The sequence below is a fragment of the Stenella coeruleoalba genome (genome assembly GCF_951394435.1).
Source record: "Stenella coeruleoalba genome assembly, chromosome: X".
NCBI classification, from domain to species: Eukaryota; Metazoa; Chordata; class Mammalia; order Artiodactyla; family Delphinidae; genus Stenella; species Stenella coeruleoalba.
The window spans coordinates 57,046,597-57,118,685 of record NC_137152.1 but is presented as its reverse complement, the minus strand read 5'-3'; the positions used below and the strand labels follow the sequence as shown (position 1 = coordinate 57,118,685).

At 42.8% G+C, this 72,089-nt stretch overlaps 2 protein-coding genes and 1 long non-coding RNA gene across 3 annotated transcripts in view; 2 read left to right on the top strand and 1 right to left on the bottom strand.

Annotated features, from left to right (window-relative positions):
• Window positions 1-11,889: 11,889 nt before the first annotated feature.
• Window positions 11,890-39,110, bottom strand: LOC307180835 (doublesex- and mab-3-related transcription factor C2-like). The gene is made up of 6 exons (XM_079911353.1): window positions 38,963-39,110; window positions 15,703-15,921; window positions 15,464-15,621; window positions 14,664-14,800; window positions 13,434-13,581; window positions 11,890-12,454 (listed from the first exon to the last, which is right to left on the bottom strand). Exons 2-5 carry the CDS (start codon window positions 15,915-15,917, stop codon window positions 13,444-13,446), a joined length of 648 nt encoding a protein of 215 aa, XP_079767479.1. The 5' UTR covers window positions 15,918-15,921; window positions 38,963-39,110; the 3' UTR covers window positions 11,890-12,454; window positions 13,434-13,443.
• A 130-nt stretch (window positions 39,111-39,240) lies between these two features.
• LOC307180836 lies at window positions 39,241-55,481 on the top strand. Its single transcript, XR_013825793.1, has 3 exons — window positions 39,241-39,344; window positions 50,521-50,666; window positions 55,323-55,481. It is a non-coding gene; the product is annotated as an uncharacterized lncRNA (long non-coding RNA).
• Window positions 55,482-70,582: 15,101 nt separating this feature from the next.
• The window catches only part of LOC307180441 (doublesex- and mab-3-related transcription factor C1-like), a 4,174-nt gene continuing 2,667 nt past the window's right edge, over window positions 70,583-72,089 (top strand). Inside the window, exons 1-3 of the mRNA XM_079910708.1 lie at window positions 70,583-70,829; window positions 70,911-71,068; window positions 71,832-71,864. Of these exons, the coding sequence (XP_079766834.1) occupies window positions 71,033-71,068; window positions 71,832-71,864 (69 nt within the window). The 5' untranslated portion in view covers window positions 70,583-70,829; window positions 70,911-71,032. The remainder of the gene's footprint in view (window positions 70,830-70,910; window positions 71,069-71,831; window positions 71,865-72,089) is intronic.

Here is a 72,089-nt window from a genome sequence, read left to right as displayed (position 1 = left end):
GATAAAATAAAGTAAGGTAAAATTTAAAAAGTTATTAAAATAAAATATAATTATTAAGAAAAAAACAAAAACTAAAAAACGGACGGATAGAACCCAAGCACAAATGGTGAAAGCAAAGGTATACGGACAAAATGTCACACAGAAGCATACATATAGACACTCACAAAAAGTGGAAAAGGGGAAAAAATAATAAACCTTGTTCTCAAAGTCCACCTCCTCAATTTCGGATGGTTCGTTGTCTATTCATGTATTCCACAGATGCAGGGTACATCAAGTTGATTGTGGAGCTTTAATCCACTGCTTCTGAGGCTGCTGGGAGAGATTTCCCTTTCTCTTCTTTGTTCTCACAGCTCCCAGGGGCTCAGCTTTGGATTTGGCCCCGCCTCTGCGTGTAGGTCGCCAGAGGGCGTCTGTTCTTCGCTCAGGCAGGATGGGTTTAAAGGAGCAGCTGCTCCGGGGACTCTGGCTTACTCAGGTCGGGGGGAGGGAGGGGTGTGGATGCCGGGCGATCCTGCGGCGGCAGAGGCTGGCGGGACATTGCACCAGCCTGAGGCACACCGTGCATTCTCCCGGGGAAGTGGTCCCTGGATTCCTGGACCCTGGCATCGGTGGGCTTCACAGGCTCCCCGGAAGGGAGGTGTGGATAGTGACCTGTGCTCACACACAGGCTTCTTGTTGGCGGCAGCAGCAGTCCTTAGCGTCTCATGCCCGTCTCTGTGGTCTGCGCTCTTAGCCGCGACTTGCGCCCGTCTCTGGAACTGCTTTAAGCAGAGCTCTTAATCCCCTCTCCTCGCGCACCAGGAAACAAAGAGGGAAGAAACAATCTCTTGCCTCTTCTGCAGGTCCAGACTTTTCCTCGGACTCCCTCCTGGCTAGTCATGGTGCACTAACCCCTTGCAGGCTGTGTTCACGCCCACAACACCAGTCCTCTCCCTTCACTCTGACCAAAGCCTGAGCCTCAGCTCCCAGCCCCACCCGCCCCGGCGGGTGAGCAGACAAGCCTCTCGGGCTGGTGAGTGCCGATAGGCACAGATCCTCTGTGCAGGAATCTCTCCGCTTTGCTCTCCGCACCCCTGTTGCTGCGCTCTCCTCTGCGGCTCCGAAGCTTTCCCCCTCTGCCACCCGCAGTCTCCGCCAGCGAAGGGGCTTCCTAGTGTGTGGAAACTTTTCCTCCTTCACAGCTCCCTCCCACTGGTGCAGGTACCGTCCCTATTCTTGTGTCTCTGTTTATTCTGTTTTCTTTTGCCCTACCCAGGTACGTGGGGGAGGTTCTTGCCTTTTGGGAGGTCTGAGGTCTTTGCCAGTGTTCAGTAGGTGTTCTGTAGGAGTTGTTCCACATGTAGATGTATTTCTGGTGTATCTGTGGGGAGGAAGGTTATCTCCGCATTTTACTCACTCGCCATCTTCCCGCTTCCCTCCCCTGTTTCTTAAGGTAGGATTGTATTGCTATAAACTTCCCTCTTAGAACTGCTTTTGCTGCATCCCATAGCTTTTGGGTTGTCGTGTCTCCATTGTCATTTGTTTCTAGGTGTTTTTTGATTTCCTCTTTGATTTCTTCAGTGATCTCTTGGTTAGTAAGTAGTGTATTGTTTAGCCTCCATGTGTTTGTATTTTTTACAGATCTTTTCCTGTAATTGATATCTAGTCTCATAGCGTTGTGTTCGGAAAAGATGCTTGATACAATTTCTGTTTTCTTAAATTTACCAAGGCTTGATTTGTGACCCAAGATATGATCTATCCCAGAAAATGTTCCATGAGCACTTTAGAAGAATGTGTATTCTCTTGTTTTTGGAAGGAATGTCCTATAAATATCAATTAAGTCCATCTTGTTGAATGTATCATTTGAAGCTTGTGTTTCCTTATTTATTTTCATTTTGGATGATCTGTCCATTGGTGAAAGTGGGGTGTTAAATTCCCCTACTATGAATGTGTTACTGTCAATTTCCCCTTTGATGGCTGTTAGCGTTTGCCTTATGGACTGAGGTGCTCCTATGTTGGGTGCATAAATATTTACAATTGTTACATCTTCTTCTTGGGTCGATCCCTTGATCATTATGTAGTGCCCTTCATTGTCTCTTCTAATAGTCTTTATTTTAAAGTCTATTTCGTCTGATATGAGAATTGCTACTCCAGCTTTCTTTTGATTTCCATTTGCATGGAATATATTTTTCCATCCCCTCACTTTCAGTCTGTATGTGTCCCTAGGTCTGAAGTGGGTCTCTTGTGGACAGCATATATATGGGTCTTGTTTTTGTATCCCTTCAGCCAGTCTGTGTCTTTTGGTGGGCACATTCAATCCATTTACCTTTAAGGTAATTATCGATATGTATGTCCCTATTCCCGTTTTCTTAATTGTTTGGGATTTGTTATTGTAGGTCCTTTCCTTCTCTTGTGTTTCTTGCCTAGAGAAGTTCCTTTAGCATTTGTTTTAAAGCTGATTTGGTGGTGCTGAACTCTCTCAGCTTTTGCTTGTCTGTAAAGGTTTTAATTTCTCCATCAAATCTGAATGAGATCCTTGCTTGGTAAAGTAATCTTGGTTGTAGATTTTTCTCCTCCATCACTTTAAATATGTCCTGCCACCCCCTTCTGGCTTTCAAAGTTTCTGCTGAAAGATCAGCTGTTAACCTATGGAGATTCCCTTGTGTGTTATTTGTTGTTTTTCCCTTGCTGCTTTTTGTATGTTTTCTTTGTATTTAATTTTTGATAGTTCGATTAATATGTGTCTTGGCATGTTTCTCCTCGGATTTATCCTGTATGGGACTCTCTGTGCTTCCTGGACTTGATTAACTATTTCCTTTCCCATATTAGGAAAGGTTTCAACTATAATCTCTTCAAATATTTTCTCAGTCCCTTTCTTTTTTTCTTCTTCTTTTGGGACCCCTGTAATTCGAGTGTTGGTGTGTTTAATGTTGTCACAGAGGTCTCTGAGACTGTCCTCAGTTATTCTCAATCTTTTTTCTTTATTCTGCTCTGTAGTGGTCACTCACCCTTTCTTCTGCCTCACTTATTCTGCTATTGATCCCATCCAGAGTATTTTAAATTTCATTTATTGTGTTGTTCATCTTTCTTGTTTCCTCTTTAGTTCTTCTAGTTCCTCGTTAAATGTTTCTTGCATTTTCTCTATTCTGTTTCCAAGATTTTGAGTCATCTTTACTATCATTATTCTGAATTCTTTTTCAGGTATACTGCCTATTTCCTCTTCATTTGTTAGGTCTGGTGGGTTTTTACCTTGCTCCTTCATCAGCTGTGTGTTTTTCTGTCTCCTCATTTAGCTTATCTTGCTGTGATTGGGGTTTCCTTTTTGCAGGCTGTAGGTTCGTAGTTCCTGTTGTTTTTGTTGTCTGTCCCCAGTGGCTAAGGGTGGTTCAGTAGGTTGTGTAGGCTTCCTGGTGGAGGGGACTAGTGCCTGTTTTCTGGTGGATGAGTCTGGATCTTGTCTTTCCTGTGGGCAGGTCGATGTCTGGTGGTGTGTTTTGGGGTGTCTGTGGCCTTATTATGATTTTAGGCAGCCTCTATGCTAATGGATGGTTCTGTGTTCCTGTCTTGCTAGTTGTTTGGCATAGGGTGTCCAGCACTGTAGCTTGCTGGTCGTTGAGTGAAGCTGGGTCTTGGTGTTGAGATGGAGATCTGTGGGTGATTTTCGCCATTTGATATTGCATGGATCTGGGAGGTCTCTTGTGGACCAGTGTCCTGAATTTGGCTCTCCCACCTCAGAGGCACAGCACTGACTCCTGGCTGGAGCATCAAGAGCCTTTCATCCACACAGCTCAGAATAAAAGGGAGAAAAAGTAGAAAGAAAGCAAAAGAAAGAAAGAAAGAAAGAAAGAAAGAGGATAAAATAATGTAAGATAAAAAATAAAGTTATTAAAATAAAAAATAATTATGAAGAAAATATTATTTTTTCAATGTAAAAAAAAAAAAAACGTACGGACAGACCCTAGGACAAATAGTGAAAGCAAATCTATACAGACAAAGTCTCACACAGAAGCATACACACACTCACAAAAAGGGGAGAAAATAGTATATCTTGTTCTCAAAGTCCACCTCCTCAATTTGGCATGATTCGTTGTCTATTCAGGTATTCCACAGATGCAGGGTACATCAAGTTGATTGTGGGGATTTCATCCGCTGCTCCTGAGGCTGCTGGGAGAGATTTCCCTTTCTCTTCCTTGTTTGCACAGCTCCTGGTGTTCAGCTTTGGATTTGGCCCCGCCTCTGTGTGTAGGTCACCTGAGGTCGTCTGTTCTTCCCGCAGAAAGGATGGGGTTAAAGGAGCAGCTGATTCAGGGCCTCTGGCTCTCTCAGGCTGGGGGGAAGGAGGGGAACAGGGCAAGCCTGTGGCGGCAGAGGCCGGCATGACATTGCGCCAGCCTGAGGTGCACTGTGCGTTCTCCGGGGGAAGTTGTCCCTGTATCATGGGACCCTGGCTGTGGCGGTCTGCACAGACTCCCGGTAGGGGAGGTGTGGATAGTGACCTGTGCTTGCACACAGGCTTCTTGGTGGCTGCAGCAGCAGTTTTAGCGTCTCATGCCCATCTCTGGGGTCCGTGCTGATAGCCGCGGCTTGCACCCGTCTCTGGAGCTCCTTTAAGGAGCACTTTTAATCCCCTCTCCTCGCGCACCAGGAAACAAAGAGGGAAGAAAAAGTCTCTTGCCTCTTCGGCAGGTCCAGACTTTCCTGGACTCCCTCCCAGCTAGCCTTGGTGCACTAACCCCTTTAGGCTGTGTTCACGCTGCCAGTCCTTTCCCTGCGATACGACTGAAGCCCAAGCCTCAGCTCCCAGCCCCCTCCTGCCCCGGAGGGTGGGCAGACAAGCCTCTCGGGCTGGTGAGTGCTGGTTGGCACCGATCCTCTGTGCGGGAACCTCTCCACTTTCCCCTCCACACCCCTGTTGCTGTGCTCTCCTCTGCAGTTCTGAAGCTTCCTCCTTCCACCACCCACAGTCTCCGCCCGGGAACGGGCTTCCTAGTGTGTGGAAACCTTTCCTGCTTCACAGCTCCCTCCCACTAGTGCTGGTCCCGTCGCTATTCCTTTGTCTCTGTATTTTCTTCTTTCTTTTGCCCTACCCAGGTACGTGGGGAGTTTCTTGCCATTTGGGAGGTCTGAGGTCTACTGCCAGCGTTCAGTGGGTGTTCTATAGGAGCAGTTCCACGTGCAGATGTATTTCTGTTGTATCTGTGAGGAGGAAGGTGATCTCTGTGTCTTACTCTTCCACCAACTTCCTCCTCCCTTCCGAGAATACGTTTTAACCATATGAAAAACACATGTAAACTTTTTTTCTAACATTTTAAACATTGTTTTAACATTTTTATTGGAGTATAATTGCTTTACAGTGGTGTGTAATTTTCTGCTTTACAACAAACTGAATCAGTTATACATATACATATATCCCCATATCTCTTCCCTCTTGTGTCGGCCTCCCTCACACCTTCCCTATCTCACCTTTCTAGCTGGTCACAAAGCACCGAGCTGATATCAATGTGCTAGGCAACTGGTTCCCACTACTTATCTACCTTACGTTTGGTAGTGTATATATGTCCATGCCTCTCTCTCGCTTTGTCACATCTTACCCTTCCCCCTCCTCATATCCTCAAGTCCACTCTCTAGTAGCTCTGTGTCTTTATTCCTGTCTTACCCCTAGGTTCTTCATGACATTTTTCCCTTAAATTCCATATATATGGGTTAGCATATGGTATTTGTCTTTCTCTTTCTGACTTACTTCACTCTGTATGACAGACTCTAGTCCCATCCACTTCATTAAAAATAGCTCAATTTCCTTCCTTTTTATGGCTGAGTAATATTCCATTGTATATATGTGCCACATCTTCTTTATCCACTCATCCGATGATGGACACTTAGGTTGTTTTCATATCCTGGCTATTGTAAATAGAGCTGCAATGAACATTTTGGTACATGACTGTTTTTGAGTTATGGTTTTCTCAGGGTATATGCCCAGAAGTGGGATTGCTGGGTCATATGGTAGTTCTATTTGTAGTATTTTAAGGAACGTCCATACTGTTATCCATAGTGGCTGTACCAATTCACATTCCCACCTGCAGTGCAAGAGTGTTCCTTTATCTCCATACCCTCTCAAGCATTTATTGTTTCTAGATTTTTTGATGATGGCCATTCTGACCAGTGTGAGATGATATCTCATTGTAGTTTTGATTTGCATTTCTCTAATGCTTAATGATGTTGAGCATTCTTTCATGTGTTTGTTGGCAGTCTGTATATCTTCTTTGGAGAAATGTCTATTTAGGGCTTCTGCCCATTTATGGATTGGGTTGTTTGTTTTTTTTTGTTATTGAGCTGCATGAGCTGCTTATAAATTTTGGAGATTAATCGTTTGTCAGTTGTTTCATTTGCAAATATGTTCTCCCATTCTGAGGGTTATCTCTTGGTGTTGTTTATGGTTTCCTTTGCTGTGCAAAAGCTTTTAAGTTTCATTAGGTCCCATTTGTTTATTTTTGTTTTTATTTCCATTTCTCTAGGAGGTGGGTCAGAAAGGATCTTGCTGTGATTTATGTCATGGAGTGTTCTGCCTATGATTTCCTCTAAGAGTTTGATAGTTTCTGGCCTAACACTTAAGTCTTTAATACATTTTGAGCTTTACTTGTGTATGGTCTTAGGGAGTGATCTAATCTCATACTTTTACATGTACCTGTCCAGTTTTCCCAGCAACACTTATTGAAGATGCTGTCCTTTCTCCACTGTATATTCCTGCCTCCTTTATCAAAGATAAGGTGACCATATGTGCGTGGGTTTATCTCTGGGCTTTCTATCCTGTTCCATTGATCTATCTTTCTGTTTTTGTGCCAGTACCATAATGTCTTGATTACTGTAGCTTTGTAGTATAGTCTGAAGTCAGGGAGCCTGATTCCTCCAGCTCCATTTTTCGTTCTCAAGATTGGTTTGACTATTCGGGCTCTTTTGTGTTTCCATACAAATTGTGAAATTTTTTGTTCTAGTTCTGTGAAAAATGCCAGTGGTAGTTTGATAGGGATTGCATTGAATCTTTAGATTGCTTTGGGTACTATAGTCATTTTCACAATGTTGATTCTTCCAATCCAAGAATATGGTATATCTCTCCACCTATTTGTATCATCTTTAATTTCTTTCATCAGTGTCTTATAATTTTCTGCATACAGGTCTTTTGTCTCCTTAGGTATGTTTATTCCTAGATATTTTATTCTTTTTGTTGCAATGGTAAATGGGAGTGTTTTCTTGATTTCACTTTCAGATTTTTCATCATTAGTGTATAGGAATGCCAGAGATTTCTGTGCATTAATTTTGTACCCTGATACTTTACCAAATTCATTGATTAGCTCTAGTAGTTTTCTAGTAGCATCTTTAGGATTCTCTATGTATAATAACATGTCATCTGCAAACAGTGACAGCTTTACTTCTTCTTTGCCGATTTGGATTCCTTTTATTTCCTTTTCTTCTCTGATTGCTGTGGCTAAAACTTCCAAAACTATGTTGAATAAAAGTGGTGAGAGTGGGCAACCTTGTCTTGTTCCTGATCTTAGTGGAAATTCTTTCAGTTTCTCACCTTTGAGGATGATGTTGGCTGTGGGTTCGTTATATATGGCCTATATTATGTTGAGGAAAGTTCACTCTATGCCTACTTTCTGCAGGGTTTTTATCATAAATGGGTGTTGAATTTTGTCGAAAGCTTTCTCTGCATCTATTGAGATGACCATATGGTTTTTCTCTTTCAATTTGTTAATATGGTGTATCACATTGATTGATTTGTGTATACTGAAAAATCCTTGCATTCCTGGAATAAACCCCACTTGATCATGGTTTATGATCCTTTTGATGTGTTGTTGGATTCTGTTTGCTAGTATTTTGTTGAGGAGTTTTGCATCTATGTTCATCAGTGATATTGGCCTGTAGTTTTCTTTCTTTGTGACATCCTTGTCTGGTTTTGGTATCAAGGTGATGGTGACCTCATAGAATGAGTTTGGGAGTGTTCCTCTCTCTGCTATATTTTGGAAGAGTTTGAGAAGGATAGGTGTTTGCTCGTCTCTAAATGTTTGATAGAATTCGCCTGTGAAGCCATCTGGTCCTGGGCTTTTGTTTGTTGGAAGATTTTTAATCACAGTTTCAATTTCAGTGCTTGTGATTGCTCTGTTCATATTTTCTATTTCTTCTTAGTTCAGTCTTGGCAGGTTGTGCATTCTAAGTATTTGTCCATTTCTTCCAGTTTGTCCATTTTATTGGCATAGAGTTGCTTGTAGTAATCTCTCATGATCTTTTGTATTTCTGCAGTGTCAGTTGTTACTTCTCCTTTTTCATTTCTAATTGTATTGACTTGAGTCTTCTCCCTTTTTTTCTTGATGAGACTGGCTAAAGGTTTATCAATTTTGTTTATCTTCATAAAGAACCAGCTTTTAGTTTTATTGATCTTTGCTATCGTTTCCTTCTTTTCTTTTTCATTTATTTCGTATCTGATTTTTATGATTTCTTTCCTTCTGCTAACTTTGGGGGTTTTTTGTTCTTCTTACTCTAATTGCTTTAGGTGCAAGGTTAGGTTGTTTATTCGAGTTGTTTCCTGTTTCTTAAGGTAGGATTGTATTGCTATGAACTTCCCACTTAGAACTGCTTTTGCTGCATCCCGTAGATTTTGGGTCGTCGGGTCTCCATTGTCATTTGTTTCTAGGTATTTTTTGATTTCCTCTTTGATTTCTTCAGTGATCACTTCGTTATTAAGTAGTGTATTGTTTAGCCTCCATGTGTTTGTATTTTTTACAGATCTTTTCTTGTAATTGATATCTAGTCTCATAGCGTTGTGTTCGGAAAAGATACTTGATACAATTTCAATATTCTTAAATTTACCAAGGCTTGATTTGTGATCCAAGATATGATCTATCATGGAGAATGTTCCATGAGCACTAGAGAAAAATGTGTATTCTGTTGGTTTTGGATGGAATGTCCTATAAATATCAATTAAGTCCATCTTGTTTAATGTATCCTTTAAAGCTTGTGTTTCCTTATTTATTTTCATTTTGAATGATATGTCTGTTGGTGAAAGTGGGGATGTTAAAGTCCCCTACTATTAATGTGTTACTGTCGATTTCCCCTTTTATGGCTGTTAGTATTTCCCTTATGGATTGAGGTGCTCCTATGTTGGGTGTATAAATATTTACAATTGTTATACCTTCTTCTTGGATTGATCCCTTGATCATTATGTAGTGTCCTTCTTTGTCTATTCTAGTAGTCTTTATTTTAAAGTCTATTTTGTCTGATATGGGAATTGCTACTCCAGCTTTCTTTTGGTTTCCATTTTTATGAAGTATCTTTTTCCATCCCCTTACTTTCAGTCTGTATGTGTCTCTAGGTCTCAAGTGGGTCTCTTATAGACAGCAAATATATGGGTCTTGTTTTTGTATCCATTCAGCCAATCTGTGTCTGTTTCTGGGAGCATTTAGTCCATTTACATTTAAGATAATTATCAATATGTATGTACCTATTCCAATTTTCTTAATTGTTTTGGGTTTGTTATTGTAGGTCTTTCCCTTCTCTTGTGTTTCTTGCCTAGAGAAGTTCCTTTAGCAGTTGTTGTAGAGCTGATTTGGTGGTGCTGAACTCTCTCAGCTTTTGCTTGTCTGTAAAGGTTTTAATTTCCCCATCAAATCTGAATGAGATCCTTGCTGGGTAGAGTAATCTTGGTTGCAGGTTTTTCTCCTTCATCACTTCAAATATGTCCTGCCAGTCTCTTGTGCTTGCAGAGTTTCTGCTGAAAGATCAGCTGTTAACCTTATCCAGATTCCCTTGTGTGTTATTTGTTGTTTTTCCCTTGATGCTTTTAATATATTTTCTTTGTATTTAATTTTTGGCAGTTTGATTAATATGTGTCTTGGCGTACTTCTCCTTGGATTTACCCTCTATGGGACTGTCTTTGCTTCCTGGACTTGATTAACTATTTCCTTTCCCATATTAGTGAAGTTTTCAACTATAATCTCTTCAAAGATTTTCTCAGTCCCTTTCTTATTCTCTTCTTCTTCTGGAACCCCTATAATTCGAATGCTAGTGCGTTTAGTGTTGTCCCAGTGGGCTCTGAGACTGTACTCAGTTCTTTTCATTCTTTTGCTTTATTCTGCTCTGCAGTAGTTATTTCCACTATTTTATCTTCCAGGTAACTTATTCGTTCTTCTGTCTCAGTTATTCTCCTATTGATCCCATCTAGAGTATTTTTCATTTCATTTATCGTGTTGTTCATCATTGTTTGTTTCATCTTTCGTTGTTCTAGGTCCTTGTTAAATGTTTATTGCATTTTTTCTATTCTATTTCCAAGATTTTGGATCATCTTTTCTATCATTATTCAGAATTCTTTTTCAGGTAGACTGCCTATTTCCTCTTCATTTGCTAGGTCTGGTTGGTTTTTTTTATAATGTTGGGGGTAGGAGTTTATTAATTAATTAATTTATTTATTTTTGCTGTGTTGGGTCTTCGCTTCTGTGCGAGGGCTTTCTCTAGATGTGGCAAGCAGGGGCCACTCTTCATCGCGGTGCGCAGGCCTCTCACTATCGCAGCCTCTCTTGTTGCGGAGCACAGGCTCCAGATGCGCAGGCTCAGTACTTGTGGCTCACGGCCCCAGATGCTCCGCAGCATGTGGGATCCTCCCAGACCAGGGCTCGAACCTGTGTCCCCTGCATTAGCAGACAGATTCTCAACCACTGTGTCACCAGGGAAGCCCTATGGTGGGTTTTTATCTTGCTCCTTCATCTGCTGTGTGTTTTTCTATCTTCCCATTTTGCTTATCTTACTGTGTTTGGGGTCTCCTTTTTGCAGCCTGCAGGTTCGTAGTTCCTGTTGTTTTGGTGTCTGTCCCCAGGGGCTAATTTTAGTTCAGTGCGTTGTGTCATCAGAGGACTGAGAATCAAGGGCAGGTAGATCTGATCAATTCCTATAGATTGTTACTTTGAGTATGAAATAAAGGGATGATTCTTGAAAGACCCTTCTGACTGGGCGTCTGTGGCTTGAAGCTTTGAACTTCTCACTCGACACTTTGTAAAAAAGTAAATTTATTAGCTAATTTAGGGCAAGGCAAAGAGAAGGGAGTCTCCACCCATCTTTGGCTAAACATTTCCCTTCAAACACTTGTGCAACTCTTTGAGCGCATTTCCTCATATGTAAAAGGGTGATAATAATGCTTAGCTTACAGAGCTGTTGTGAGGTTATATGTGCTTAGCATACGGTGAACACAGAATAACGAAATGATAATGATTCTTCCTTGTATTTCCTGGGTCCTTCAAAAGTAGTCCCCAGGTCTAATTCATCTCCCCTCTTTGATTCTTCTTGTCCTGATTGGCTTCAGTTCCCCCCCACTGTAAAATACATATTGGACTAGAATCAAACTGGCATTCCATTGGCCAAAGTTGGCCTGCTTGGATGTGTTGTTTGGCCCATGTAAAGGGCTTAAAGAGGAAACCAGAGCCAACATTTGAAAATTGAGATATTTTACATAGAAATCTAGAATTTCATCTTCTCTTGAAAAATCAGGAGATGGGGCAACAATGAGCCCACATTCCTGCATGGCAACAATTGGCTAGAGCCAAGTGACAGCTGCCCCCTTAGGTAGAGCATGCACTGTCAATTGGCCAGACCCCATCTGGCCTGCTCTACTCATTTATATAATCTGCTTGATTCTGCAGACATCTCAATTTGTGGCCCTCTGGACAACTGGAAGCAGTCTATGCCAGGAAAGGCGTAGGCACTTACTTGCTGAATGAATAAATCTCCTACCCTTTTTTTTTTCCTCTACCATTTTCTTATCTAGCCATGTTAAGAAATCCCAGTTATTGAGTAAAGAGCTTCTCCCTTTGAAAAGTGAATTGAACAAGTCTGTTAGAGTCAGGAGAGTCTAAGTTATACTGTGGTAACAAACAACTCCTATATCTCAGTGCCTTACAACAAGGGTTTATTATTTGCTCACACACACAAACCTAGACACAAAATGAAAACATCCTCAGATTTTCACATGCATGGATAAGTATATGAGCGTGTCAGTATGTTCACAATCACGAATCCAATAAAACCTCTGGCAGATGAACATATGGACTCACACAGAACCCTATTTAGAGACTGATCAGCTTAGATTGTACAACCCTGTTTTCATAAGAGACATTAAAAGGCCCTGGGATCCAAGAAAGTAAAGGATGGAGGTACAAAAATATCCATCCTCAGTCAAGGAATTGCCCCGTATAAAAAAACGGGTCTGAAAGCTTATATAAGCGCCTAAGGGCTTAGAAAAAGACATTAAGAATTTTGGACATTAAGCATTTTGCAAATGCATACATAGGCAGTATTTTAGTGAGTTCTCCCCCTCTGGGCTTCTAGCTCAAGGGGGAGATGCACCCCAGGTGTCCATTAGGCAGAGAAACAGAGCTGGCTGGCGCAGGTCCAAGAGAGGCGTTAGGAGGCTGAAGTCCTCTATCTCCAGCAGGAGCTGTAGACACAAAGAAAGGGGTCAGGGTCAGGTCACACCCATTTCCCCTCCTGGCTCTCCCCTCTTTTTTGTTCCACCCAATCAAGGCTTTGTCACCTGGACTGTATTGCACAGAACTCTCCCTTGCTGGTTTGCCCACCTCAAGTCCTGCCTCCTCCAAACCCTCCATCACAGCCACCACATTTCTTTTTGTCAAGCCCAGTGTCTCTGAATATGCTCCTCCCTAGTTCAGACATTCCCTGGCTCCTCATCACCCACAGTGGCTGATCTAACCTCCTAAGCCTGGCATGCCAGACCTCCGTGACTGGTAGCCTCTCCATCCTCATCCCCTCTGTTCCAGCAGTTCCTTCAGGGTGGCTGCTTCACTCACACTCCATACCGAATGCACCATTTTGGTCTGGCCGTGCCCAGCCTTCCCTCTCAGCCTCCCTAGGTGTCTATCTCGCCTCCAGTCCTTCCTCCCCAGGCTCATCAGTGAGATACAGCCGCAAAACACGACTTGTGAAGGCATCCATGCTCCACCTTGAGACTGGAAGCTCCCTGAAGGCAGGAACCAGATCTCCTTCTGCACTAGGCTCTTGCCACCTATGTATGTCCTTCCCAGGTCACAGCAGACTTCAGGGGTCTGGATAGAAAGTCCTGGGCTGGGAGTCAGGAGACCTGGTTCTTCCACTTGATATGCTGCATGCCCTAGGGTAGGTCCCTGCTACTCTTAGGGACTTGGTTTCCTTATTTCTTGACATCAGGGCACTGGACATTTGGTGTTGAGCACAATGCTCGATAAACCGATGATTCACTGAACAACCATGTACTGCCACTTCAAGAGTCAGACTGAGGAGCTTGGCTGCCTGGGCCCAAAGAGGTTCAACCCCCAACCCCCCTCCTACTCTGACTTCCCAGTCAGGCCCTGCTTAACACAACCGCCTCCCATTTCCCAACTATCCCCAACCCCATGTTCTCCTTTCAAAGACCAGGCTACCTGGTGCAACTCAGGGCTGGAGCACAGAGGTGGAGCCAGAAGGGGCCTGGGAAGATTCTCTCAGAGCCAGCAGAGCCTCGGCCGCTTCCAGTTTTCGCTGCCACTCTGAGGAGGCAGAAACCGAGACCTGGTCGGAAGCTTTGGGAGCCTGCGAAGCAAAGGATGTGAGAGAATGGGAGCTGGGAACCCACACCTCCCCCGTGCCCCTTCAGTCCCCAGCTACCCTGAGGCCTTCTGCTCTTCTCCTTCACTAAGCTTGGCCCCTGCCAGGGTTCTGGACCCCACAATTTCCCCAGAATCTGTGGCTGCAGTAGAAGGGGGTTAAGGGTGGCACAGGGCTGGAGGATCAGAGTTGAGCATCTAGGAACAAGGAAAGGAGAAGCCAGGGGATTTACCCCTCTGGCAGGCACATACTACCAGTAGAGAGAGAGGAGCAAGGATTTTGCAATATCTGCATGTGGGAGTCTGAATGCCAGCTGGCCATTAGTCGTTGTGGCTTGGACAAGTCCGTTCCCCTGCTTGGACTGTCTTCTTTTCTGTACCTTTCTTTTTCTATATCTTTCCTGAGACACTAATTCCTCCCAGCTTTTTCAAAACTCCCAAGGCAACAGTAAAGATTATGGGAAGTCAGAGGTGTCTGTGTTTTAATCTTCAAGGCACCTGGAGTGACGTGATTACTGTCCCTGTCCAAGGACTGGTTCTTGCCTCCATATTCCCCAATCAAGTTTCCCAAGGCACTTGAAGGGCCAGCTTGGCTCATCTCCAGGAACTTTTCTCTGACGGTTATTAGACTCTCGCCTGGGTGAGATGGTGGGCCTCACCATCATGGCCCCCCTTCTCAGCAGGAGCTTCTATCCCATCGATTTGTTTCATGTGGAATAACAGCCTCCAGTTGTCAAAGGCCTGCTATGTGGCAGGCCTTGTGCTAGTCCTCTTGTCAATGTTATAGGTGTAGAATATTGTCCCCTCTCAGTACACTGATAGGAAAATAGAGGCTCAGAGATGTAAAGTTACTTTTCCAAAGTCTCACAAATTGGAAATGGCAAATCTGGGAGAGCTCTGTCGTTGCCCCATAGTCTGAGATGCCACCTTCTCCTCCTCCTCCTCCTCCTCCACTTGCACCGCACTGCCTTCACTTCCTCTTTCTTGCTGCCATGGCCTTAACCAGAAGGTTGGGCACTCAATAACAAAATATACAACTAGCTCCATGGTCCTTCTCACTCTACTCACCTGCTGGGCAGGGCAGGGGGTCTGTGTGTCTTCCTGGAAAGAGAAATTGTTAGTTGCTTCTTCAAGGGTGCTGGAGTCCAGGACAGAGACAAACATTCCGAGGCCAGACCGATCAGCAGAGCTCCTTGGGAGCTTGCCTGCAGGAGCAGAGAGCACAGGTTGGAGTCAGGGACCAAGCCGGCCATGGAAAGGAGATGTGGGCATGTTTTAGGACAACGATAGGAGCCCAGGATGTCAGAGTTGGGAAGACCTTGAAGACCAGCTAGTCCTACTCTTCATTTTGGGACTGGGGACTATGAGACCCAGAGAGAAGTATTTTTTTCCCCCAGGGTCATATGGCAAGTTGCAGTAGGGTTAGAGATGGTACCCAGGTCTTCAGGACACAGGAAGGGGTCTGGGCAGTGGCTGAGGTGGAAGCTTCCCACACTGGCCCCAGACTCCTCCCCAGGGGTTGCACAGGGGTGGGCCTCAAGCTGATGTTCTCCTTCCCAACTGTGAGAGACTGGGGACAGCTTAGGTGAGCCTTTCTCCCTGACCGTCTCCCCCCGACTCTACCTCCCACCCAATCTGAGGCCTCATCCCACTGTGGACCTTTTTGACCGCACCCCCCCCCCCCAGATGTCTCCAGCCCACCAACACTTGGTAGATAATATTGATGAGGTTTTATAGTTGGGGAAGCTAAGGCCCAAGGAGTAACTTGCCCAAAGCCACATCGAAATTGGGTGGTAGGACTGGTGACAGAACTACTCATGCTCCCTACACCCAAAACTCAGACACCCTCCCTGGCCAGAGATACTCACTGGGGACTCCTGCTTGAATGGCCAACTTGTTGACATGACTGTGAGCTTTGGGAGAGGTGGTCCCACTCCTTATCAGTCCTTCAGTCAGGTGCCTCTTTCGGAGTGGCCCCTGCTCCGACTTCAAGGTACTCTCAGCAGGCAAGATGCTGCAGTGTTCCCTAAAGCGGGGGATTGCAGGTCTAAAGTCAGTCACCTTTAGAGGAGCCCACTCCCCTCCCCTTGTCAGACACCATACTCACGAGAAGAGGGCACACTTGTGACACTCGCAGACCTTGAAGAGGCAGTAGTGCTCCTGGTCCTTGACTTGGGCAGTGATGCCGTGTTTGTGGCAGCGGGCTCTGCGACGTTTAGCTCTTCTGGGGCCAGGTTCAATCCCCCATGGGGCTCCGGTCTCAAGTCCAGTGGTGGAGTCAGGGGGGCCGCAGGGCACAGCAGGCATTTCATTGGGATCCATGGTTCTAGAGCAAGGAGTGGAGGTCAGGGTGGCCACATGATCCCCTACCCACAACGTACTTCCTCTCCCTTGGAAAGCCCCATCTGAGGCGGCTGGATTCTTCTCCACCCAGCTCACCGTTGAAATGAGATTGTACCCTCCCTTCTTACTTCGTGTAGCCTCCTTCCCAGGGCGCTCCACTCACGCATAGGCAGGTTGCAAGAAACTCTGGGCATGGGTCCTGTATATTTTCAATCCAATTACTAGTCTCTCTGCCTACCTTCACTCCACATAGACACCCTTCACAGGCATGCACATGCACTCTCACGCCCCCTTCAACAATTACTACTTCCCTTTCTCATGTATCATCTTGTATTCTGCTATGCCCAGCTATTATTCCTGGCATCCACTTCCACAATTGTCTTCCTAACCTCCTGCATTCATTCACTCCCTACTCATGATTCTATGCCCCTCTGCATTCAATTCTATTATTAGTCTCCTGTATGCCCTACATTCAATCTTCCTCTCACCTTCCATTCCGATTTTTTTTCTTGCACCCCATTGAAATCTTAATTATTCTCTTGCTCCCTCTTTAAACTGACACCCCTTTGCATCTCATGAAATCATATTCTGCTGGATCTCAAGCCCCTGTTTCAATCATTATTTTCATTAATTCCCTCAATTATTTATCAAGTAGATGTTTGTTGATCCCCCCTAGTGAATGCCAGACCCTGATCTAGTCAAAAGCCAACTCCTCACTACACTAATTGTTCTCTTGCACCAACACACCCTCTCTGCTTTCATGCAAACCCGTGCATTCCCTCCACAGCCTCCCAACAATCTTCCATGCTCCTCTCCAAACTTCAACAATTATGCTTGGGCTTCCCTGGTGGCGCAGGGGTTGAGAGTCCGCCTGCCGATGCAGGGGACACGGGTTCGTGCCCCAGTCCGGGAAGATCCCACATGCCACGGAGCGGCTGGGCCCGTGAGCCATGGCCGCTGAGCCTGCGCATCGGGAGCCTGTGCTCCACAACGGGAGAGGCCACAACAGTGAGAGGCCCGCGTACCGCAAAAAAAAAAAAAAAACCAATCACGCTTGAGCACACCTTCCCCTCCTCCCGCACCCAGAGTGCACCACCTCCTCTCAGGCTGCCAGACCATTCCCTGCCACACCCACCTCAGAATCAAAGGGAGGGGCATAAGCCCTGCCCCAGGGGCCAGAGGCCGGGTGTCAGGAGGCCTCAGCAAGCGGTCGTCCGTCCCACAGGACTTCAGCCAAGGGGGCTGGGGTTGGGTGTGGAGTGGGAGGTGGGGGTGGGGGTGGGGCGGGGCGGGACATGAGGTACCCGGCTGAGATGGAGGAGAGGAGAAGGGGTTGGGGATCCATAGCAGGAGGGAGGGAGGAAAGAAGAGGTGTGGAGAATGAGGGTCCTATTCCTGATGCCAGTCTGTGGTTACCCCAGCCTCCACCAGGTCAGAATCAATCTGCTGGGACAGGAGACCTGAAGGAAGCCTCAGCTCTCGCTCCCTTTCCCGCTCTGCCTTCAAAGGCCAATGAGCTTCCAGCTCTGCCTTTCACCTCCCACTGCTATGGCCAGCGACCAATGAGCTTCAAGCTCATCCGAAGGTCACTGACCAAAGTCCCGCCCCACTCGTCGCTTCCCTCCCAGTTCTCCTCTCGCTGGCTTTATTGGGCGGCCGGCCATTTAACTCCGGAAGTGAAGTAGAGCTTTGTGCTCTCCAAACCTTGTTTCCCGAACTGTTCTCTCTTTGGATGTGAAATACTGTACACGCATGCCTTTTAAACACACGTCCTTGGTATTCTGTAACTTACTTTTACAAAATTCAGCGTGTGTTTCTAAGGTCGCTCCGTATTCCTATGTCAGGGATTCTCAGGCAGGGGTTCGTAATTCACAGTCAGATTTTGCATCTCCAGGGAACATTTGGCACTGTCTGGAGTCATTTTGGTCTTTATTCGTGTGTCTCTGTTTCTGAATTCCCTGTTCTGTTCCACAGATAAATTGGTCTATTCCTGTGCCAGTACTACACTGTGTTAATTTTTATCTCTTGGTAAGACATTTTGATCTCTGGTAGGACAAGTCTTCACACCTTATTCATCATCTCCAGGCTTATCTTTACTATTCTTCGCCTTTTGCCCTTCCTAAATTCTAAAATATAAATGTTAGGATCAGCATGACATGTTTCCTGAAAACTCATTTGCGGTAGATTTGGATTGCATTTTCATTGAATCTGTGGATCAGTTAAGAGAGAATTGGCTATCTTTATGATATCCAGCCTTCCTAGTCACCAACATGGGATGGCTCTCTATTTTTGTGGGTCTTCTTTAATGTTGGAATCTCTCAGCTTAGTATTTAGCTTTACCTTTTGTACGTTCAGATCTTGTACATCCTTTATTGCATTTATCCCAAGAACTCTGGAATGTTGTTGCTCTGGTGCTTGATATCTGGTTACAATAACATTTTCTATCTGTATCTGATTTCTAGAATTCCACTTGGCTTTTTAAAAAATATGTTGATCTCGGGGGCTTCCCTGGTGGCGCAGTGGTTGGGAGTCCGCCTGCCAGTGCACGGGACACGGGTTCGTGCCCCGGTCCGGGAGGATCCCACCTGCTCCAGAGCGGCTGGGCCCGTGGGCCATGGCTGCTGGGCCTGCGCGTCTGGAGCCAGTGCTCCGCAGCGGGAGAGGCCACAGCAGTGGGAGGCCCACGTACCGGAAAAAAAAAAAAATATATATATATATATATATATTTATATATTTATATATTGATCTCAAAGTCAGCCACCATGCTAAACTCTGTGATATCTAATCATGTGCCTATAAGTGGTGCACAGTCTTCTGTGAATCTATGAGTAACAGAAGTAAGGTAATCAACTTACAAGTTTCTTACTGGCTGGCTAGGACATCCACTACAAGGTAAAATAGAGACTGCAAAATTGGGCATCTTTGGGTTATTCCTAATATTAAACAGAATGATGCCAACATTTCCATATTAAAATGGGCTTGCTGTGTTTCATTGTTTGCTTTAATTCTTCAATTCTTTCTCTGTTTCTCCTTCCTTTCTTTCTTTCCTTCCTTCTCTCTTTTGTTTTTTCCGTTCTCTCTCTCTTTTCTCATTCTTTCTTTCTTTCCCTTTATCAGATTAAGGAATATCTCTTGTATTTCTAGCTTAATAAGATTGTCTTAAAAATCATGAATAGATATAGGATTATACTTTTTTGGCCTCCACTGAAATGATCAAGACTCTAATCATTTAATCTGTTAACACAGTGAGGGTTATTTATAAGATTTTTTTTTTCGAAATCTTTAGTGAAGTACACATCTTAGTGAGTTTCCAAAAACTAAACATAAACATCCAGTTAGCACCTGGAGCAAACAGCAGAATATATTAGCAACACACAAACCTCTCTCATGCCCCCTTCCATCTATAGTTTTTCTAATGTTAAACCAGATTTGCTCTCCTAGGATAGATGTAACTTAGTTATGGCGTATCATCTTTTGTGTACACTGGTGGGCTCAGTTTGCTAAAGTTTTGCTTAGAATTTTTTGTGTCTTCGGTTCACGAGGAAGATTGACTTGATGTTTCATTCCTCATAGCATCTTTGCTGGTTCCAGGGTCAAGGTTTTCTAGTCTCATAGACTAAGTTGGGCAAAAGTCCCTCTTTGCTATCCTCTGGCAGTGTTCACGTAAGATTAGGATTATCTGTCTTGAAACTCTTTATTTATTTTTTAACATCTTTATTGGACTATAATTGCATTACAATGTTGTGTTAGTTTCTTCTGTATAACAAAGTGAATCAGCTATATGTATGCATATATCCCCATATCCCCTCCCTCTTGCATCACCCTCCCAACCTCCTATCCCACTGCTCTAGTTGGTCACAAAGCACCGAGCTAATCTCCCTGTGCTATGCAACTGCATCCCAATAGCTATCTACTTTACACTTGGTAGTGCATATATGTCAATGCTATTCTCTCACTTCGTCCCAGCTTACCCTTCCTCCGCCCTGTATCCTCAAGTCCATTCTCTATGCCTGCGTCTTTATTCCTGTCCTGCCCCTGGGTTCATCAGAACAATTTTTTAACATCTTTATTGGAGTGTAATTGCTTTACAATGGTGTGTTAGTTTCTGCTGTATAACAAAGTGAATCAGCTATATGTACACATATATCCCCATATCCCCTCCCTCTGGCATCTCCCTCCCACCCTCCCTATCCCAGCCCTCTAGGTGGTCACAAAGCACCGAGCTAATCTCCCTGTGCTATGCAGCTGATTCCCACTTGCTATCTAGTTTACATTTGGTAGTGTATATACGTCAATGGTACTCTCTCACTTCGTCCCAGCTTACCCTTGCCCCTCCCTGGGTCCTGAAGTCCATTCTCTACGTGTGCGCCCTTATCCCCGTCCTGTCCCTAGTTCTTCACAACCATTTTTCTTTTTTTTTTAGATTCCATATATATGTGTTAGCAAACGGTATTTGTCTTTCTCTTTCTGACTTACTTCACTCTGTACGACAGACTCTAGGTCCATCCACCTCACTACAGATAACTCAATTTTGTTTCTTTTTATGGCTGAGTAATATTCCATTGTACATAGGTGCCACATGTCCTTTATCCATGTATCTGTCGATGGACATTTAGGTTGCTTCCATATCCTGGCTATTGTATATAGAGCTGCGATGAACATTGTGGTACATGACACTTTCTTTTTTTTTTTTTTTAACATCTTTAGTGGAGTATAATTGCTTTACAAGGGTGTGTTACTTTCTGCTTCGTAACAAAGTGAATCTGTTATACATATACATATGCCCCCATATCTCTTCCCTCTTGCATATCCCTCCCTCCCACCTTCCCTATCCCAGACCTCTAGGTGGTCACAAAGCACCGAGCTGATCTCCCTGTGCTATGCGGCTGATTCCCACTAGCTATCTAGTTTACATTTGGTAGTGTATATATGTCAATGGTACTCTTCCACCTCACCACAGCTTACCCTTGCCCCTCCCTGGGTCCTGAAGTCCATTCTCTACATGTGCGTCTTTATCCCCGTCCTGTCGCTAGTTCTTCAGAACCATTTTTCTTTTTTTTAGATTCCATATATATGTGTTAGCATATGGTATTTGTTTTTCTCTTTCTGACTTATTTCTTTCTGTATGACAGACTCTAGGTCCATCCACCTTAGTACAAATAACTCAACTTCGTTTCCTTCTATGGCTGAGTAATATTCCATTGTATATAGGTGCCACATGTTCTTTATCCATGTATCTGTCGATGGACATTTAGGTTGCTTCCGTGTCCTGGCTATTGTAAATAGAGCTGCAGTGAATATTGTGCTACATGTCTCTTTCTTTCTTTTTTAACATCTTTAGTGGAGTATAATTGCTTTACAAGGGTGTGTTACTTTCTGCTTCGTAACAAAGTGAATCTGTTATACATATACATATGTCCCCATATCTCTGCCCTCTTGCATCTCCCTCCCTCCCACCATCCCTATCCCGGCCCTCTACGTGGTCACAAAGCACCGAGCTGATCTCCCTGTGCTATGTGGTTGCTTCCCACTAGCAATCGGTTTTACATTTGGTAGTGTAGATATGTACATGCCACTCTCTTACTTTGTCCCAGCTTACCCTTCCCCCTCCCTGTGTCCTCAAGTTCATTTTCTAGTAGGTCTGCGTCTTTATTCCTGTCCAGCCCCTAGGTTCTTCATGACCATTTTTTTTTAGATTCCATATATATGTGTTAGCATACGGTATTTGTTTTTCTCTTACTCACTTACTTCACTCTGTATGACAGACTCTAGGTCCATCTACCTCAGTACAAATGATTCAATTTTGTTTCTTTTTATGGCCGAGTAATATTCCATTGTATATATGTGCCACAACTTTTTTATCCATTCATCTGTTGATGGACACATACGTTGCTTCCATCTCCTGGCTATTGTAAATAGAGCTGCAATGAACATTATTGTGCATGACTCTTTTTGAATTATGGTTTTCTCAGGGTATACACCAAGTAGTGGGATTGCTGGGTCATGTGGTAGTTCTATTTTTAGTTCTTTAAGGAACCTCCTTAGTGGCTGTATCAATTTACATTCCCACCAACAGTGCAAGAAGTTTGCCTTTTCTCCACACCAGCTCCAGCATTTATTGTTTGTAGATATTTTAATGATGGCCCTTCTGACTGGTGTGAGGTGATACCTCAATGTAGTTTTGATTTGCATTTCTATAATGATTAGTGATGTTGAGCATTCTTTCATGTGTTTGTTGGCAAGCTGTATATCTTCTTTGGAGAAATGTCTATTTAAGTCTTCTGCCCATTTATGGATTGGGTTGGGTTTTTTTTTTTCTCATATTGAGCTGCATGAGCTGCTTGTAAATTTTGGAGATTAATCCTTTCTCAGTTGCTTCATTTGCAAATATTTTCTCCTAATCGAAGCATTGTCTTCTCATCTGGGTTATGGCTTCCTTTGCTGTGCAAAAGCATTTAAGTTGCATTGGGTCTCATTTGTTTATATTTGTTTTTCATTTCCATTTCTCTAGGAGGTGGGTCAAAAAGGATCTCGCTGTGATTTGTGTCATAGAGTGTTCTGCCTATGTTTTCCTCTAAGAGTTTTATAGTTTCTGGCCTTCAATCCATTTTCAGTTTATTTTTGTGTATGGTGTTAGGAAGTGTTCTAATTTCATTCTTTTACATGTAGCTGTCCGGTTTTCCCAGCACCACTTATTGAAGAGGCTGTCTTTTCTCCATTGTATATTCTGGCCTCCTTTATCAAAAATAAGTTGGCCGTAGGTGTGTGGGTTTCTCTCTGGGTTTTCTATCCTGTTCCTTTGATCTATATTTCTGTTTTTGTGCCAGTACCATACTGCCTTGATTACTGTAGCTCTGTAGTGTATTCTGAAATCCAGCAGCCTGATTCCTCCAGCTCCATTTTTGTTTCTCAAGATTGCTTTGGCTATTCGGGGTCTTTTGTGTTTCCAAAGAAATTGTGAATTTTTTTGTTCTAGTTCTGTGAAAAATGCCATTGGTAGTTTAATAGGTTTTGCATTAAAGCTGTAGATTGCTTTGGGTAGTATAGTCATTTTCACAATGTTGATCCTTCCAATCCAAGAACATGGTATATCTCTCCATCTGTTTGTATCGTGTTTAATTACTTTCATCAGTGTCTTATAGTTTTCTGCATACAGTTCTTTTTTCTCCTCAGGTAGGTTTATTCCTACGTATTTTATTATTTTTGTTGCATTGGTAAGTGAGTGTGTTTCCTTAATTTCTTTTTCAGATTTTTCATCGTTATTGTATAGCAATGCAAGAGATCTCTGTGCATTAATACTGTAACCTGCTGCTTCACCGAATCCATTGATTAGCTCCTCTAGTACTCTGGTAGCATCTTTAGGATTCTGTATGTATAGTATCATGTCATCTGCAAGCAGTGATAGTTTTTCTTCTTTTCCAATTTGGATTCCTTTGATTTCTTTTTCTTCTCTGATTGCCATGGCCCAAACTTCCAAAACTACGTTTAATAAGAGTGGTGAGAGTGGGCAATCTTGTCTTGCTCCTGATCTTAGAGGAAATGGTTTCAGTTTTCCACCATTGAGAACGATGCTGGCGGTGGGTTTTTCAAATATGGCCATTATTATGTTGAGGTAGGTTCCCTCTATGTCTACTTTCTGGAGAGTTTTTATCATAAATGGGTGTTGAATTTTGTCAAAAGTTTTTTCTGCATGTATTGAGATCTTCATATGGTTTTTCTCCTTCAATTTGTTAACATGGTGTGTCACATTGATTTGCGTATATTGAAGAATCCTTGCATTCCTGGGTAAACCCCACTTGATCATGGTGCATGATCCTTTTAATGTGCCTTTGGATTCTGTTTGCTAGTACTTTTTTTGAGGATTTTTGCATCTATGTTCATCAGTGATATTGTCCTCTACTTTTCTTTTTTTTGTGACATCTTTGTCTGGCTTTGGTATCAGGGTGATGGTGGCCTCGTAGAATGAGTTTGGGAGTGGTCCTCCCTCTGCTATAGTATGGAAGAGCTTGAGAATCATAGGTGTTAGCTCCTCTCTAAATGTTTCATAGAATGGAACTTTTAATTAAAACTTGACCATTCAACAGCTAGGATGCTTGTTTGATTTACTTAAAAAATGGTACTGTGGGTGATGTCAAACATATACCATTAGAGTTTGTATACAAACTTATAATCTCCAAGTTCATGACAGTAGATCGGTGGTCCTGGAACATGAGCTTGCATCAGAATCACCCAGAGGGTTTGCTAACGCACAGGTTGCTGAGCTCTGCATCTGTAGTCTCAGATTAAAAATTCTGGGGTGAGACACAGAGTTTCCTTTTCTGACTAGCTCCCTGGTGATGCAGATGCTTCTGGAAGGGAACTACACTTTGAGAACCATTGTACAAGAGAGAAGAGCAAAGGAGCCCTCCAATTATCCATCACCCAACCGCAACCATCAATAACTCAGAGCCAATCTCAATTCACATATATCTTATCCCCTACCCCTCTCCCAGATTATTTTCAAGAAAGCATCAGAAATCATCTTATTTTATTGGGAACTGTTTCAACGCATAGCTCTAAAATATGAGCAATCCATTTTCCTCAACTTTTCATTTTGAAAATGCACCAGGTTGAAGAGTGAACATTCTTTCACTCAGATTCTTATTATCCCATTGCTTTCTCTCTTTTTTTCTTCTTTTTTGCTTAACCACTTAACAGTTGCAAACATTCCATCCAATTACTTCAGAATGTATCTCCTAAGTAATAGGATATTCTCCCGTCTAACCACAGTACTATTATCAGGTCGAAGGGATTCACCAATGACATGATAATATTATCGAAGTCCATGTACAGTCCATATTCAAATTTCCCCAATTGTCCCAATAATACCCCTTTGAGAATCAACAGTTCAATCAAGTATCATACATTGCTTTCAACTGTCATGTCTCTTTAGTATCCTGTGGTCCCGAACAGTCCCTCAACTTAAATCTTCCATGACAATGACATTGTCCAAGAGCCTCAGCTTGTTTGCTTGTAAAGTGTCCGCAATATGTGTTTGCCTGATATTTTCCTCTTGTTTAGATTTATGTCTTTAGGTTTAATATTCTTGGCAAGAATAAGCAGTCTGTGGCATTATATTTTGATACCATGTGGGTATCCTGTTCTCCAAAACCATTCTCAGCTCTTGGCCTTAATTTTCTTTCAGGGTTCTAGGTCCGGTTTGATTATATTACTTTGGTGGTTGAAAACATGGTGATTCTCTATTTCTAGCATTCCTTTCTGTTTTTATTAGTGGGCATTTTGCTGTAAAGATGAGCATCCCAGCCTCCCAACCCCCTCCCTTATTGTTGTCGCTGCGTATTGCTGTGCTTGCAGCAACAAAAAAGATGAAAACCTGTTTATTTGTTGTGTTCAAAGAAATATGAAGAAAACAAAGTGAACAATATTAAGAGAAATGTAAGCAATTATAAGATGAATTTGACAAGAATTTCCTCTAACAGTGCAAACAGAATGACAAAATCTGTTGCCTGAAATTGGAATTAACTGTTCAGCAACAACTAAAAACAGTTTTTAACAATTATTAAGAGAACCTGAGGTTATAAATTTGGCCAGTTATAAAGTAGCTTGGATCTTGGGCGTGCGCACACACACACATGCCCTCTCTCTCACACACACATGCACTCTCTCTCTCACACACACAGACATTTTAAATGGAGATATAGTAAAAATTAAATAAATAAATAAATACATTATTATTACAGTTACAGAATGTATGCTAGAGAATAGTGAAACCATATACAACATTTTACGGAAAGCACAAGATCTGCAACTAAGCCCATATAATACAGGACCTTTGCAACAATATGAAAGAGTAATTGATTCAAAACATGAAAAAAATTTCAAATACCTTATGTTTCAAATACCTTCTCATGAGTCACGAGACATGAGACATTGGCCAATTAATACTTTAGGTTTTCTCCAAGGACTTTCCAATTTGCAGAGATATGATTGTAGCCTACAAATCTGAACTTGTGGCGTAGAGCCCAGGGAATCATTTCTATCACTTAGAAAAGAATTTGAGCAAACCACAAAAAAAAAATTCCCCCAAAATAGTGTCTGTATGAAGGACAGCAATCCAGCGTCCAATTTTTCTCTTTTTTTTCTTTCCAATGTATGATACATGCGGAGAACATAGGTACTTAGGTTTCTAAAGTAGACTATATCATGAATATAGTTATTGAAGTCATTCAGTAAATGCAGTGCATCATTGTAGGTTTATTTTGTCAGTCTCACTAGAGGTTTGTAACTTTTACTGATCTTTTCAAAGAACCATATATTTGTTTCATTGATTGTCTCTATTGTTTTTCTGTTTTCAATTTCATTGATCACTGGACTTATCTTTAGTATCCCCTTCCTTCTGTTTGTTTTGGATTTACTTTGCTCTTCTTCTTCTAGCTTCCTGAGGTGAGAACTTAGATTACTGACTTGATACTTTTCCTTTTCCTTAATGTACGCCCTTAATGATGTAAATTTCCCTTCCAGCAACGCTTTAGCTTCATCCCACACATTTGGATATGTTTTGTAATCATTTCCATTCAGTTCAATTCACTTCTTGATGTGCTGGATCAAGTGGCCTCCTTACCACTGAGTGGTAGTGAACGTCCTGAAATCATCCCAGGAGGGATGGGGAGGGGTGCTGTCTTACTACCTAGTGGAGGTATATATAATTTCAGAATCTCCACGTGATTGGTTTCCACTGACATGTGGGGAAGGGGAAGGGTGGTCCCTGTTTCCTCCAGTACGATGTGAAATTCTTGGCTCCCCACTGGACCTTTGCTGGCTTGAGGGGTGACCAGGCCAAAATGTGCTTTTTTTTTTTTTTTTTAACCCCGTACCGTTTGGCTGGTGTAGAGCAGTTTCGGTCAAAACCTTTTCTGAAAACAAATACTGTATGCTAACACATATATATGGAATTTAAAAAAAAAAATAAAGGTCAGAAGAACCTGGGGGCAAGACAGGAATAAAGATGCAGACCTACTAGAGAATGGACTTGAGGATACGGGGAGGGGGAGGGGTAAGCTGGGACAAAGTGAGAGAGTGGCATGGACATATATACACTACCAAACGTAAACTGGATAGCTAGCGGGAAGCAGCCACATAGCACAGGGAGATCAGCTCGGTGCTTTGTGACCACCTAGAGGGGTGGGATAGGGAGGTTGGGAGGGAGGGAGATGCCAGAGGGAGGAGATATGGGAACATATGTATATGTATAACTGATTCACTTTGTTATAAAGCAGAAACTACCACACCATTGTAAAGCAATTATACTCCAATAAAGATGTTAAAAAAATTAAATATAGCTTTGAGTTTAATACATCTATCTTTGATTAAAAATTATAATCACAAGAAACAAGCAGTTCTCTCTGAGTATCCATTTGAAAATACACAGAACAAACAAACATGTGGCTTGAAAAAATAGAAAATAACATTCAGAAGATTCCCAGATAAATCAGGAATAATTAAACGAACTTCATCATAGGTAAAACCCAAATTTTGTGTTGGTATGATAGTTTCCTGGGGATAGTGTTCAGTCCCTAATTTTGGATGTTTTTCCAAATTTCTAAGTTATATCTGCTTTGTTGAGTTAATATTCAGAAATATACACTTCATCTTCAAAATAAAAATGATTATGCCTGTAAAAGCTGCTAACGTGGCAATCAGGAAGTCCAGTAAATGTGGCAGATTGGTCATTTGGTAAACTCACTAATTTTAGGAGAGATGCAAATTTTGTGGTCACCCAGCATCACAAAACTTAACAGGGAAAATTCTGAACAAAGGGGCTGTCTCTGTCTCTCTGCGCCACTCTTCATCTGTGAAAATGCATGGAAGGAGGAGCTCACTGTTGGCCAAATGAGACAAATGGATTCTGAACCTCTTACTGTGGGTCACTCTTGTAGATTTTGTGTGTTTATGGCCTTTCAGACGTTGATCAATAGTAATGAGAGCTAATATTTCGGGTAGGCATTAGCTCTTTGCTATTTAGTGTAGATAACGCAGTAAATGCTTTGCAAACATTGTCCCATTTAATCCCTACAACCCCCCTATTATTATCCTCAGTTTGGCCAATTGGGAATCTTAGGCTGAGAGAGACTAAGTACTTTGCCCAAAGTCACACAGCTAAGAAGTGGTAGAGCCAAGTTTCAAATTAAAAATTGCCTCTCTTAAATATTATGGTGTCATTTGGGGGCTCCTGGCAACTTTCCAGACATATTTATCGAAGGCACCAGAATATCTTGAGAAGTCAAGCCCTGAACAAACTGGCTGTGAATAAATTAGCAGGCATCTCCTGCAGTTCAAGGGGCTTTACAGGCCCACATACTGTATGTAAACTCGGGTTTTAGGCTGCCATTGAGGATCTTTGATCAATGACCAAGCGATATTTGTTGGATAGGCAGAGATTGATTCGAAAGGAGAAAGATGGAGCTATATTTCCACACCATAGTGTGAAGAGTGGTCTCTTGTGTCCCTCCTGCTTTTTACCCCAAATTCTATCAGTAACCAAAAGGGTTGTGGGCTGCATCAATATGAAAACAAGCCATTTCAGTGGAAAATACTAACTGGGTGCTATGGAATTATGAAAACCAAGACTGGTTGTTCAAATGAATCTCTGTTTCTAACTCTTCATATGGGAGACAGCTGCAGCTCCACCCCCGCCCCCCCCCCCCATCTGCACTCTTACTCCCTTGAAGCTCTCAGCTTCCTGAAGTGACTAGAGGTGAAATTAGTTGTGACCTGGAGGTATTAGTCAGGCTAGCCGCCAAATATCTAGGTGAAAACCTGGCTATATTTAAGCCATGGTGGCCAAAAATACTCCCCATTAAACCGAACTAGGAGAAAATTTGGTGACCAGACACTGGTTTGGCAATCATTATGCCTCAAAGGTTCCACTTAAAGTGAATCTATTTGAGAGTGACAACTTTGAGAGCAAAGATGGTGTCTTATACACCTTTGCTTAGTGCTCCTGTTGTGGTCCCTTTCACATGGTTGGTGACCCAAAAAGTTATTCTTTGGGAGACATGTAAGTACAAGCACAGTTTACTGCCCAGCAACAAGCACCCTAATAGACAAGCACAGTGAAAGATTGTACAGGAAGTCAGCCAAAATGGCAGAAGAAGGACCTCTGAAAATTCTCTCCTCCCTTAAAGCAATGAGAAAACTGGCAAAAATGTTCAGAATCAATGTTTTCAGAGCTCTAGAAATTCACCAAAAGTATGCAACAACCACAGGTATATTTATTCTACAAAAACAGCTGAATCTCAGTAGGAAGAGTGAGCCAGGTGGCATTTCAACTAATCCTGTTCTCATGCCCCTCTATCCAACTCTGTGGTAGCTTTGAATACTAACAGCCTGCAATCACGGTGAAAACCGGCCACCTGGCAGCCACCAGAGGGAGCAGAAATGGCACGGGCCTCCTGCAAAGCCTCATTCCCAGAGAACTGTCATTATTTGACCTGTCTGGTCGTTCCCTGGAAGACCCCACTTGGGTGGCTGTCTCTGACTCAGAGCTTACCCAGTTTGAAATTCCTTTTCCCTGAGGGCATTTGTCAAAAACATTTAGAGCCACAAACAGAACCCAACAATATGTTAAAGGAATCATACACCATGATCAAGTGAGATTTATCCCAGGTGGGCAAGGATTTTTCAATATCCACAAATCAATCAATGTGATACACCACATTAACAAACTAAAGAATATAAACCACACGGTCATCTCAAAAGTTGCAGAAAAAGCTTCTGATAAAATTCGACACCCATTTATGATCAAAATTCTCCAGAAAGTGGGCATAGAGAGAACATACCTCAACATAATAAAGGCCATTTATGACAAACCCACAGCTAACATCATACTCAATGGTGAAAAGCTGAAAGCATTCCCTCTAAGATCAGGAACAAGACAAGGCTGCCCACTCTCACCACTTTATCCAACATAGTTTTAGAAGTCCTAGCCACAGCAATCATAAAAGAAAAAAAGAAATAAAAGAAATTCAAATTGGAAAGGAAGAAATAAAACTGCCAATGTCTGCAGATGACTTGATGCTATACATAGAAAACCCTAAAGACACCACCACAAAACATCTAGAGCTTCTCAATGAATTTGGTAAAGTTTTAGGATGCAATTAATATACAGAAATCTGTTGCATTTCTGTATACTAACAATAAAGTATCAGAAAGAGAAATTAAGGAAACAATCCCATTCACCATCGCAACAAGAAGAATAAAATACCTCGGAATAAACCTAACTAAGGCGGTAAAAGACCTGTACTCCAAGAACTATAAGACGCTAATGAAAGAAATTGAAGACAACACAAACAGATGGAAAGGTACAACGTGTTCTTGGACTGGAAGAATCAATATTGTTAAATTGACCATACTACCCGAGGCAGTCTACAGATTCAACACAATCCCTATCAAAATACCAATGGCAGGGCTTCCCTGGTGGCGCAGTGGTTGAGAGTCCGCCTGCCGATGCAGGGGACACGGGTTCGTGCCCCGCTCCGGGAAGATCCCACATGCCATGGAACGGCTGGGCCCGTGAGCCATGGCCACTTAGCCTGCGTGTCTAGAGCCTGTGCTCCGCAATGGGAGAGGCCACAACAGTGAGAGTTCCGCGTACCGCATTAAAAAAAAAAAAAAAAACAACAACAAAAAAAAACCAATGGCATTTCTCACAGAACTAGGACACAAAAAATTTTCATTTGTAAGAAAACACAAAAGACCCTGAAGAGTCAAAACAATTTGAGGGAGAAAAAAAAAAAACATTTAGAGGCAATTAATTATCATTGCAGCTGCCTGAGGCAGTGGGCCACACTTGGGGCAAACAATAGGAGAACCAAAATCTTATAAGGGAAACCTAGGTAATGAGATGTCCATAGGGACTTTGTAAAGCTATGACATATCCTTAGGAAACTTGGACGCCTGGTACCTTCCCAGGATGATGGCCAGCTCTGGAAAGACCCAAAAACAAGGAGAAATGAAAGCTAAAACAGAACTGACAAATAGCAGGCAGAGTTTTGAAGCCATACACACAGTCCTCCTTGGCAAAGACTGGGAAATTTAGCAGTTCCAGCCAATTGAAGACATTTCTGTGCAATCATTTGGTAACCACCAAACTAACCAAGTGGTGAATTTGGTAACCACACACAACAGAGGATACAGAAGTCCAGAAAAGCCACTAAAAAATCAAATGACAGCAAGAATACCCACAACAAACAGCAACAACAAAACCTGGAAAGGAGGCAGTATCTGAATTCCAGAGTTGCCACATACTATCATTGAAAATGTCCAGCTTTCCACCAAAACGTATCAGACATGCAAAGAAGCAGGAAAGTGTGGGAGATACACATGGATGTCCAGACATTGGACTTACTAGAAAGAGACTTTAGATCAGCTATTGTAAACTTGTTCAAACATCTAATGGAAGCCATGTCTTATGAATTAAAGGTAAGCATGAGAACGATGGCTCATCAAATAGAGAATATCATCAAAGAGATAGAAATCGTTTTAAAAATACCAACTAGAAATTCCGGAGCTCAAAAATATATTAACTGCAATGAAAAATTCACTAAAGAGTCTCTACAGAAATTAGAACTGGTATGATGAAACAAAATCATCAAGCATGAAATTTAGAGGCAATTGAGATTGTGCACTCTGAGGAAAAGAAAGAAAAATGAATGAAGAAAAATGAACAGAGCCTCAGAGGCCTTGTAGGGCATGATTAAGCACACCATCTTATGCATAATGAGAGTCCCTGGAGGAGAGAAGAGGAGAAAAATGGGAAGAAAGAATAAGGGGAAAACATGGCCCCCAACTCCCCAAATTTGATTGAAATTATTAATCTAGGCAAACAAAAAGCTCTGAAACGCCATGGAGGATAAACTCAAGGAGATCTGTACCTAGAACCAGCTTATTCAAGCTGATGACAGTCAAGGACAATGAAAGAATGTTGAAAGCAAGGAGACAAGCAGCTCATCACATACAAGGGATTAACAGCTGACTTCTCATCAGAAACTTTGGGGAACAGAAGACAGCGGGAAGTCACCTTCAAAGTGCTGAAAGAAAAAATCCCATCAACCAAGAATATTCTATCCAACAGAACGCTCTCTTCAAAAACGAAGGGAAGATAAAGCCATTCTCAGACAAAGAAAAGCTGAGTGAATATATTGCTAGCAGACCTGCCCTACAAGAACTACTAAGCGGAAATCCCCAAAAGGTACTAGAGAGTGACTTGAATCCACCTGAAGAAACAAAGAGCATCACTAAATGTAACTAAGCGGGCATTTATAAAAGACAGCATCAGTGTATTGTTGTTTGTAACTCTTTTCTACCTTTGTCTGGTTTAGAAGAGAAGTGCACAAAGCAATGATTATAAACCAATCTGGATGGGCTTAAAGTTAAGGTGTAAAGATGCAATTTGGGGGACAATAATAGTACAAAGGAGCTGGTGGGTCCAGAGGTATACAGGACCAAAGTTTTTGTATAATATTAAAATTAAGTTGGTATTATTCTGAGTTAGATTCTTTTAAGTTAAGACCTTAATTGTCAACTATGAGCTCACCACTAAGAAAATAATTCAAAAACAATAAGAGGATGAAAATGGTATGTCAGAAAATATCTATTTAACACAAAATGGCACCTCAATGGTAAGAGAGAGGAACATAAAGACACGAGGGAAAAAAACAAAAATGGTTGACATAAATCCCACCTTAACAGTAATCACATTAAGTGTAACTAGAATGAACACTAAAAGGTAAAGCAGATATTGGCAGAATGTCATACAGATAGAAAGCAGAATGGTCGTTGCCAGGGGCTGGGGGGAGAGGGGAGGAATGGAGAGTTAGTGTTAAATGGGAACAGAGCTTCGTTTAGGGAAAATGAAGATGTTCTGGAGATGAATATGGTGATCGTGTGAATATACTTAATGACACAGTTCTGGAGATGAATATGGTGATCGTGTGAATATACTTAATGACACAGAACTCTATGCCTAAAAATGGTTAAATGTTAAATTTTATGTTATGTTTTATTTTATTTTTTTCCTTATAAAAAGGAAAAAACTGGAGAGACATCCCCTGCCCATTGATTGGGAAACTTAATATTGTTAATATGGCAATACACCCCAAACTGATCTACAGATTCAACGCAATCTCCAAAAAAATCTCAGCTGACTTCTTTGAAGAAATAAATAAGCTGATCTCAAAATTCACACGGAAATTGAAGCGTCCAAGAATAGCCAAAGCAATCTTGAAAAAGAATATTAAGTTGGACGGCTCACACTTTCCAATTTCGAATCTTGCTACAAAGCTCCAGCAATCAAGAGAGTGTGGGTTTGGCATAACGGTAGTTATATAGAGTAATGGAATGGAATTGAAAACCCATCAATTAACTTTCACATTTATAGTCAATTGATTTTTCAAACAGGATGGCAAGATAATTCTATGGGTTAAGGAAGGGTGTTTTCGACAAATGATGCTGGGACAACTGGATATCCACAAGCAAAATAATGAAATTGGACCCAATCCTTATTTCACTCCATATACAAAAATTAATTCAAAATGGGTTATAGACCTAAATATAAACACTAAAAATATAGAACTCTTAGAAGAAAGCATAGCAGTAAATCTTCCTGACATTGGATTAGGGAATGTCCTCTTAGATATAATACCAAAAGCCCAAGGAACAAAAGGAAAACTGATTTATTGGACTTGGTCAAATCTTAAACTTTATTTGATGCAAATCATACCATCAAAAATGTTGAAAGAGCACCTACAGAATGGGAAAAAGTGTTGGAAAATCATGTAACTTATAAGGGACTTATATCTGGATGCTATAAATTAGTTTTAAAAACCAATAATAAGATCATCTATACCATTTTTCTAGATTCCACATATACGGGTTAATATGCAATATTTGTTTTTCTCTTTCTGACTTACTTCACTCTGTATGACACTCTCTAGGTCCATCCACGTCTCTACAAATGACCCAATTTCGTTCCTTTTAATGGCTGAGTGATATTCCATTGTATATATGTACCACATCTTCTTTATCCATTCATCTGTCGGTGGACATTTAGGTTGCTTCCACGTCCGGGCTATTGTAAATAATGCTGCAGTGAACATTGGGGTGCATGTGTCCTTTTGAATTATGTTTTTCTCAGGGTATATTCCCAGTAGTGGGATTGCTGGGTTATAGGATGGTTCTATTTTTAGATTTTTAAGGAACCTCCATACTGTTTTCCATAGTGGCTGTATCAGTTTACATTCCCACCAACAGGGCAAATGGGTTCCCTTTTCTCCACACCCTCTCCAGCATTTATTGTGTTTGTAGATTTTTTTGATGATGGCCATTCTGACCACTGTGAGGTGATACCTCACTGTAGCTTTGATTTGCATTTCCCTAATAATTAGTGATACTGAGCATCTTTTCATGTGTCGCTTGGCTATCTGTAGTCTCCTTTGGAGAAATGTCTACTTAGGTCTTCTGCCCATTTTTGGTTTGGGTTGTTTGTTTTTTTGATATTGAGCTACATGAGCTGCTTGTATATTTTGGAGATGAATCCTTTGTCAGTTGCTTCATTTGCAAATATTTTCTCCCATTCTGAGGGTTGTCTTTTCATCTTGTTTATGGTTTCCTTTGCTGTGCAAAAGCTTTTAAGTTTCATTAGGTCCCATTTGTTTAGTTTTGTTTTTATTTCCATTACTCTAGGAGGTGGGTCAAAAAAGATCTTGCTGTGATTTATGGCAAAGAGTGTTCTCCCTATGTTTTCCTCTAAGAGCCTTATAGTGTCTGGCCTTACATTTAGGTCTTTAATCCATTTTGAGTTTATTTTTATGTGTGGTGTTAGGGAGTGTCCTAATTTCATTGTTTTATGAGTAGCTGTCCAGTTTTCCCAGCACCACTTATTGAAGAATCTGTCTTTTCTCCATTGTATATTCTTGCCTCCTTTGTCATAGATTAGGTGACCATAGGTGGGTGGGTTTATCTCTGGGCTTTAAATGTATGAATACTAAGGGGGAAAGTGGGGGTGGGAGGAATTGGGAGATTGGGATTGACACGTATACACTACTGATGCTATATATAAAATAGACAACGGATGGGAACATTACTGTATAACACAGGAGATGGTACTTAATGTACTGTGGTCACCTGAATGGGAAGGAAATCCCCAAAAGAGGGGATATATGTATACGTATAGCTGATTCATTTTGCCGTACAGGAGAAACTAACACAACATTGTAAAGCAACTATACTCCAATAAAAATTAATTTAAAAAACAATAGTAAAATATTAACCTTATTGAGAAATGGGCAAAAGATGTGTTTCTTCCCAAAAGATAGAGAAATGGCCAATAAGATCATGAAAATTGGCTCAATACAATTTAAAATTCCATAGGGAAATTCAAATAAAAAGCACAACGAGATACAACTTCGCAGCCATCTAGATGGCTATTATTTTATAAGGTGTGGGGGGGGGGAAGGGAGAGAGGGAGTATGGGAAGAAGGAAGAAAGAAAAACAGAAGACAAGATTGTTGACAAAATGTGGAAAATGGGAACCCTTGGGCATTACTGGTAGGGCTGTAGCTGCTGTGGAAGACCATATGGTGGTTCCCCAGAAAATTAGGTTTGGGATTACCATATGATTCAGCAATTACACTTCTAGGAATTGCAAAAAGGGGCTCAATCAGATAAGGTGAAAAATCCCAGGTGTTCATCAGCAATGAAAGGATAAGCAAAATGTGGTATATACACACAATGCAATATTACTGAGGCTTAAAAAGAAATGAAATTCTGATACATGCCACAACATGGATGAACGTTGAAGACGTTGTGCTGGATGAAATAAACCAGGTACAAAATGACAATTATCTTATGACTTCACTTATATGAGGTAAGTAGAGTAGTCAGATTCATAGAGATAGAAAGTAGAATGGTGACTGCCAGGGTCTGGTGGGAGAGAGGCATGGAGAATTATTGTTTAATAGGTACAGGGTTTCAGGTTGGGGTGATGAAAAGCTCTGGTTGTGGATGATGGGGATGATTGCACATCCATGTGAATGTACTTAATGTCATTGCATTTTATACTTAGCATGGTTAAAATGGTAAATTTTATGTATGTTATGTATATTTTACCACAATAAAAATATAGAAAGAAAGAAAGACTCAGTCTCATGGAAAATTACTTTGCCCTGCCAGGAAATTTCTTAGGTATCGAAGGCAAAATTTTCATTAGGAATATAGGTAGGGATTTACTAATGATAGTGTATGCATTTATAATCTTTAAAATTGAATTTGTATTTCAAAATTTTCCCAAAAAGAAAACTTCAGTTCTACATGGATACACTGATGAACAAGATCACACATTTAAAAGAAAAAATAGTGACAGCCCGACAGAACTTTTCCAGAAAATACAGGAGGAACTCTTGCCTATACATTTTATGAGGGCAGCATTACTTTCACACAAAAAATAGAAAAAGACACTACAAGGGGAAAAAAGCACCACAGACCAATATCCTTGATGAATATACATGTAAAACTACCTAATAAAATCTTAGAAATATGAATCCAGTGATATATAAGAAGTATAATCCATGACCAAGCAGATTTATCCTAGGAATGCAAGGTCATTTTAACATTAAAAAGTGCATCGATGTATTTTTTGTCATATTAAGGGAATGAAAGAAAAAATGATCATCACAATATAAGACAGAAAAGTCATTTGATAATATAAAACATCCATTCATGATTAAAACAAACAAAAAACTGATAACTTAAGAACAGAAGGGAACATACTTAACCAGATAAAGTGCTTCTACCAAACACCTGCTGTTGGCATCATACTTAATGGTGAAAGACTGAATGCTTCTCCCATAAGATTAGGAATGTACCAGAATGTCCACTCTCACCATGTCTATTCAATATTATACTTGTGGCCCTGGTTGATGAGTTAAGGCAAGAAAAAGAAATACAAGGCATACAGATAGAAAAGGAAGAAGTAAAAAATGATCTTCATTTTCAAAAGGCATTATAATCTACATAGAAAATATTTAGTAGTCTACGAAAATCAAAAATCATCTCCCAGATCAGATAAGCAATTTCACAAGGTCACAGGACAGAAATTCAATATTAAAAAAGTCCTATTTCAATAGAGTAGGAACAGATAATTGGAGATGAAGAAAAAAATTTTAATGTCACTAACAATAGCACTAAAATGAATGGAATACCTACTAAGAAGTTTAACGTAATATGTGCAAGACTTGTATGCAGGTAACTATAAAATATTGCTGAGAGAAATTAAAGAAGACCCAAATAAATGGAGATATACTATGTTCATGGGTCAGAAGACTCCAAAAGGTTTAAGATGTCAAGTCTCTTATAATTCCTCTATACATTTGCCATAATCATAAGTAAAATGAAAAGCTATTTCTAAAACTTATATGGAAATGCAAGGGACATAACAATAGCCAAAGCCATTTGGATAAGAACAAAGATGGAGGACTTACACTACCAAATTCCCTGACTTAATGTAAAGGTATAGTAGTCATGACAGTGTGGTATTACCATAAAAATAGACGTATGGATCAACTGATAAAATAGAAAGCCTAGAAATAGATGTACACAAAAATATGGTCAGTTGATTTGTGACGCAGGCGCTAATATAATTAAATTAACTGATAATTAACTAACAGAGCTGGAGAAAGTGGATCTCCATATGGAAACCGCAAACAAACGTGAATACCTCACACTATATGCAAAAAAAAAAAACCCCTCAAAATAAATAATAGAAAACCTGCAAGAAAATATGGGAGAAAACTTCCGTGTTATGAGGTTAGGCAAAGATATCTTAGGTAGAACATCCATTCAAAAACTATGAATCATAAAGGAAAACAACCAATGGACCGTTAACAAAGTTAAAACAAAACCCGAAAACTTTTGCTTCTCTAAGTCCAGGGTTCAGTATCTCTGTGTGGCACCACATTTTACTCCTATACTGGAACCTCATGACTGACCTTGACTTCTACTTAACCCCTAGAAGAGAAAACTGGGTCTACTTATTTTCAGTTGCAAAAACGTACTTTATTGTCTTGAGCATCTGCTTGCAAAGCTCCCCCCTTTCTCTATTTCCTGGCCAACTTCTTTCCTCACTAATTTCAGGCATGTCTTCTCTGGGGAATCTCCAAGACTCTATTCCAACACTCGAGGCGGGGTGGCTGTCCCTCTTCCATCCTCCCATAGCCATATAAACTTCCTTCTATCTCTCTCTATTGTAATCATCCTTTTTTTTTTTTTTTTTTTTTGGCTTCTTTCCCACGGAATGACTTGAAGCAGCAACAAAACCTCATCTGTTTTTATAACCTCAGGCCATGGCCCGTGATAGACTCCTAGAGAGACAATCAGTCCTGTATCCTCACATGTATATAAGAGGTGCCTCCCTAAGCAACATTATTATTTCAAAAACCAAGTAAAGACCCTTAGGCCACCTACTTCCACTCTTCCTTCCAGGTACTGTTTGCAGAGAGCTCCCTTGAAGTCAGTGGAGCAGAGCCTCATAGTTCTGGGTGATAAACAGGGGGCAAAACTAAGCAGCTTCTGTTGAAACCCAAGCGTCAAAGATGGAATCTCATATAACAGGACTAGGTAACAAGGAGCTCTCACCTCAGTTGTTCTGATTTCAACTTAGCCCAGCCCAGGTCCTTCCCCTCCGTCCCTCACATTTTTCAAGCCCTCCAGTCCCCAAGCCACCTGTCCACTACCCATCAGATGCTGACGGTCTCACAGTCAGCATCTCATATAACCCACTGAGAGGTAAACCTCTGCTGTTGATTTGGACTGTGGATACCATCACCCAGCTCACCCTCCTTGCTTTGATAACCCATTTAGACCCATACACCTCCCCAGGGCTTTAACGTACACAATCCTATGTATCTAAACGTGGGGAGGGTCCACACGAACACCCCTGTCTATGGCATCCCCACCAAAAGACAACTCACCATCTGCCGGAACACTTCTGCTTTATATGTTCAGCAATCAGAAACCTGGCTTAAGCCTGCTGGGAGGTTCAGAGGAAAGAAGAAAAAAAGAGACAGAGAGAGGGGAAGGGTGGGAGTAAGAGATACAGGAACAGAGGGGTTGTCACATACCAGAAATGTATCCACTGCTTGAGCACAGTGCACTGGGTTGCAGGAGGGAGGAAAGACAGGGCGGGGTCAGAGGGGCTGGAGGGGTGTGGAGGGCCAGGCCCTCAGCCTCTTTGCACACAGCAGAGTCAGGAGCTTAGCTGGTCTCTTCAAGGAAGTCCCGTCGGTCACTACAAGCACATCACACCCTCCTAGAAGCATGATATTCATTCCCTTCCTTCCACCTCCTGACGCGGTGAGTCTGCTTTCCCTCTGGTGTCATGGTTTGTCAGCCCCAGGAGCTGGGATGTGCTCTGTAGAGGTCACTGCTATATCCCCAGCACCTGGAACAAGGCCGAGATCTACATACTAACTTGTTGAATACCAGGGAAGGCAGGGACCATTAGGATGAGGCTATTCTTCTCCCTCTCTCCCTCTCCCTCTGCAGAACAGGAAAGGTCAGCTTAAAGACACTGAGGAATTTGTTGTTTTGTCTGACACCATGTAGAACCCATCCAATGGCACAGGATTGCCCAGGGAGCCTGCTGGTCCCCAGGGGTCTTGGAGGAGCCAGTTCCAGAGAGCCCTGGCCTGTTTCACCAAGTCCTTCAGGTGAGAGCTCAGAGCCAGCCTCTTCCTCTCTCACTGCTCACAGCCAAGCCAACATGCTTCCCCTTCCTGCTCCACCCAGAGAGTCCCCAGGCCATGCCTGACTTCCCCCAGCATTCCCAAGGGTCCAGTTGTCACTCTGCTTTCCTTTGTAGGGTAGGATATCAGACACTCAGAAGCTGAGACCTCAGGGCACAGACACAGACCCATGAACGGTGATCAAGCCCCCTGTGCTGCCACCTGTCCCTGCTTTCCCCAGTTTCTCGGTCGCTGGGCCCGAAACAAATGCTGCCACACTCGACTGTTTTCACCTCGTCTTTTCAACAGTGTAGTTTTCAACACTGACACCAGCCTCAGGTAAATTGGGGGTTGTCAGTGGTGGGGGGGTGTGGCAGAGGGAGGGAGCTAGCATCTTACTTAGCCCTATAAGGCTGTACACCCTTCTTCTTGGGGCAGTGCCGCTGGTTCCTCAGTCATGGTTGCAAGAGACTTCAGCCAATGAGGAGTGAATTTTCCACAGCAGACAGCTCTGACCCTGAGGGGAAAGGACTGCAGGAATGAGAAAGGAATAACATCTCTCTTCTCCTAACACCACACGGAGTCTTCATATCTGAGGACCACTGGGCAGTGGTTGTATAGAAGGGGATGGGGGAGGTACACGTGGAAAAAGAATCTCTGGATCCGAATAAAAACTCTTAGCCCCGCACACATAGAGTCAGATCCCAAGCACCCCCACTCCACCACAAGGCAGCCCCTCCAACAGGCAACCTGGTCTCTAACTACAGATTATTCATTTTCATAAGATGATTGTTTTTTTTCCCCTTTCTAAGGTGACCTTGATATGTATTGCAACATAATATCAGCAGGGGAAGTCTATCCCGGGAGTTGGACCATATTTGTCCCTTTAGCCCAACAACATGTGAAGGCCCTGTTAGATGTTGCAACACCAAAAATGACCAGGCAACAGATAAAGATACAGGATACGCTCTTCATATCAAAGAGCCTAACTGGCACACACCAAAATATCCTTTTCTCCACGTAGTCCCCTATTCAAGGCCAGGAGTGGGAAAAGTGCTTGGACAGTGCCTGCTGTGTGAATTAATTGTCCTTTAGCTGTTCAGAGGTGCAGTGTCTATAAGCACTAATGAGTCCCACGTGGAATAGGGCTCCGGTAGGAAACAACATTTGGGAGTCCCAAATAGATAGCTGTTTTATAGACCATTTCCTACGCCCCTGGAGGGCAGCGAAGGTGGAACCCACAGGTACAGAATCTTAGTGTGATTGGTTTGCTTTAGGTCTAGTGTCTCAGCAGCTATTCCTGGTGGCCTAGGAACTGCCCATTTCCCCACATGGCTCTGTTCTCCTAGGCTGGGCCCTGTTTCATGGGGATGCTCAGTTCCATATCGCTGCTTCTCCAAAAGAGGCTAGGATCTCACATCCTGGGGCTCTATCCTGTCCAAAGTATGAGAGTATCTCCAACTCCCAGGGTCTTGGGAGCCTGCTGGCCTTTCACTCCTTTGTAGCTGCTGTTACCTCTCACATCAGTCACTAGACACGACTGAGGGTTACAGAGAGTGTCTGCCCATGCATGCGTGCGTGTGTGTGGTGTGTGTGTGTGTGTGTGTGTGTGTGTGTTTAGGATGTGAATCTTTGTGGAAACAAGGACTTATACGCTGAAATCTGGTGGATAAACATGGAGAGGGGTTCAGCGGCCACACCTGAAATCCAAGCAGCAGAGATGGGATTTTATGTAGCAGGATGTGGTATCAAGGAGTCCTCACTTCTGATCCGCACCCTCAGAAAAGCCCCACCCTGTCCAGGTTTCTCAAATCTGACCCTAACATTTTTGAAGCCCTTTAGGCCCAGAGCCACCTGCCCACTACTGTCCAGACTCCGACTGACACCCACACACAGCACTATACATCATCTCCTGGAAGGAACACCTCTGCTGTCGATTTGACCTCAGGCTGCCGTCACCCCTCTCAGCCCCTCTTGGGGCTTTGATGCACCACATGGCCTTACCTGCATCCCACTTTGTACAGGCCTTTGGATTCTGCAGCCTCACAGCAGTAGATAGTTTCCCCTGCAAGCCCCAGATTCATAAGGTATTCCCCATATGCCTCCCCAAGAACACTCCCTGCCTGGGAGAACCATAATCTTTCTGGCTGACCTTGGGCAAGTCCTTCTTCTCCTTTGGGCTTGGCACTTCTGGAAGTGATTGCCTGCATTTTCAGTAAGTCATGTTCTCCTACCTGTGTGCATCCTTAAGCCTTCTGATCCTTGTCTGTTTGTGGCGGGCTCAGAATCAGCCGGAAATATGCCTCCCCTTCTTGTCAGCCATGATTAGGAACGCATGAACTTGTGCATCTCAAGAGAGGCCTCATTACCCCTTGAACAGTCAGGTGAACAGTCAGAGCACACAGGACAGTTGTGTGGAGGAAGTGGACAGACAGTTCAGCAGTAGGGAGAGGCGTGGGTCATCAGTTTTCCACCTTTGGTTCTCAAACATTACTGAGCCCAAGTTCTGAGCTCTCCTCCTTTGCATATGTTTCCCCCCACCCGCAAGTACATCATATCACAATCCCTGAACCCTAGGGATGGTTCAGGTAGGTGAAGAAAGTGGACAGTTCCTCAGGAGAGGGTATGGGTCAGCAGGATCTCCCAGCTCTTATGGTGAACAGATGACCATTGGAGCCTACAAGTGAGCAAGAGATTAAACATGGTTTGTTTGGTTTTTTCTTTTCTTTTTTTTTTCTCACCCCATCCACCCTCATTCTCTCTGGTGCTATGTCCCAGTGAAATCCTGGGCAACCTTTGGAAGGTGGCAACATTTGTCTTCAGCTCTGCCAAACATTACACAGCCTGCTGTGTTACAGGGGCTTCACACGTGTTCAGTTTATTCTCCAGTCTTCCAAAACAAGGGGAGTGGTGTGAATGCCATTCTGAGGTCACATCACCAGCAAGGGACAGAGCCAGGATTCAGTCCCCGGCTGATCTGAGGCAAGGGCCCTTCCATTACAGCAGTGCAGCCTACACGCCATTGGTCCCAGCTAGGAGCCCTGGGTTCTCTCTGTCACAGTTCACCCTCTTAGGGACAGGGATTCTGTACATACAGTCCTACACCCAACAAAGCTAAAACACTAAGGGGGTCAGGGTTCCTAGGTGACAGGATCACCTGGAGATAGTTGCCACTGCTCAAGGTCCAATCTCATACCACGCCACACCCCACTGGAGAATTATCTACATTAATAGAATGATGGTGGTCATCCAATGGAAAAAGAATGACATCTGCTGTGCCCTTCACCTGTTGCTCCCTGAGGCAATTCTACAGACCTCCGGGACACTCCTGAGCATGGTCTGAAAACCACTGGTCTCATACAAAAGATGGAGTCTAATGGTGGGCCTTTCAAGCACAGAATAATGTGTGTAGCCCTCAGCTTTCCAAGGCAGGGAGCTCAATCATTCAACCTTCCCAATGGAGAGCACACTCTCGAGGACCACAAACACAAAAGGCTGACCCATCCGGGTAGTCTTAGGTTGGAGGGGGACCAGGACAGAGGGGCAAAGAGGGGCCAAGAATGATACCCAGGTCTCCAGCTTGAGTGACCTGTGGCGTGGGGTTGCCATTCACCAAGATAGGGATCACAAGTGGAGAAGCAGGATTCAGCGGGAAGCTGAAGACATCAGGTCTGGACGTAGACACTGCTAAAATTCACAGAGCCGATGGGATGGTGGGGAGCTACCTTAAATATGCTCACAATGACAAAGGAAATCAACAAAATCCTATGCCACTTGGGGAGTGGATACATATGCTGTTTCATTTATTTAATTTTTTTTACATACATGATTATCCACATAATAAGTGTGCTATGTTTTGGTGTATGTTGTGAAGGTAGGGCTCAAACTCTGTGGTAACTCTACAAGGCATTTAATAATGAATAGTTGTTACAGTTACCATTCATCTCAGTGGACCAGGAGCAGCTCTGTTTTTTCTTCAGTTGACCGAACTGCGTTGGACTTGTATCACCCTCAGCGCTTTCTTAATATCTCCCAGTGCTGTCGGATTTACCTCATCAATCTCCACAGCATTCCTGAAGGGTTGAGAAGGACTTTGGGGGCTAGGGATGAGTCCAGGGGCTTATAGGAATAATAGCTTCTGTCTCACAGAAGGGCTGTGAGGATTGAGTGGGATGCCCTTCCACAGAGCAGCAGGTGTTGAACCGGGCCCAGAGCCGACAGAGCAGTTTCTTCGAGGTCAGGCACTTTGGGGTAGGCTTTGGATCTCATTTGTCCCCCCTTCCCCCCAACCTGCCCCAGCAGCCATTTGCATGAAAATCATGAATACACTAGCGATAGCTGAGAGCTTGCAACGAGGAGGGCTATGGACTGCTGAAATGATTGCTGGAGATATAGCACATCTCCTTCCCTTTTAACCCAGCTAGGGTCAAAGAACTCTCCCCACCCCAGCTCTGTGAAGTGAGGGTCAGAACCGTCATTTTGGTTTAAGAGAAGTGACCAGGAGAGAATCGCGGTCAGCCAAAGTCACGGTCAGGGATGGGTCTGGTCCTGGCCCCCAGATCTCCGGACCCTCAGTACAGTGTTCTTCTGTCCAGCTGGCCCATTATCATGTCCCGTTCTTCTGAAATACCTTGTCGTGGGGGGTTAAAATAGGCATGTTCCTCTACGGGTAAAAGGGTCTAGCTTTGCTATGTACTTTATTCCTTCTATGCCTGGGAGGAGACAAGTGTGAAGGGGCTTTAGTGTTGGCTGACAACCTATCATGGGCCCAACTCATTACATAGTTTTCGATTCTTGCACATACATAGGTTAGGATCTCAGGTTGGCATCAGGGAGCACATCGCTGCACCTTCTCAAAGACTTGTTTTCGGTTATTGAAAATTGGGGTGAGTCTTACCAACCTTGCGTGGTTGTGGTGGGGGCTACATAAAGCAGCCAGTATGTACACCCTAAATGACAAGCCATATGAGAAGACACAGGAAATAAAACGAAAAGAGAAGTGAGAGGCTGGGAGTAAACCCATTCTTCAATTATAACACATTAAAGAATCATAGTTACATTATACAGAGAACTCTGATGAAACAGCTCGAGAAACACACACCCACAAACAAATAACAATAGGAAAGTTAGCAGAGAACCTGAACAGGTTGTTTACAGAAATACAAATGGTGATACAAAAGGAATAGGAGCTCAACACCACAGGCAATGATGGAAACAAAATAACAATGGGGTTACACTTTTCAAACTGCAAATTGACAAACATTTAAAAATTAATGATATCAAAAGAATAGCATATACCGATGTTGTGAGTGTGCGTTGGTGCAGATTGTTTGGAGAGCCGTTAAGCAGGGGTTGCTTGACTCTGATCTCTTGACCCTACAGTGCATCTCCACATTCTCCTTCTTCCTCCTGCCACAGACCAGAAGTAGAAGCAGACTGGGACAACCGTTACTTCCTAGACTAGAGCCCTGGGGGCTCAGGTGTCATGGCCTTAAGACCCATCGCAGTGTTCTACAAAACCTATTTCAAGCCCTGGACACACCTTTGGGCATCCTCAAGGTCAGGACCTTGGGAGCGTCCCCAGGGCTGAGCCTGAGCCTTGACTGAGCAGCCTGACTTCCAAGAATTACAGCCAAAGTTCTCCGGGTCTCTGTGAAACACAAATTTCTAGATCCGTGCTTCCCTCGATTGCACTACCTTGGCTTCCACTACCGTAGGCAAGAGAAATCTGGAGTTTGATTATGCATCCCCAGCATAGCTGTGGCTCCACTCCTTGCAAATTCAAGGGCAGTTTCAGGGATTTGGCAGCGCCTTCCTGTCTACAAACTGAGTTTCTGGATATGAGGATGGGTCTGGTGAAGAGAAGTACAATCTACAATTACCTGGGTTTGAATAAAATAAACAATGCGCAAGTCAGTCTTTCCTTAAGCCTCCAGGCTTATATATTCATAAATAGAGTAATGTAAAAATTGGGAGGCATCACTCTCAATTAGTCATTTAAGCATCTATGCTAAAGTGCAATGGTGGGGCTTGGAAGCCTGATTAGAGTCGGTTTGAGGGAGAGCGAGGGAGAGGAAAGGGAAACAATGATATTAGTCAACGAGGCATCTCAGTACTTGAAGGAGAGCCAGAGAATGTATCAACTGCTTGAACACAGTGTACTCCTCTCCAGGATGGGGTAGTGGAAATCTGGGAGAGGGAGGCAGGGATGGGGTTTCAGACTCTTAGGCCTCTTTACGCCCAGCAAAATGATGAAGAGCTCTGCTGGCCTCTGACAATAAGCCCTTTCAGACATGACGTGCCCATTGCACCTCACAGAAAACATGAACTTCACTGGCATCTTGCTGCTGCTGAATCGCGACCAGGTGACTATGGCTTCTCTCCAACATCCCAGATCATCAGCTCCAGGAAGGCTGGGATCTAGGTCTCTAGAGTTCACTGTTGTACCCCCAGTGCCTAGAAGTGACCCTGGTGTGCACATAGCAGACCCGCAACACACTTGCTGAAAGAAGGAATGAATGTCAGTGTTAGCCAGGATGGTTTTTCTCTAGTTTCCAGGACAGGACTGGCTCAGCTAAAGGCACTGTGCCCTTCATGTATTTTGTCAGCACCATGGAGAATCCATCCAATGGCACAGGCTCACCTAGGGAGCCTGCTAGAGGAGCCAGTTCCAGAGAGTCCCGGCCTGTTTCACCAAGTCCTTCAGGTGAGAGCTCAGAGCCAGCCTCTGCTTCCCTCACTGCTCACAGCCAAGCCAACATGCTCCCCCTTCCTGCCCAACCCAGAGAGTCCCCAGGCCACGCCTGACTTCCCCCAGGGTTCCCAAGGGTCCAACGGTCACTCTGCTTTCCTTTGTAGGAGAGGATATCAGACACTCAGAAGATGAGACCTCAGGACCCACAGACACAGACCCATGAACGGTGATCAAGCCCCCTCTGCTGCTGCCTGTCCCTGCTTTCCCCAGTTTCTCTGTCACTGGGCTTAAAATGAATGTGGCACTCTTGATTCTTTTGGCTCCATGATATTTATTATCCCTTTCCACACCAACATCCACCTCCTGTGGTTTATGGTTTGCCTCTTTTGGTGGGGGCACTGTGAGGGGGGATGAGTTGGGGGAGGGAGTTACCACATTACTTAGCCATATGAGTCAGTACTCCTGTACCTTGGAGCAGAACTGCTTATTTCTCAGCCACTGTTGGGATAGGACTGTGTTTGATGGACAGTAATGGTTCTACTGGTTTCAAACATTTCAAAAAGGGTGGCTGTTGGGTGTGACTGAGTGATAGCCATTGGGGCCGGGGGCCGGGGGGTGGTTCAAGGATCATGAGTAGAGGGACAGGGAGGCTGGGTCAAAAGGAGAGAAGATGTCATAGAACTCAAGGCTTTTAGAGGCGTTAGAGCCACTGGCCCCAACGACCCCCACCCCACCCTTACAAAGAATCCCTCCAGCACATGGTCTCATCCATAACCTCAGGTCGTTGATCTCATATTATGACACCATGTCCTTTTGTAAGCTGCTCTTGGTATGTATTGCAGTAAAATAGCAGTACGGGAAGAGCTGAGTCTGACGAGTGCTTCCCAGAACTGAGAAGAGCCTGGGCTTTTCTGGGACTGCTCTGCTCCTGGCTAAGGTTCTGCTAGGGAAGTCCAGCCGCGAGCAGTCCACACCCCGATGGCCTGACAGAACCATTTGTTTCCTAGGAAACTCCAAGTCCACCAGGCCCCTCGACTTGCTGCCTTTGGCTCTGAGCCACACCAAGGAAATGTGGGGTGCAGGGGCTCTGAGAGTTTCTCCTCTTCTGTTTTCCACTTTTTACAGTATTTTTTACTATAATATTTCAAACCTGCAGAAAAACAGAGAGACTGGTACAACAGCTACCACCCCTATTTAATAACACTTTGCCATAAGTGCTTCAGAGCTCTCTCTAGTTTTGAATTAAGTATCTTGAACACATATGAAGCATCCCCGACTCATACTCACTCATCTCCTCCCTAAAGTAGGTCTCCCTCCCGGGTGTCTGAATAATCCTAGGTCTTCATGCAGCTTCAGAGCAGTTCCCCCTCCTGTATGGGTGACCCCACGTCGCCTTAGAAAAGGTCCCCTGATGCCTTCTGGTGAACGTGGGGGATTCTACACCCCTGAATCCCAACTCAGAGGGCAAAAGAAAGAACACCTCAGCAGCTTTTACAGATAATCCAGGACTCAGCCCCCTCCCATCTATAACTTTCTTCTCTTGAGGTGGGCCCTGTGTCAGTGGTGGAGCTGAGCTCTTCATCTGTTTTACCAAGAGAGGCCAAGAGCACCACCCTCAGTCCCAGCCCTGCTCAAGGGATAGGAGTGTTCCATTCACACAGGGGGCTGGTCCCTTGCCAACTGCTGTCACACCCCGTGGGCTCAATGACCAGGTATGGCTGGTGGGGATAGGGAGGAAGGCAGGACTATGCAGGCCCAAGTCCTGGTGAGACCCATCCAATGGGTCTACTGGAAGCCAGCTGGGATCACCAGACCATGCAGCACTGTCCAAGGTGACCCATCAACCATTAGCTCCATCAATGCAGCTGATTCCGGCAGGGGCTCACTATACCGAGGTGGATACAGAGAGCAGGCGTGGTAGGCGGCCTTCTAAAATGGCTTCTGCAGACCCCTGCTTCCTGGCACTCCTGCCCCTGTATAATCCCTTCCTCTTGAGTGTGGACTGGACCGAGTAACTTGCTTCTAACCAACAGAATTTGTCAAAAATGATGGCATGTCATTTCTAAAGTTAGGCTATAAAAAAAACTGTGTCTTCCGTCTTGCTGGCACTCATTCTCTCTCTCTGGCTCATTTTGCATTCTTGCTCTGATGGAGAGGGCCACACGGCAAGGAGCTGATGATAGTCTCTGGCCAACAGCCAGAGAGGAACTGAGGCCCCCAGTTCAATAACCCACGAGGAACTGGATCCTACCAATAGCCACACGAGTGAGCTTGGAAGTCGACCCTCCCCCAGTCACGCCTTCAGATGAGACCACAGTCCATGAGCTGACACCTCGATTGCAGCCTCGTGAGAGATGGAAAAAAAGAGGAGGATCTGGTTAAATCATGCCCAGGTCCCCAACGTACAAACACGGGAGATAATAACTGCGTACCATTTTAGGCCGCCATGTTTTGGGGTAATTTGTTATTCAGTAGTCAATAATAACGAAGACAGCAGGAATCTCTGGGGACTGGGGGCAGGAGACAGAGGCCTGACTCAGGCTGAGAGGGCTTCTTAGAGGCCAGGGTGGTGCAGCGTGTGCCCACATCTTGGTCTGGCCTGGGGGCTTGTCCTGCTTTGTCACTAGTCATCTGTGTCACCTTGGGCAAATCACTTGAAGTCTCTGGCTCAGTTTGCTATTCTGTAACATTTAACTGATGCTCAACTTGCAGGACTGTTGGAAAGATAACTGTCGATTTATCTGTAATTCACATGACAGAATGTCTGATACATACCAGGCCCTCAGTGAATGGCAGCCATGAGTATTAACATAGTTAATTTGGAACCCTGCATCCACCTCGCAGAAGCTCCCCAGAGATCCTGGAGGGTTCCAGTACTCAAAAACCCAATCCAGGGAAAAGTATCTCCCTATCAAGTAGTACAGAAGCATTTGTTCCTCCCAGGAAGGGAGGCTTATCTGAGTAGATACTTTTCTAAATATTCTGGGGTGAGGGAGGCAGGCCCAGCTGGATGCAATTCTGAGGCCTTATCCCTCATACAAAGGAACAAATACTCGCATTTCTCCCTCCCTCCCTTCCGCCCTCCCTCCCTCCTTCCATTCCTCTCTCTCAGTTGCCTGTTTTCAAGATCCTATCTCCGCAATTCTGCCTTTTTTCACTCATTTCATGTCTACTAAATATCCAACACTTCCTTATGTTTTCCTTGTTGTAGCCTGGATAAACTCATATCAGCATTCTCATTGTGCACTGGTCTCTGGCTCCTTCAGGCCACAGAGGAAAGTCCCTGGCCACTGACTTCTGGGGAACAGCTGAGGTGGGCATCACCCTAGCCTCCCCATTATCCCCTAGAGACGGTGCATTTAGAAGGCCCAGTTTATACGGGATAGAAATCTGTACAGGACAGGAGCTCAAGACACATTCTAGACCAGGAGTGGAGACTTCTTTTTGGATCACCCAGATCCCAAATGAGATGATTTGGTAAGAGCCCCTTTCCATCCAGGATTTTGTCTCTCATCCCTCAGACCTTCCCCTTGAACATCTGGACTCTGCTTTTCTCCTACAGCTTCATCTCTCTCTACAACATGTCTAAAATTTGCCTTCAGTCGCCCCCGCCCCCCCCCCCAAAATAACAAAAACCTTTCAATTCTGCCCTGCCTCAGGGCCTTTGCACCTACAGCTCTCCTCTGAAAACACTATTTCTCTATTTGACCTTCCACTTGTCCTTCTGGTCTCTGATATTCCTACCCCCAAAAGGAACCCTTGCTTGTTCCCAGATCACCCCAGCCCTTGGTCACCTGTCCCCGCTCTGCTGTGCACACAAACATGTCAGGTACTTTTCCCCATCACAGCATTTTGCACAACTGAACTGTCACCTCTGGTAAGTTAATTTGCATGATTCTCCCACCCAAACTCTCACCTCTGGGGCAGGAGCTGTGCCTTGTTTGTTCTGGAACACCCAGTATCTGACACAGGGATTTCACATACAGTGGGGACCCAATAAATGTTTATTGAAAAAGCAATGAGTCAATGAGAACGTGTTCATTAAGTCTTTATTGTGCCTATACTCTCTGATCTGGGACAACATTGAGCAGTATCCTTTTATTTCCTCTAGCATGGAGTCCAGAGCCTCCTGCCCGACAGGAGCTGGATGTTTCCCAAGTCTGGGCTGAGAACAGTCTTCCTGGAGGTGTCAAGAGCTTTCCTGCATTCCTGACATGAATCTGGTCTGGCCCAATGTACGTAGGGCAGACCACAGAGGTGTGTGACCACAGGGGATACAGAGACGGGTGTAGCTGCCACCACAGCTGACAGATCCCAGGCCCAGGGGACAAAGCTCTGAGGCCTCCTCACTCCCTCTTTCACTTCAGGACAGTTTTCGGAAGGGGGCCCCCTGGTTGTGACGCTGCCACTCGCCAAATGATCCAGTGGACAAACAGAGCCATAACTTGGCAAACAGCACTAGAAATTCTAGAGGCCTGATTTCTTTTAACCTACTGTATGTGTTCTCCTTCAGCTCATCAAGCATTTAAAGTGGTTGCTTTAAATTCTTTGTCAAGCAAGACTTAGGCATGTGGTTTTTTATGTTGAGTTTCCGGGGATTTATGTTATTCCTTTGAATGGGCCAGGTATCTGTGTATCTTCATATGCCTTGTGATCTTTCAGTGAGAATTTGGGAGGCTACCTCCTTATCATCTTGTGCTCTGCTGGGAAGGTGGTTGGGCAAGAGTAAGAAAAAATGCCATGGACTTTCCTATCATTTTTAGTGGGATTTTCTTTTTTTTTTAATTTGGGGGTTTACTTTGTTGTTGTAACTCTTTAACTTGTTTCTAAAGTTCCCACAAAGATACTTTGGTCTGTATGTTGCTGTTTACTTAGTATTTCCATATGAGAGTGATGGCCTAGAGTTTCCTAGTCTGTCCTCCTGTTGACATGACATCACTCTTTCAGGAACATCCCATTTTGAGAGCCCTGTTTCTCTCCATTTGCTTTTGCATTACAGGTAGTTCAGGATAAGAGACAAGCCGTTTCATGAGGTTTATACTGACTTTTTGGAAATGATATAGTGATCTTTTCTGATGGGTCAACGAATAGTTGAGAAACCATCCAAAGTTTACTGCCTTTACAACATGCAAGGTGTAGGTTGCAGCACATGTGTAATAGCTATGTACACTTTTCACATTTATGGTTCTCTTCATTGTCTCATCACACTGCTGCCTTAATCTGTCAGCTAAAGCATAATACTCTCTGACCAGACTGGCAAGGATCCTGAAGGGCTTTATAAAGTTTTCTATGTCTAGAAAGCTAAATGTTTTCTTTTCTCCATAGCACTTACTGTCTAATATATTTTTTACCTTAAAGATTTAGTTTGTTTATGGCTTCTCTCTCACTCCACTAGAATGTAAGCTCTATGAGGGCAGTGATTTGTGTCCACCTTGTTTAGTGCTCTACCTCAAGTGCTTAGAAGAATGACTAAAACACAGAAGACCTCAAAAGGTATCTGCTATATTGAGCTGGACTGATATCCTGAAACCTGAGGCTATCCTCAATAAAAGATTCACAACTGACCCCTTCCCCTGAATGCTCCAAAAGGCCAACGTTCAAGAGTGCCAACTTTGCTCACTATTTTATCCTAGCATCTCCAGCTAGATCATATTAGTGTACAATAAATGTCTTTCAAATCAATGCATGATAGACCATTTGGAAATTATGCAAGGTAATCCACTTGATGAACAAGTAAAAGGAGGAAAATCATACACGTGTCGATACATAATGTAAATGCATTCAATAATAACAGGGCCTAACATTTTTATAGAGCTCTAATTAATAAAAACTCTCTATATATTTATTAATTTCATCCCCACAGAAATCCTATGACGTTGGTAGTATCGTTATCCTTATTTTGGAAACGAAGAAATGGAAGAGTTGAGGAATAAGTAACTTGCCAACCCACACAGCTAACTAAGTGGCAGATCCTGATATAGTAGCGCAGGCACCTCAGCTCTAGCATTTGTGCAGCCAAAGACTACACTGTACTGCCTCTCTGGAAAACTACCAATAGCTAATCCTAAAGAAACCTTCAAGTGGTCAGGTAGGTTATCTGGATGGAAATACCAGAATCCATGAGTTAACTGCCTTTCAAATGACAAAATACTGAATCTATTACTGTTAAAATTTTTTAAGTGAGAAGAATACTCTGTATTATCACATTCAACATTTTTTAGGCATGTTGACAATATCAAAAGTCAAGAAAGAATGAAACAACTGGCCCTTTCCTTGAATATATAGCCTCGGGGTCTATTGGATGTCCCCAATTACACCATCTTTCCTCTGATCATAGTGTGTCATTCACACATGTGTGAATCCCACTCAACACAACTTCTTGCTGATGGTGATGATGGAGGCCCCATATGTCTGCTTGGACTGAGAGATCTCATCTGGTTACCATATGGACCCATGTGTCCTTCAGGCAGAACATCTTAGAGGAAAGTACATAGAACTTGCAGGCAGAAAATACCTTAGATAATTCTTGGTTCAGGCATTGCCTAGCTCTGGGTGAATTTGAGCAAACTGCTTCATCAACACAAACCTCAACTTCCTCATTAGGAGAATAAGGATACTAAAACCCACTAGATTGGGTTGTTGTGAGGAGTAGTTGAGGTCATGCAGGAAAAAGAGATCACACAGTGCCTGGAACATTGTAGGTACCCAATGCAGAACCACTAGTTTGAAATAATGTCAGAGTAGATAGAATCTATTTCCTCCACTCAATACCGCATAATGTGTTTTACTCTTCCTTTTCAAATTTCTGCAATACATAATAAGGAAAACCAAAGTTCTGGGACCTGCTGCTGATTTAACATGTGAAATAGTTTGGGTGCATATTTACATCTATAGATGAGTCCTGATTTTAAAGGAAGGTTGAGACAGCCTGTCTGAGACTGGTTGCCTTTTATCTGGGAGAGAATGAAATAATGCTGTACATAGCCATTCTTCCTGTCATGTAACACAGTAGGAAATAATTTCTCTGCCTGAAAGGAGAGCTGAGACATAAGGCAGGAATTAAGAATACTCATCAAGTTGTGGGTTTCTCTAAAGCAGGTCTGTCTTGGGCTTCACTCTAGTGCCTGCCAGAGGGACAGGTATAATGTTAACATATGTTTATTTCACTTCTTGGGCTTATATTTTCAAGTGCTTGTTTTGCTAACTCTGGCATTTAGTTCAGACAAAACTTATGTCTTCTATGGGAGGTGCGAGACAGGACTGGAAGCAACAATATTTCTTAAAGGCTTACAATGTGCCAGACACTTTACACAGCAATATATTGAAAGGAAACAGGGATTATAATAACCAGGAGGTTAATTATAGGGGGGTTGTCACTCTGCCTTCTTTGACTGTTCTGAATTTTTTTTTAAAGAATGGGAAGATATGAGTTCATGTTCATGTCTATGATTTTTCAGTGAGAAAATATAGGTATTCCCAATCCAGACTCATACGTTATGGAATGATCAATGGCTATTGAGTATAGGAACGTTTGATTGCTACAGTCACAACAGGATGAGAATGGGCATAGCTATACACATGCTAAACCAAACAGAAGATATATTTTTGTGATATTGGCTCCAAGAATCTATCACCTATACAGAGAGATGATCATCAAAAATCCATATTGTCATGGGATTTACTCCCATTGGGAAAGCTGCTGAGGGACAGTTAATATGAATAAAAGAACAAGAAGTGTATTTAACAGTTCATTTGTGATAGTCAGGAATTGTGGTCTGTATTAGGGATCTCCAGAGAAATAGAACCAATAGTTTCTCTCTCTGTCTCTCTCTGTAGATAGATAGATAGATATAGATATAGATAGATATTAGATATAGATAGATACATATAGGTATGTAGAGATATAGAGAGATATGTATCTATCTATCAAGATTGATTGATTGATAGACACACATATATATATATATCATCATCATCAATATCTATCTATATATAGATTGACTGGTTGATTTTAAGGGTTTGGCTTATGTGATTATGAGGCCTGGCAAGTCCAAAATTTGCAGGTAGGCTGGCAGGTTGGAGACCCAGGGAAGAGTTGCAGTTTGAATTCAAAGGCAGTTTTCTGGCAGAATTCCGTCTTCCCCAGGGAGATCAATCTTTTTTTTTTTTTTCTATTAAAGCCTTCAACTGATTGGATGAGCCCCACCTACATTATGGAGTGTAATCTACTTTACTCAAAGTCTACTGATTTAAATATTAATCTCATCTTAAAAAATACCTTCACAGAAACATCTAGAATACTCTTCAATCAAATATCTGGATACCGTGGCCTAACCAAGCTGACACATTAAATTAACCTTCATATGGTCCTATGTATTTCATCATAGCCTATGGAAATTTTCTTTGTATTAACAATTGTTTAGGGTACATGTATATGCTAGGTTAAAATAAAGAGACATTAGGAAGAGGTGGGTGTGTCTCATGGGATGTCCCACAGTAGGAAGGAAAACACTGCCAGTAAACTGATGCATAAGGCAAAAACAAAAGGGGCAGTGATATTGTATAGGAATCTTATGGTACAGACATCTGTCTCAGCCCAACAGTGGATTATTTAAAATATGGAGAGTCAGCACTGTGTTCAATTGATATGCCTAAGATAAGTCTCTGTCTTTGTGCTTCACTTATTGCTGATGGTGACTGAATTTGACTTTCATTCCCTTCTGTAAACACAGATGGCTTTCACAGCTGACATCTCCTTATGCCTCTCAACATTTCTAGGTGGATGGCAGGGTTAGGTATTATTTATTCTGTTTCACAGAAGACACCAGGGCAGAGGGAGAAACTAAGCCAAGGCCCTAATGATACTGGCACAGTGACCCATATCTCCTGACAGTACTCCTGTGTCCTCTCCAGCAGACCCATTATGATGCAATGTAGTTCTACAGCCAATGAGGAACAAGCGGATTGGAGCCAGAATACCTCAGAAATGTTAAGGAAGTGGAGGCACCGGGCATCTCTGAGGACAGGGGTTTGGAGTAAGTACAAACACCAATTTATTAAAGGGATATTTAGACCCCCAGATCCTTTCTATGACCTACTCAGTCAGATAACTGCTTCACTCTGAACCCAGGGGAACATGGGAGGTTTACGTTCTGGACAGATTTATTTAGGGAAGCTGTGGGCTTAGGTATACCAGACATAGAGGAGGGTGAGGTGAAGCATGACCCAAGGGAATTAGGTGAAATTCAGAACCCTTAATGTTGACCAGTGCAGGCCATGCAGTCCTCTTAGCTGCCAGAGAACTCACAGGTACCTACCACCCCAGGCAGGGATATCTGTTTTGCTGATGCAGTCTTATTAGCCTATGAATCATATCTGATCTTGTAGAAAGTCTTGGGGTCAGCTGCAGACTGCCCTAGCTGCAGGTCACCCACACTAGTTTAAACTAAAAATGATCCAAAAGTGTTTTCAGCCCTTGGCAGAAGCGACCCAAAGAGATACAACCAGCATATACTTCTTCCATGGCCCCTATAATACCCAAACCCTACCAGGGGACCAAAACAGTCTTTAAGTGTCACGGGTACACTTCTGAGGGAAACAATGAGTTCACATTACAAGAACATTGATTAACTTTCCTTTCCAATTTCTGTCACACCCCTACAAAATTTCAGGAAGTTAGCTGGCTGTGCCTATTAATCATCATGACTGAAACCAGTGAAGACAGTTTTCCCAGCACCACTTATCGAAGAGACTGTCTTTTCTCCATTGTATATTCTTGCCTCCTTTGTCATAGATTAGGTGACCATAGGTGCCTGGGTTTATCTCCGGGCCTTCTATCCTGTTCCATTGATGTATATTTCTGTTTTTGTGCCAGTACCATACTGTCTCGATTACTGCAGCTTTGTAATATAGTCTGAAGTCAGGGAGCCTGATTCCTCCAGCTCCATTTTTCTTTCTCAAGACTGCTTTGGCTATTGGGGTCTTTTGTGTTTCCATACAAATTGTAAATTTTTTTGTTCTAGTTCTCTGAAAAATGCCCTTGGTAATTTGATGGGGGTTGCACTGAATCTGTAGATCGCTTTGGATAGTACAGTCATTTTTGCAATATTGATTCTTCCAATCTAAGAACATGGTATATCTCTCCATCTGTTAGTGTCAACTTTGATTTCTTTCACCAGTATCTTATAGTTTTCTGAGTACAGGTCTTTTGCCTCCTTAGGTAGGTTTATTCCTAGGTATTTCATTCTTTATGTTGCAATGGTAAATGGGATTGTTTCCTTAATTTCTCTTTCTGATCTTTCATTGTTAGTGTATAGGAATGCAAGAGATATCTGTGCATTAATTTTGTATCCTGAAACTTTACCAAATTCACTGATGAGCTCTAGTAGTTTTCTGATGGCATCATTAGGATTTTCTACGTATAGTATCATGTCATCTGCAAACAGTGACAGTTTTACTTCTTCTTTTCCAGTTTGGATTACTTTTATTTCTTTTTCTTCTTTGATTGCCGTGGCTAGGACTTCCATATCTATGTTGAATAATAGTGGCAAAAGTGGATATCCTTGTCTTGTTCCTGATCTTAGAGGAAATGCTTTCAGTTTTTCACCATTGAGAATGATGTTTGCTGTGGGTTTGTCGTCTACGGCAGGGGTCTCCTACCCCCGGCAGTGGGCCGGTACCGGTCCATGGCCTGTTAGGAACCTGGCTGCATGGCAGGAGGTGAGTGGTGGGTGAGCGAGCAAAGCTTCATCTGCCACTCCCCATCACTCCCCATTGCTGGCATTACCAGCTGAACCATTGCTTGCATTACCGCCTGAACCATCCTCTCTATTGCTCACATTACTGCCTGAACCACCCTCACCCCCCGTCCGTGGAAATATTGTCTTCCATGAAACTGGTCCCTGGTGCCACAAATGTTGTTGGGGACCGCTGGTATATGGCATTTATTATGTTGCAGTAAGTTCCCTCTATGCCCACTTTCTAGAGAGTTTTTATCACAAAGGTGTGTTGAATTTTGTCAAAAGCTTTTTCTGCATCTACGAGATGATCATGTGGATTTTATTCTTCAATTTTTTAATATGGTGTACCACATTGATTTTTTTTAACATCTTTATTAGAGTGTAATTGCTTTACAATGGTGTGTCACTTTCTGCTTTATAACAAAGTGAATCAGTTATACATAAACATATGTCCCCGTATCTCTTCCCTCTTACAACTCCCTCCCTCCCACCCTCCCTATCCCACCCCTCTAGGTAGTCACAAAGCACCGAGCTGATCTCCCTGTGCTATGTAGCTGCTTCCGACTAGCTATCTATTTTACGTTTGGTAGTGTATATATGTCCATGCCACTCTCTCACTTTGTCCCAGCTTACACTTCCCCCTCCCCATATCCTCAAGTCCATTCTCTAGTAGGTCTGCATCTTTATTCCCATCTTGCCCCTAGGTTCTTCTGACCATTTTTTTCTTTTAGATTCCATATATATGTGTTAGCACACGGTATTTGTTTTTCTCTTTCTGACTTCACTCTGTATGACAGTCTCTAGGTCCATCCACATCACTACAAATGACTCAGTTTCGTTCCTTTTTATGGCTGAGTAATATTCCATTGTATATATGTGCCACATCTTCTTTATCCATTCATCTGTTGATGGACATTTATGTTGCTTCCATGTCCTGGCTATTGTAAACAGAGCTGCAATGAACATTGTGGTACACGACTCTTTGAATTATGGTTTTCTCAGTGTATATTCCCAGCAGTGGGATTGCTGGGTCATATGCTAGTTCTATTTTTAGTTTTTTAAGGAACCTCCATAGTGTTCTCCATAGTGGCTGTATCAATTTACATTCCCACCAACAGTGGAAGATGGTTCCCTTTTCTCCACACCCTCTCCAGCATTTATTGTTTGTTGATTTTTTTCAGCCCCCACATTCAGGGTTGTCATCGTTACATAGTTGCTAACAGATATCACTTGAAAAGAAGATTACTGGATGAAATTTGAAAAATTTAGTTATGTTCACATCTTTATATATTCTCTCATGATTTCTAAAGCATTTGTTTCTTTTCCAACACCCAGAGTATATGGCATTGTATCACAAAAGGGAGTTGATTTGTCTGGAGGAGAGCAAGTAAATGAAGTACACTTGCAAAGCACCTTATAAAATGATTTTTATGTTATATATGCATTGAGATCTCAATGTATAAAATCTTACTATACATTGAATTGGGCGATTGGGATTGACGTATACACTGATGTGTATATAATTGATGACTAATAAGGACCGGCTGTATAAAAACAATAAATAAAATAAAATTCAAAAAAAAAGAATGCATGAAACAAAAACGAATCAACTACTAGGACACAAAACCTCAACTAAGCCTGGGTGGAAATGGTAAAAGTCATATTCTCTGGCTACAGTGTATCAATAATAGAGCTATAATTTAATGACAACAGTTTAAAGAAAAAGGCTCACCATTGTGTAAAATGGGAAAGAAACATGTCTTAAATAATTGTTTGGTTAATAGAAATCCAAAGCTACCAGTAAAGAATATTGAGAACATTTAAAAATATAAGAACTCATTCCATTAAAATGTAGAAGACATGGCAAAGTTATATGGAGGCAAACGCATAACCTCTTATACTTTATTATTTAATGGGGAATAACAATTTAAAAGAACAAGCACTTTAACACAAATAAAATGGAAGATGTTAGAGCAATGAAAATAATAAACTAGAAACTGAAAAAGGTTTGGATCTTTTCTTTCTGTTGGGTGCTATATTTAATTCTAATTTTCAGTTAAAATACAATTCAGTTGGATTCAAATTGAATTTAAATTTAATTTTAAATTCAGACCGATGCTAAAGATCAGAATTTATAATTAAATTTATATAGACAATTCTGCTTCAGGGAAAATAGAGTGGGTGTACGTTTCCCTATTCTTCTCCCTAAGTACAACTTATAACCCTGGGGGCCATATATAAAATAATCATAAGACTCTGCTATGTGGGTAGGAGAAGGCAGAACCACTAAGGATCTCAGAACCAGAGGAAGGACATGGTGGTGAGTTCCCTGGGTTTTCTTTCTGCATCGTATATCCCAGGCTTGGAGCTGAAGCCAGCTAGGGAGAGAAATGCCAAAAGGCACAGACAAAACAACAACGACAATAAGAACAACAACAACAACAGCAACAATAACAAAACCCAGTCAAAACAAACGTCTGGAGCTTCCCTGGTGGAGCAGTGGTTGAGAGTCCGCCTGCTGATGCAGGGGACACGGGTTCGTGCCCCAGTTTGGGAAGATCCCACATGCCGCGGAGCGGCTGGGCCCGTGAGCCATGGCTGCTGAGCCTGTGCGTCCGGAGCCTGTGCTCCGCAATGGGAGAGGCCACAAAAGTGAGAGGCCCACGTACCGCAAAAAAAAAAGTCTGCTCTCTCTAGCATACGGATCAGGAATGGGGCAGCCAGCAAGACAGAAAAGAGGTTTCTTTCTTTTAAACATCTTTATTAGAGTATAATTGCTTTACAATGGTGTGTCATTTTCTGCTTTATAAAAACGTGAATCAGTTATACATATACATGTGTCCCTATATCTCTTCCCTCTTGTATCTCCCTCCCTCCCACCCTCCCTATCCCACCCCTCTAGGTGGTCACAAAGCACCGAGCTGATCTCCCTGTGCTATGTGGCTGCTTCCCACTAGCTATCCAGTTTACGTTTGGTAGTGTATATATGTCCATGCCACTCTCTCACTTTGTCCCAGCTTACCCCTCCCCCTCCCCATATCCTCAAGTCCATTCTCTAGTAGGTCTGCATCTTTATTCCTGTCTTGCCCCTAGGTTCTTCTGACCTTTATTTTTTTTTAAGATTCCATATATATGTGTTAGCATACGGTATTTGTTTTCAGAAAAGGTTTTGACCGTAACTGCTCTACACCAGCCAAACGGTACGGGGTTAAAAAAAAAAAAAGCACATTTTGGCCTGGTCACCCCTCAAGCCAGCAAAGGTCCAGTGGGGAGCCAAGAATTTCACATTGTACTGGAGGAAACAGGGACCACCCTTCCCCTTCCCCACATGTCAGTGGAAACCAATCACGTGGAGTTTCTGAAATTATATATACCTCCCCTAGGTAGTAAGACAGCACCCCTCCCCATCCCTCCTGGGATGATTTCAGGACGTTCACTACCACTCAGTGGTAAGGAGGCCACTTGATCCAGCACATCAAGAAGTGAATTGAACTGAATGGAAATGATTACAAAACATATCCAAATGTGTGGGATGAAGCTAAAGCGTTGCTGGAAGGGAAATTTACATCATTAAGGGCGTACATTAAGGAAAAGGAAAAGTATCAAGTCAGTAATCTAAGTTCTCACCTCAGGAAGCTAGAAGAAGAAGAGCAAAGTAAATCCAAAACAAACAGAAGGAAGGGGATACTAAAGATAAGTCCAGTGATCAATGAAATTGAAAACAGAAAAACAATAGAGACAATCAATGAAACAAATATATGGTTCTTTGAAAAGATCAGTAAAAGTTACAAACCTCTAGTGAGACTGACAAAATAAACCGACAATGATGCACTGCATTTACTGAATGACTTCAATAACTATATTCATGATATAGTCTACTTTAGAAACGTAAGTACCTATGTTCTCTGCATGTATCATACATTGGAAAGAAAAATAAGAGAAAAATCGGACCCTTGATTTAAAACATCTATGAAATTTGATTTCCGACATAACAGCTGGATTGCTGTCCTTCATACAGACACTATTTTGGGGGAATTTTTTTTGTGGTTTGCTCAAATTCTTTTCTAAGTGATAGAAATGATTCCCTGGGCTCTACGCCACAAGTTCAGATTTGTAGGCTACAATCATATCTCTGCAAATTGGAAAGTCCTTGGAGAAAACCTAAAGTATTAATTGGCCAATGTCTCATGTCTCGTGACTCATGAGAAGGTATTTGAAATTTTTTTCATGTTTTGAATCAATTACTCTTTCATATTGTTGCAAAGGTCCTGTATTATATGGGCTTAGTTGCAGATCTTGTGCTTTCCGTAAAATGTTGTATATGGTTTCACTATTCTCTAGCATACATTCTGTAACTGTAATAATAATGTATTTATTTATTTATTTAATTTTTACTATATCTCCATTTAAAATGTCTGTGTGTGTGAGAGAGAGAGTGCATGTGTGTGTGAGAGAGAGGGCATGTGTGTGTGTGCGCACGCCCAAGATCCAAGCTACTTTATAACTGGCCAAATTTATAACCTCAGGTTCTCTTAATAATTGTTAAAAACTGTTTTTAGTTGTTGCTGAACAGTTAATTCCAATTTCAGGCAACAGATTTTGTCATTCTGTTTGCACTGTTAGAGGAAATTCTTGTCAAATTCATCTTATAATTGCTTACATTTCTCTTAATATTGTTCACTTTGTTTTCTTCATATTTCTTTGAACACAACAAATAAACAGGTTTTCATCTTTTTTGTTGCTGCAAGCACAGCAATACGCAGCGACAACAATAAGGGAGGGGGTTGGGAGGCTGGGATGCTCATCTTTACAGCAAAATGCCCACTAATAAAAACAGAAAGGAATGCTAGAAATAGAGAATCACCATGTTTTCAACCACCAAAGTAATATAATCAAACCGGACCTAGAACCCTGAAAGAAAATTAAGGCCAAGAGCTGAGAATGGTTTTGGAGAACAGGATACCCACATGGTATCAAAATATAATGCCACAGACTGCTTATTCTTGCCAAGAATATTAAACCTAAAGACATAAATCTAAACAAGAGGAAAATATCAGGCAAACACATATTGCGGACACTTTACAAGCAAACAAGCTGAGGCTCTTGGACAATGTCATTGTCATGGAAGATTTAAGTTGAGGGACTGTTCGGGACCACAGGATACTAAAGAGACATGACAGTTGAAAGCAATGTATGATACTTGATTGAACTGTTGATTCTCAAAAGGGTATTATTGGGACAATTGGGGAAATTTGAATATGGACTGTACATGGACTTCGATAATATTATCATGTCATTGGTAAATCCCTTCGACCTGATAATAGTACTGTGGTTAGACGGGAGAATATCCTATTACTTAGGAGATACATTCTGAAGTAATTGGATGGAATGTTTGCAACTGTTAAGTGGTTAAGCAAAAAAGAAGAAAAAAAGAGAGAAAGCAATGGGATAATAAGAATCTGAGTAAAAGAATGTTCACTCTTCAACCTGGTGCATTTTCAAAATGAAAAGTTGAGGAAAATGGATTGCTCATATTTTAGAGCTATGCGTTGAAACAGTTCCCAATAAAATAAGATGATTTCTGATGCTTTCTTGAAAATAATCTGGGAGAGGGGTAGGGGATAAGATACATGTGAATTGAGATTGGCTCTGAGTTATTGATGGTTGCGGTTGGGTGATGGATAATTGGAGGGCTCCTTTGCTCTTCTCTCTTGTACAATGGTTCTCAAAGTGTAGTTCCCTTCCAGAAGCATCTGCATCACCAGGGAGCTAGTCAGAAAAGGAAACTCTGTGTCTCACCCCAGAATTTTTAATCTGAGACTACAGATGCAGAGCTCAGCAACCTGTGCGTTAGCAAACCCTCTGGGTGATTCTGATGCAAGCTCATGTTCCAGGACCACCGATCTACTGTCATGAACTTGGAGATTATAAGTTTGTATACAAACTCTAATGGTATATGTTTGACATCACCCACAGTACCATTTTTTAAGTAAATCAAACAAGCATCCTAGCTGTTGAATGGTCAAGTTTTAATTAAAAGTTCCATTCTATGAAACATTTAGAGAGGAGCTAACACCTATGATTCTCAAGCTCTTCCATACTATAGCAGAGGGAGGACCACTCCCAAACTCATTCTACGAGGCCACCATCACCCTGATACCAAAGCCAGACAAAGATGTCACAAAAAAAAGAAAAGTAGAGGACAATATCACTGATGAACATAGATGCAAAAATCCTCAAAAAAAGTACTAGCAAACAGAATCCAAAGGCACATTAAAAGGATCATGCACCATGATCAAGTGGGGTTTACCCAGGAATGCAAGGATTCTTCAATATACGCAAATCAATGTGACACACCATGTTAACAAATTGAAGGAGAAAAACCATATGAAGATCTCAATACATGCAGAAAAAACTTTTGACAAAATTCAACACCCATTTATGATAAAAACTCTTCAGAAAGTAGACATAGAGGGAACCTACCTCAACATAATAATGGCCATATTTGAAAAACCCACCGCCAGCATCGTTCTCAATGGTGGAAAACTGAAACCATTTCCTCTAAGATCAGGAGCAAGACAAGATTGCCCACTCTCACCACTCTTATTAAACGTAGTTTTGGAAGTTTGGGCCATGGCAATCAGAGAAGAAAAAGAAATCAAAGGAATCCAAATTGGAAAAGAAGAAAAACTATCACTGCTTGCAGATGACATGATACTATACATACAGAATCCTAAAGATGCTACCAGAGTACTAGAGGAGCTAATCAATGGATTCGGTGAAGCAGCAGGATACAGTATTAATGCACAGAGATCTCTTGCATTGCTATACAATAACGATGAAAAATCTGAAAAAGAAATTAAGGAAACACACTCACTTACCAATGCAACAAAAATAATAAAATACGTAGGAATAAACCTACCTGAGGAGAAAAAAGAACTGTATGCAGAAAACTATAAGACACTGATGAAAGTAATTAAACACGATACAAACAGATGGAGAGATATACCATGTTCTTGGATTGGAAGGATCAACATTGTGAAAATGACTATACTACCCAAAGCAATCTACAGCTTTAATGCAAAACCTATTAAACTACCAATGGCATTTTTCACAGAACTAGAACAAAAAAATTCACAATTTCTTTGGAAACACAAAAGACCCCGAATAGCCAAAGCAATCTTGAGAAACAAAAATGGAGCTGGAGGAATCAGGCTGCTGGATTTCAGAATACACTACAGAGCTACAGTAATCAAGGCAGTATGGTACTGGCACAAAAACAGAAATATAGATCAAAGGAACAGGATAGAAAACCCAGAGAGAAACCCACACACCTACGGCCAACTTATTTTTGATAAAGGAGGCCAGAATATACAATGGAGAAAAGACAGCCTCTTCAATAAGTGGTGCTGGGAAAACCGGACAGCTACATGTAAAAGAATGAAATTAGAACACTTCCTAACACCATACACAAAAATAAACTGAAAATGGATTGAAGGCCAGAAACTATAAAACTCTTAGAGGAAAACATAGGCAGAACACTCTATGACACAAATCACAGCGAGATCCTTTTTGACCCACCTCCTAGAGAAATGGAAATGAAAAACAAATATAAACAAATGAGACCCAATGCAACTTAAATGCTTTTGCACAGCAAAGGAAGCCATAACCCAGATGAGAAGACAATGCTTCGATTAGGAGAAAATATTTGCAAATGAAGCAACTGAGAAAGGATTAATCTCCAAAATTTACAAGCAGCTCATGCAGCTCAATATGAGAAAAAAAAAAACCCAACCCAATCCATAAATGGGCAGAAGACTTAAATAGACATTTCTCCAAAGAAGATATACAGCTTGCCAACAAACACATGAAAGAATGCTCAACATCACTAATCATTATAGAAATGCAAATCAAAACTACATTGAGGTATCACCTCACACCAGTCAGAAGGGCCATCATTAAAATATCTACAAACAATAAATGCTGGAGCTGGTGTGGAGAAAAGGCAAACTTCTTGCACTGTTGGTGGGAATGTAAATTGATACAGCCACTAAGGAGGTTCCTTAAAGAACTAAAAATTGAACTACCATACGACCCAGGAATCCCACTACTTGTTGTATACCCTGAGAAAACCATAATTCAAAATGAGTCATGCACAATAATGTTCATTGCAGCTCTATTTATAATTGCCAGGACATGGAAGCACCCTAAGTGTCCATCGACAGATGAATGGATAAAAAAGTTGTGGCACATATATACAATGGAATATTACTCAGCCATAAAAAGAAACGAATTTGAATCATTTGTACTGAGGTAGATGGACCTAGAGTCTGTCATACAGAGTGAAGTAAGTCTGAAAGAGAAAAACAAATACCGTATGCTAACACATATATATGGAATCTAAAAAAAAATGGTCATGAAGAACCTATGGTCTGGTCAGGAATAAAGACGCAGACCTACCAGAAAATGAACTTGAGGACACAGGGAGGAGAAAGGGTAAGCTGGGACAAAGTAAGAGAGTGGCATGTACATATCTACACTACCAAATGTAAAACAGATTGCTAGTGGGAAGCAACCACATAGCACAGGGAGATCAGCTCAGTGCTTTGTGACCACCTAGAGGGCTGGGATTGGGATGGTGGGAGGGAGGGAGATGCAAGAGGGCAGAGATATGGGGGCATATGTGTATGTATAACTGATTCACTTTGTTATAAAGCAGAAAGTAACACACCCTTGTAAAGCAATTATACTCCACTAAAGATGTTAAAAAAGAAAGAAAGAGTCATGTAGCACAATATTCACTGCAGCTCTATTTACAATAGCCAGGACATGGAAGCAACCTAAATGTCCATCGACAGATACATGGATAAAGAACATGTGGCACCTATATACAATGGAATATTACTCAGCCATAGAAGGAAACGAAGTTGAGTTATTTGTACTAAGGTGGATGGACCTAGAGTCTGTCATACAGAAAGAAATAAGTCAGAAAGAGAAAAACAAATACCATATGCTAACACATATATATGGAATCTAAAAAAAAGAAAAATGATTCTGAAGAACTAGCGACAGGACGGGATAAAGACGCACACGTAGAGAATGGACTTCAGGACCCAGGGAGGGGCAAGGGTAAGCTGGGACGAAGTAAGAGAGTACCATTGACGTATATACACTACCAAATGTAAACTAGATAGCAAGTGGGAATCAGCTGCATAGTACAGGGAGATTAGCTCGGTGCTTTGTGACCACCTAGAGGGCTGGGATAGGGAGGGTGGGAGGGAGATGCAAGAGGGAGCGGATATGGTGATATATGTATACATATAGCTGATTCACTTTGTTATACAGAAGAAACTAACACACCATTGTAAAGCAATTATACTCCAATATAGATGTTAAAAAATTGTTCTGATGAACCTAGGGGCAGGACAGGAATAAAGACGCAGGCATAGAGAATGGACTTGAGGATACAGGGCGGAGGAAGGGTAAGCTGGGACGAAGTGAGAGAATAGCATTGATGTATATGCACTACCAAGTGTAAAGTAGATAGCTATTGGGATGCAGTTGCATAGCACAGGGAGATTAGCTCGGTGCTTTGTGACCAACTAGAGCAGTGGGATAGGAGGTTGGGAGGGTGATGCAAGAGGGAGAGGATATGGAGATATATGTATACATATAGCTGATTCACTTTGTTATACAGAAGAAACTAACACAACATTGTAATGCAATTATAGTCCAATGAAGATGTTAAAAAATAAATAGTTTCAAGACAGATAATCCTAATCTTATGTGAACACTGCCAGAGGGTAGCAAAGAGGGACTTTTGCCCAACTTAGTCTATGAGACTAGAAAATCTTGACCCTGGAACCAGCAAAGATGCTACGAGGAATGAAACATCAAGTCAATCTTCCTCGTGAACCGAAGACACAAAAAATTCTAAGCAAAACTTTAGCAAACTGAGCCCACCAGTGTACACAAAAGATGATACGCCATAACTAAGTTACATCTATCCTAGGAGAGCAAATCTGGTTTAACATTAGAAAAACTATAGATGGAAGGGGGCATGAGAGAGGTTTGTGTGTTGCTAATATATTCTGCTGTTTGCTCCAGGTGCTAACTGGATGTTTATGTTTAGTTTTTGGAAACTCACTAAGATGTGTACTTCAGTAAAGATTTCGAAAAAAAATTCTTATAAATAACCCTCAATGTGTTAACAGATTAAATGATTAGAGTCTTGATCATTTCAGTGGAGGCCAAAAAAGTATAATCCTATATCTATTCATGATTTTTAAGACAATCTTATTAAGCTAGAAATACAAGAGATATTCCTTAATCTGATAAAGGGAAAGAAAGAAAGAATGAGAAAAGAGAGAGAGAACGGAAGAAACAAAAGAGAGAAGGAAGGAAAGAAAGGAAGGAAGGAGAAACAGAGAAAGAATTGAAGAATTAAAGCAAACAATGAAACACAGCAAGCCCATTTTAATATGGAAATGTTGGCATCATTCTGTTTAATATTAGGAATAACCCAAAGATGCCCAATTTTGCCGTTTCTATTTTACCTTGTAGTGGATGTCCTAGCCAGCCAGTAAGAAACATGTAAGTTGATTACCTTGCTTCTGTTACTCATAGATTCACAGAAAACTGTGCACCACTTATAGGCACATGATTAGATATCACAGAGTTTAACATGGTGGCTGACTTTGAGAACAGTATATAAATATATAGATATAGATATAGATAGATCGATTTTTTTTTCCAGTACTCGGGCCTGCTACTGCTGTGGCCTCTCCTGCCGCGGAGCACAGGCTCCGGACACGCAGCCCAGCGGCCATGGCCCACGGGCCCAGCCGATCTGCGGCAGGTGGGATCCTCCCGGACCGGGGCATGAACCCGTGTCCCGTGCACCAGCAGGCACACTCCCAACCACTGCGCCACCAGGGAAGCCCCCGAGATCAACATATTTTTTAAAAAGCCAAGTGGAATTCTAGAAATCAGATACAGATAGAAAATGTCATTTTAACCAGATATCAAGCACCAGAGCAACAACATTCCAGAGTTCTTGGGGTAAATGCAATAAAGGATGTACAAGATCTGAACGTACAAAAGGTAAAGCTAAATACTAAGCTGAGAGATTCCAACATTAAAGAAGACCCACAAAAATAGAGAGCCATCCCATGTTGGTGACTAGGAAGGCTGGATATCATAAAGATAGCCAATTCTCTCTTAACTGATCCACAGATTCAATGAAAATGCAATCCAAATCTACCGCAAATGAGTTTTCAGGAAACATGTCATGCTGATCCTAACATTTATATTTTAGAGTTTAGGAAGGGCAAAAGGCGAAGAATAGTAAAGATATGCCTGGAGATGATGAATAAGGTGTGAAGACTTGTCCTACCAGAGATCAAAATGTCTTACCAAGAGATAAAAATTAACACAGTGTAGTACTGGCACAGGAATAGACCAATTTATCTGTGGAACAGAACAGGGAATTCAGAAACAGAGACACACGAATAAAGACCAAAATGACTCCAGACAGTGCCAAATGTTCCCTGGAGATGCAAAATCTGACTGTGAATTACGAACCCCTGCCTGAGAATCCCTGACATAGGAATACGGAGCGACCTTAGAAACACACGCTGAATTTTGTAAAAGTTACAGAATACCAAGGACGTGTGTTTAAAAGGCATGCGTGTACAATATTTCACATCCAAAGAGAGAACAGTTCGGGAAACGAGGTCTGGAGAGCACAAAGCTCTACCTCACTTCCAGAGTTAAATGGCCGGCCGCCCAATAAAGCCAGCGAGAGGAGAACTGGGAGGGAAGCGACGAGTGGGGCGGGACTTTGGTCAGTGACCTTTGGATGAGCTTGAAGCTCATTGGTCGCTGGCCATAGCAGTGGGAGGTGAAAGGCAGAGCTGGAAGCTCATTGGCCTTTGAAGGCAGAGCGGGAAAGGGAGCGAGAGCTGAGGCTTCCTTCAGGTCTCCTGTCCCAGCAGATTGATTCTGACCTGGTGGAGGCTGGGGTAACCACAGACTGGCATCAGGAATAGGACCCTCATTCTCCACACCTCTTCTTTCCTCCCTCCCTCCTGCTATGGATCCCCAACCCCTTCTCCTCTCCTCCATCTCAGCCGGGTACCTCATATCCCACTCTGCCCCACCCCCACCCCACCTCCCACTCCACACCCAACCCCAGCCCCCTTGGCTGAAGTCCTGTGGGATGGACGACCGCTTGCTGAGGCCTCCTGACACCTGGCCTCTGGCCCCTGGGGCAGGGCTTATGCCCCTCCCTTTGATTCTGAGGTGGGTGTGGCAGGGAATGGTCTGGCAGCCTGAGAGGAGGTGGTGCACTCTGGGTGCGGGAGGAGGGGAAGGTGTGCTCAAGCGTGATTGTTTTTTTTGTTTGTTTGTTTGTTTGCGGTATGTGGGCCTCTCACTGTTGTGACCTCTCCTGTTGCGGAGCACAGGCTCCCGATGCGCAGGCTCAGCGGCCATGGCTCACGGGCCCAGCCGCTCCGTGGCATGTGGGATCTTCCCGGACTGGGGCACGAACCCGTGTCCCCTGCATCGGCAGGCGGACTCTCAACCCCTGCGCCACCAGGGAAGCCCAAGCATAATTGTTGAAGTTTGGAGAGGAGCATGGAAGATTGTTGGGAGGCTGTGGAGGGAATGCACGGGTTTGCATGAAAGCAGAGAGGGTGTGTTGGTGCAAGAGAACAATTAGTGTAGTGAGGAGTTGGCTTTTGACTAGATCAGGGTCTGGCATTCACTAGGGGGGATCAACAAACATCTACTTGATAAATAATTGAGGGAATTAATGAAAATAATGATTGAAACAGGGGCTTGAGATCCAGCAGAATATGATTTCATGAGATGCAAAGGGGTGTCAGTTTAAAGAGGGAGCAAGAGAATAATTAAGATTTCAATGGGGTGCAAGAAAAAAAATCGGAATGGAAGGTGAGAGGAAGATTGAATGTAGGGCATACAGGAGACTAATAATAGAATTGAATGCAGAGGGGCATAGAATCATGAGTAGGGAGTGAATGAATGCAGGAGGTTAGGAAGACAATTGTGGAAGTGGATGCCAGGAATAATAGCTGGGCATAGCAGAATACAAGATGATACATGAGAAAGGGAAGTAGTAATTGTTGAAGGGGGCGTGAGAGTGCATGTGCATGCCTGTGAAGGGTGTCTATGTGGAGTGAAGGTAGGCAGAGAGACTAGTAATTGGATTGAAAATATACAGGACCCATGCCCAGAGTTTCTTGCAACCTGCCTATGCGTGAGTGGAGCGCCCTGGGAAGGAGGCTACACGAAGTAAGAAGGGAGGGTACAATCTCATTTCAACGGTGAGCTGGGTGGAGAAGAATCCAGCCGCCTCAGATGGGGCTTTCCAAGGGAGAGGAAGTACGTTGTGGGTAGGGGATCATGTGGCCACCCTGACCTCCACTCCTTGCTCTAGAACCATGGATCCCAATGAAATGCCTGCTGTGCCCTGCGGCCCCCCTGACTCCACCACTGGACTTGAGACCGGAGCCCCATGGGGGATTGAACCTGGCCCCAGAAGAGCTAAACGTCGCAGAGCCCGCTGCCACAAACACGGCATCACTGCCCAAGTCAAGGACCAGGAGCACTACTGCCTCTTCAAGGTCTGCGAGTGTCACAAGTGTGCCCTCTTCTCGTGAGTATGGTGTCTGACAAGGGGAGGGGAGTGGGCTCCTCTAAAGGTGACTGACTTTAGACCTGCAATCCCCCACTTTAGGGAACACTGCAGCATCTTGCCTGCTGAGAGTACCTTGAAGTCGGAGCAGGGGCCACTCCGAAAGAGGCACCTGACTGAAGGACTGATAAGGAGTGGGACCACCTCTCCCAAAGCTCACAGTCATGTCAACAAGTTGGCCATTCAAGCAGGAGTCCCCAGTGAGTATCTCTGGCCAGGGAGGGTGTCTGAGTTTTGGGTGTAGGGAGCATGAGTAGTTCTGTCACCAGTCCTACCACCCAATTTCGATGTGGCTTTGGGCAAGTTACTCCTTGGGCCTTAGCTTCCCCAACTATAAAACCTCATCAATATTATCTACCAAGTGTTGGTGGGCTGGAGACATCTGGGGGGGGGTGCGGTCAAAAAGGTCCACAGTGGGATGAGGCCTCAGATTGGGTGGGAGGTAGAGTCGGGGGGAGACGGTCAGGGAGAAAGGCTCACCTAAGCTGTCCCCAGTCTCTCACAGTTGGGAAGGAGAACATCAGCTTGAGGCCCACCCCTGTGCAACCCCTGGGGAGGAGTCTGGGGCCAGTGTGGGAAGCTTCCACCTCAGCCACTGCCCAGACCCCTTCCTGTGTCCTGAAGACCTGGGTACCATCTCTAACCCTACTGCAACTTGCCATATGACCCTGGGGGAAAATATACTTCTCTCTGGGTCTCATAGTCCCCAGTCCCAAAATGAAGAGTAGGACTAGCTGGTCTTCAAGGTCTTCCCAACTCTGACATCCTGGGCTCCTATCGTTGTCCTAAAACATGCCCACATCTCCTTTCCATGGCCGGCTTGGTCCCTGACTCCAACCTGTGCTCTCTGCTCCTGCAGGCAAGCTCCCAAGGAGCTCTGCTGATCAGTCTGGCCTCGGAATCTTTGTCTCTGTCCTGGACTCCAGCACCCTTGAAGAAGCAACTAACAATTTCTCTTTCCAGGAAGACACACAGACCCCCTGCCCTGCCCAGCAGGTGAGTAGAGTGAGAAGGACCATGGAGCTAGTTGTATATTTTGTTATTGAGTGCCCAACCTTCTGGTTAAGGCCATGGCAGCAAGAAAGAGGAAGTGAAGGCAGTGCGGTGCAAGTGGAGGAGGAGGAGGAGGAGGAGAAGGTGGCATCTCAGACTATGGGGCAACGACAGAGCTCTCCCAGATTTGCCATTTCCAATTTGTGAGACTTTGGAAAAGTAACTTTA

Coding starts and splice junctions, on each gene's coding strand:
- LOC307180835 (XM_079911353.1), bottom strand. CDS start 15,917: ATGGATCCCAATGAAATGCCTGCTGTGCCCTGCGGCCCCCCTGACTCC. Junction 14,801..15,463: donor CATTCAAGCAGGAGTCCCCA/GTGAGTATCTCT, acceptor CTGCTCCTGCAG/GCAAGCTCCCAAGGAGCTCT. Junction 13,582..14,663: donor CCCCCTGCCCTGCCCAGCAG/GTGAGTAGAGTG, acceptor TTTGCTTCGCAG/GCTCCCAAAGCTTCCGACCA.